This window comes from Akebia trifoliata, chromosome 16 (genome assembly GCF_017979445.1).
Source record: "Akebia trifoliata isolate Shusen 1 chromosome 16, ASM1797944v1, whole genome shotgun sequence".
Classification (NCBI taxonomy): Eukaryota; Viridiplantae; Streptophyta; class Magnoliopsida; order Ranunculales; family Lardizabalaceae; genus Akebia; species Akebia trifoliata.
The window spans coordinates 26,798,704-26,870,633 of NC_141390.1; the positions used below are offsets into that span (position 1 = coordinate 26,798,704).

The 71,930-nt window shown below is 35.9% G+C and overlaps 5 protein-coding genes across 6 annotated transcripts; all 5 read right to left on the reverse strand.

Moving 5' to 3' along the window:
- Positions 1 to 13,016: 13,016 nt before the first annotated feature.
- LOC147383129 (Leucine-rich repeat protein kinase family protein) lies at positions 13,017 to 22,973 on the reverse strand. 2 transcript variants are annotated; one of them, XM_086427735.1, is made up of 11 exons: positions 22,111 to 22,969; positions 19,989 to 20,253; positions 19,345 to 19,507; positions 18,496 to 19,234; positions 17,920 to 18,346; positions 17,629 to 17,810; positions 16,268 to 16,427; positions 14,565 to 14,795; positions 14,113 to 14,463; positions 13,917 to 14,018; positions 13,017 to 13,577 (listed from the first exon to the last, which is right to left on the reverse strand). In XM_086427735.1, exons 1-11 carry the CDS (start codon positions 22,611 to 22,613, stop codon positions 13,377 to 13,379), a joined length of 3,324 nt encoding a protein of 1,107 aa, XP_086283861.1. In that variant the 5' UTR covers positions 22,614 to 22,969; the 3' UTR covers positions 13,017 to 13,376. The 2 variants fall into 2 exon arrangements, with proteins under 2 accessions (XP_086283861.1, XP_086283862.1); XM_086427736.1 differs by lacking the exons at positions 13,017 to 13,577; positions 13,917 to 14,018 and having other exon boundaries at positions 14,373 to 14,499; positions 22,111 to 22,973.
- A 7,994-nt stretch (positions 22,974 to 30,967) lies between these two features.
- Positions 30,968 to 34,734, reverse strand: LOC147383130 (stem-specific protein TSJT1-like). Its single transcript, XM_086429026.1, has 4 exons — positions 34,468 to 34,734; positions 32,185 to 32,425; positions 31,425 to 31,545; positions 30,968 to 31,319 (listed from the first exon to the last, which is right to left on the reverse strand). Exons 1-4 carry the CDS (start codon positions 34,665 to 34,667, stop codon positions 31,135 to 31,137), a joined length of 747 nt encoding a protein of 248 aa, XP_086285152.1. The 5' UTR covers positions 34,668 to 34,734; the 3' UTR covers positions 30,968 to 31,134.
- Positions 34,735 to 38,415: 3,681 nt separating this feature from the next.
- On the reverse strand, positions 38,416 to 46,565 carry LOC147383131 (emp24/gp25L/p24 family/GOLD family protein). Its single transcript, XM_086428228.1, has 4 exons — positions 46,197 to 46,565; positions 40,054 to 40,240; positions 39,849 to 39,956; positions 38,416 to 38,752 (listed from the first exon to the last, which is right to left on the reverse strand). Exons 1-4 carry the CDS (start codon positions 46,413 to 46,415, stop codon positions 38,619 to 38,621), a joined length of 648 nt encoding a protein of 215 aa, XP_086284354.1. The 5' UTR covers positions 46,416 to 46,565; the 3' UTR covers positions 38,416 to 38,618.
- An 8,373-nt stretch (positions 46,566 to 54,938) lies between these two features.
- Positions 54,939 to 58,452, reverse strand: LOC147383132 (protein indeterminate-domain 12-like). Its single transcript, XM_086429043.1, has 3 exons — positions 57,644 to 58,452; positions 57,164 to 57,560; positions 54,939 to 55,834 (listed from the first exon to the last, which is right to left on the reverse strand). Exons 1-3 carry the CDS (start codon positions 57,807 to 57,809, stop codon positions 55,072 to 55,074), a joined length of 1,326 nt encoding a protein of 441 aa, XP_086285169.1. The 5' UTR covers positions 57,810 to 58,452; the 3' UTR covers positions 54,939 to 55,071.
- Positions 58,453 to 64,762: 6,310 nt separating this feature from the next.
- Positions 64,763 to 66,454, reverse strand: LOC147383133 (uncharacterized). Its single transcript, XM_086427281.1, has one exon. The coding sequence runs from the start codon at positions 66,452 to 66,454 to the stop codon at positions 64,763 to 64,765; it is 1,692 nt and encodes a 563-aa protein (XP_086283407.1).
- Between the last annotated feature and the right edge of the window lie 5,476 nt (positions 66,455 to 71,930).

A 71,930-nucleotide genomic window follows, 5' to 3' on the forward strand; every position in this document is an offset into this window, starting at 1 on the left:
TGATTCAGTAGGCATCAAATATGTAAGAGAATGGATGCAACTTGAAAATCTAAGAAGACTTATAAATAGACTGATTAGCACATTTCTTTGTTATTTTTCTACCTACTATTGCTGTATTTTTAATCAAAATACTATATGACTTTAGTTGCGGGAGATACTCTATTGAGTAAATGTTTGTGGTGATGCATTGATAATGGAGATGTTAGCCAGAATCTCATATAGATGTCGTGAGACATTAACACTAGATGTTGTGGTAATGCATTGGTGATGGATTTAGGATACTAGTCTGAATCTCATTTGCTTTGTTTTGTCATAAAGCATTGGTATGTAGTAAAACAAAATAGTGTGTAAATTTGTTTTTTCAATAAATGGTGTGCAGATTTCCTTTTTTGGTGTGATATATAATTTAATTAATTGGTGTGGCAATAGTAAAAATTGATGTGGCAGTAGCAGTCTTTTAATTATTTCTCTTTGCTTCTTTATTATTAATTAATGAGGTTCAATACTTCTGGTAACTGCTAGTGTTCTCCAAATCCTTCCATAAAATTATAACTTTATGAGTTAGAGATATTAGATAATACAACAACAAGAAGCTAAGCTAAAGCAAATCAAATTGACAAAAATAGCTACTCTTACTATGGTAAACATGTCAGATATTGTAAACCTATTAGAGAGATTTTTCTTTCTTGTAGAAGGGCACATGAAAGAAACACTCCAACAGTGGAAAATGCTGAACAAAGGTAGTTCCTCAAATTAGAAACTCCTCTTTGAGAGATATCACATTCCTTGGGAGACAATTACTAATCAAAATCTAGTATCAATTTGGTAAACTTTAAAGATTATTACCATTGTTAAACTCTATTTCATAGAAAATAAAATCTATAATAATTTTTTAATTTAATAATGAAAATGTGAGATAGTACGCAGGCTATACCAACATACAAATGAGAGAGAGAGAGAGAGGTGACTTGATATTTTCTTCCTCCTTTTTTACAGGAGTAAAAATGGGTAGAATATTACATTTAAGGATAATATTGAAGTAACATTAAAATGTACATCGTGGGGGACATTTTTGACACGGATGTGTGTCAGAACCATAGATGTTTTTCATGGAGAACATTTTTGACGTGGATGTGCGTCAGAACCATAAATGCTTTTCATGGAATAAATTGTCATGCTAGAGTAACATTGAAATGTACATCGATTCTAACATTCTGATGTGGTGGTGCATACATAACCAAAGATGCTTTTCATCGAGATATGAGTGAAAAGCATCTATGGTAATGTGTGCACCACTACATCAAAATGTCTAATCGATGTTCGTTTTAATGTTACTTCAGCATTATTCATAAATTAATTATAATCTGGTTAGGCTATACGAGATTCATCTTTGCAAGAGTCCTTGCTTCTCCTCTTGTAAAGTTTTAGGAAAATTCCAATTAGAGGTGTCAACGGGTCGGTTCCACGTATTAACATATACCCAAATCCGAAACCTAAATAAAATGTCGGTTCTCGTTCTTATTGATTTTGGTTTTGGGAATGAGATCCTTGGAACCCAAATCGACCTGATAAATACCCAATACCCATCGGTACTCTCAGGGTACCCATTAAGATAGATTATGTTTTTTGAATGAGAAAAAAAAAATGAATTTCCAATAGAATAAACAATTCCTTATAAATGTAATAATTTAATTCTAATTCTCAATTGAAAGTTAAGATCATCAATAAATTCTTCAAACAAATCAAACTTTTGAGAATAAAAATTGTGGAAAATTATGATATGAATCATTTATTTTTTGTTAAAATTATATAAAAATATGAAAAATGAATGATAGTACATATAGAGAAAAGGTAAAAAGACGAAAGACTTCACATTTTCTTTATATTTTAATCTTACTTCAACTACATTTACTTTAAGATAACTCTTTATGAGCATTTTATTAGATTGCTAATTTTATCATAATGTTGTAAATTTACTATTCGGGTACCCCATTTGTTACCAGTCAAGTACCTGAAGGGGATCCAATTCTTATTGGTTCCTTAAGATAGCTACCCAAAACCGGACTAAACAATGATAGGATCCATATTAGTAGATCCAAAACCGACTAATCAATTTTGGGTACATCGGGTAATCGAGTAATTGGGTACCCATTGACACCCTTAATTCCAATGCCTGCCGAATGGTAGAGATGGGAAGAAATTCCCTAGGTTCACTAATCCCTAGGAAACCTCTGCCCTTGATTGCACACTTCCGTGTCCCTAAATCCTTGATGTGTCCTTAATTTGTGTGTGTGTGAGAGACCCATTACCAATTGTACTCCATTAAAAATTTCTTTTTGAACATTATTTGTATGATTGCAGTCCAAAAAAATTAAAAAAATAAAAGTTGCACTCTTTTTCTTGTTCTTCCTACTACCCACAAAAAGTTAGTTATCTCTACTTATATCTTCCCTACTTAGAAGTGCAAGGCTCTTTACACTAATCTTCAAAATTATAGGTAGCCTTATGAAGAGCAACTAGTAGTTTCACCTACGTTATGTTTGGATTGAAACAAATGAAGAGAAAAGAAAAGAAAATAAGAGAAAAATTAAAAATATTGTTTCTCCCCACCTTTGTTTGGTTTAATAGAAAAACATAAGTTCGAAGAAAGAAAAAAACAAAGATAGAATTATAATTTTAAATATTATATTATTCATGAAATTTTCTTTTCTCGCCTATTTTTCTATCCATTTCTCCACTTTTTTTCTTTACTCTCTCCCACTTAACAATCCAAACAAAACAAGTGGGGAGAAACTCACTTTTTTTTTTCCTCTTCATTTCTATCGATTTAAGCACACTCTTAGAGATTGTATATATAAAAATAAAAATTAGAAAGAAAAAAGAAAAGGGGTAATTTTAAGGATAGGGTGCAATCGACAACTGGTGGTTGGCAACTAGTGGGTCCTAGTTTTATGGATAAATAAAAATTAGAATAAATTAGAAAGAAAAAAAACAAAAAAACAAAAACAAATAAAAGAGCAATTTTCAAATCTCAAACTAGGTTTGATGCACAGTATCAAACGTAGATGGATAAGTTCCGTGGAACAGATTAGTGCTGGTTTACTGGAGAGTATTTTTTTGGGAATCCGAAAACATATTCTCGTACGTTGACGAGTCAAATACCGTTTGATTATAATATTCTAAGCATGATAAAGCTGCGATGAGAAAATCTGAGGTTTTTTCTTCCATACAAACGTAGTTTAAGTCTAGAAAGGTTCATAGTTCATAGTATAAAGTGACAGTTCTTGAGGACACAAAGGAACCTCAAAAGCACCACTAACCCACGTTAAGACGAGAAATTCTGTCACTCAAAACCCTAACAGTATCTCATCCCCACTGTTAAGATTCTCCGCATAACTTAGAAAGTAATTTGAAAAAAAAACAGAAACACAACACTCCAGACACCAAAAACTTTAAAAAACAGCAAATAAATAGCCAAATTATGGATACCCACAAAAATTAAATGAAACACAAGGAAGACCACAAACCTTTTTTCTAGGGCTTTTCAAGGAAAATCCTAATGGGTATGTTTGCATGGTGACAGAAGCAAAAAAAAAATGTGGGTTAGGGTTTCTCATGCTCCTATTAAAAACCCTAATGGGTATGTTGCATGGTGAGAGAAAATAAAAAGTGAGGATTAGGGTTTATTGTGCTCCTATCAACAGATGAAGCTGCAGCTTGATCTGATCTTCCCTGTTGTAGGGAAGTTGAGATCAGGCTGGCAGCTTCACCTACCAATAGAACACATTGAACCATTCAGCTTCTACTTCATGTTTCTTGTTGTATGTGAGGGTGTATAAAGAAGATGATGAGAGGGATATAAATAGAGAGAGGTGAAGAGAGAGGGAAATTAATTATCTTTCTGTAATAGTCACTTGTGATTTTGTTAATATTTGGGACTGAAAAGCTTAAAAGATGTGGTCCCAAGACCCAAGTTAATTAAGCCAATTGAATATTTTCACACCCACACCAGCACCATGCAGACAGGTTAGCAAAGGTTTCTAAATTTACTTAGAGCTTTTAATAACTTTAGTTGGGTGGGTACTCTCTCTCTCTCTCTCTCCATCAACCTTTGAACCATAAAGAGAGTAAAACACTAGGACACATGGGGGACCATTTTGCATGGCTTCTTAGTAGAGAATAATGTTCACAAAAATACAAGAAAGAAAGAGCATCTCTCTCTCTCTCTCTCTCTCTCAATACACACACATTGGTTAAATGGTTTACATTTACTCCAATCCTAATAAGCATCCATCTTTTATTTTGTTCACTAATGATAATCTTTTCTTTGTAAAAATGGGTTACCATTTGTTGAGTGCTAGCTACTCCTGCATCTGGTTGGTGCCAGATATACATAAAGAGTAGTTATTAAAGACATTACCATGAAGTAGGTGACATTTGGAGGATTAGTCTGTAAAGATCTGATTGAGGGAATTATGAAAAGTTATTGTGACTATGACATTTTGTTTTTCTTTTGGTTTGATCCCTTTAGTAGGTTTTATAGATGGAATAAGTATTTATAGTCACTCCCATAGCCTAGTGTCCATGTACTAGAACAAATGTATTATAGGGAAAAGTTTCTACTAAATTGACTAGCGTGGGTTATATTCTAAAATCAAGATTTAGCTTTGCATAACCTTTTTGAGATTTTATTTGGTGCCTTCAAAAAGAAAATGGAATATTTCCCTATATCAAACTTCTCTCTCTCTCTCTCTCTATCTTGACAAAGATGAAGGAATATGATCTGTTACCTTCATAGAACAATATTTTCACAGTTAAAACATGATAGCACTAAGAATATAATTTAATGGAAAATACTAATAGCAAACGAAGTTAATTGGAGGCTCTCTATTAAATGAACAATTTTTATGGGAGGATATTCCATAGGGATGATTTCCAAATGTAATGGATCCTTAGGAAATGCAGACTAATCCCTAGAAAATTTGTTTTTTTTCTTCTATCTCAACTTTATGTTTGATGCAGCAAACAAAAAGTTGAAGTTAGAAAATTCTTAATTCAATTACTGGGGAGTGATTAGAATTCAATAAACGAAAAAAATTAAATATATTAATTAGGTTTCTTTTTCAGAATCACATGATGTTTTCGTGTTCTCTAAGTGGGGAGAATTTTTTTGACTTTCGAGTCCATGAGTTTGTTATGAGGTTATAAATATCAAAATGGATTACATTTTTACCACAATGTCTCCTCCAAATAATTCATAGCACAATTCGATTGAAAAAATGATAATGATTTAGGCCCCATGATGGTCTCCATGGGGTTGGCCTAGGGGCAAGTTGAGCCTTGATAAGTTCCTTGAGAAGTGTTCCAAACCCCATGAAGCAATTAATTCCTTGGGGCCACCCTCCAAGGTCTAGTTGACCATTGACTCAACTACTTGCTCATAGGACTTTCTGAGTGGGCGGTGCGTGGAATCTTAAAAAAAAAAAAAAAAAATTAGGTCCCACAAGCGAAAGTATACATGTGATGTAAGTATAGACGTCTCCTTTTCTTGTAGTTCAGAATCTTAAAATGGTTGTATTTTTCTTTAGATGATTTCCAATTTATGAAGATTCACACATGATACGCATATTGACGAAATTTTCCCAAAATGTAATAAACTTTTGATGAAATTTTGATTGAGCTTACCATGCATTTTAATTCCCAAAACGTCAACAACAAGATCGCGGATTTGTCAAGTGACCATCTTGCAGGTTAAAGTGTCAATCTCATATGTTAGCAACTTTAAGAGAGATTGGCATACTATATAAACCAGCGTGCAACAAAAATATCGTCAAGATTGTCACTTTAAACCTGTGAGATCATCATTTGAAAAACCTGTGACCTCATTGTTCACGTTTTGGGAATTAAAATGAACAGTTACCCGAAATCAAAATTTTGTCATATTTGATAAAATGGTAATTTACCCTAACAAATAAATCAGTTAAAATGATCACCATAAACAATCTATTCCTCAATTAAGTAAAGAATTTAATAGATATATTTTAATTTATTTTTCAATTAGGAATCAAATAAGGACTAGGTAAAAGGGACCCACTTTATATAGGGATGAGGTTATGATTCTAGAGGAATGTTGAGGTGGCATAATGGGGGAGAAACAGTGAGTAGTAGTTGATGTCACGTGGTGGATATAATATATATTGATCTCTTTCACTGAATCCAAATTAAATGGTGGCAATTAATTAAATAGTAATTTGTTTTAAGAATATAAACCCCCATCCAAAAGAATACCTCACTAAATTTAGGCAAAGAAACATACATTAAATCTCTAGAGTTAATTAGCAATATATCTGACTCTTTGGTTGGTTAGCTTTCTAAAATTCGAATCTTTGTGATTGATTACCTATGTAACGCTTGAGAAGCCGGTTGATAAATCTAATTCTTACTTTTGTATTATGGGAAGAGTCATGTTGAAGTGACCTTTGGATTGTACCTCATATCACACATCTTGACATGAAAGTGTGTAGGAATCCTATATGTTTTTTTTTAACTCGTATCTTGATAAAAAAGCATCTATGGTTTTTGTACGATACTTTCATATCAGGATGTGTGATATGAGGTACAACCTTGAGGTCACTTCAGCATTAGTCTTATGAAAATAAGGACTTGATTGATTTTTCATTAGGATTGAGTTGATTAAGAAAAATGTAGGAATAATTCCAATAAACGATAAACTAAGATAAAGTCAAACAAGATGATTCGGACATGTTCATCAAAAGTCGAATGCAATTCATGTCAGAAAAAATATACAAGTTAAAGTTTAAAAGAAGTGGAGGAAGAGCCAAAAGGACATGGATGCAAAGAGGCAATGAAAGTAAATATGAAGTCACTCTCGATTATATAACAAAAACTCAACTTTGCACAAAATTTAATGGAAAAACAAGATTTGTTTAGCTAATCCCGAATCTTTATGTGTTGCATCTTTTTTTTTGTTTTTTTTTGTTTTTTGACTTGGATGAGTCATCCAGTAGTATATAAAATTGAAACCCAATCAAAATTTTAGATGTCCATTTCAATCTCTAGCCGATTTGTGCAATTTTTTACTCGGATCTTAACTTATTATCAAGAGAAAATTTACTATATCTCATCCATTAAAGATTAAATTCTCTATAAGCCTCTATATATCTAGAGCATTCTCATTAATGTCGAATTCTCTAATTAATTTCCAATCCATCCATTAAACAAAATACTTAGTGGGAGGGAGACATGCAATAAGCCAAACTCAGAAATTGTTGTTTTTGCTAGAAAGCCGTTGGTGATTAGTAACCATTAGATTAAACATGATTAACAAATTATGGGTTTTATTATATCATCCACGTGTATGGTTATAGTTGGTGGGAAAATCCTCAAAATTAAATGGCTAAAAATTTGTCTACAAGGAATCATTAATCAGATTGATTTCTTTTCTCTGGACCCACTCACCCACTACCAATCAATGGGGGAGATTGGATAGTATTCCCTTGGAGAAGACATCAAACTCCGCTCTCCTACATACCCAACAACAAAACTTTTACGTAGCTGGGAACTGTTGACTAATATTGTACCCCTAGCCCTAGGAAAGAGATTCCATTACTTTTCTTTAAATTAACTAATTGAGGGAGTCAACTCAAAACCATTTAATTGTTTAGGGACGCCAGCCTTAAAAAATTAATTTTCTAAGAAATTTTCTTACCTCAAACCACAGCTGAGGCACGCGACTACAAACAAACGATTGAGGAAAAGGGAAAGGGTGTTTTAGACATGCCTCCTTATGTTTGCTAAATATTAGAGATACCCCCCGATGTTTTGAAATTAATGATATGCATATCCCTTGACCTTAATCTTCTACATAGACTAAAGGGAAAAAGACTTGAATACCCTCATCTTTAACCTCTAGTAAAAAAACTCAGATTTTTTTTTTTTTTTTTTTCTAAAAATCAATTGTCAACCTCAATGGATAAATTTTTTAACCCTCATCAACTATCCTAAGACAACTTTCAAATCACAAGGTAAGATAGATTTTTTGAGGAAGTATAAAATGATGAAACTTTGGGTTGAAAAATCTAGGGATTTCTACAAAAAAGGCAAGGTAGAAAATGATGGATTAAAATAAGGTTGAATAAATTAAAGTTACCCTAGAAGTTGGAGAGCTTGAAGATGATTCGTTTTGGGAAGAAAAAACAAATAAGATTTAAAAAAAATTTGAAAATGATGAGATTTTTGGAAGAAAAATCTAAGATTTTATGTAAAGAGCTAATTCTAGGTCGAAAACGATGAATATTGAATATTAAAGATTAAGTTGAGTAGATATACCATGGAGGTTGGAGAACTTGAAGATAACTAGTTATAAGAAGAAAAACCTGGGTTTTTGACTAGAGGTTGTAGATGAGCGCATTTGACTCTTTTTCACTTAGTCTATTTAGAGAAACTCCAACGCAAATAGGCATAATTGGTAGTCATTTTGCTTATTTAAAGCTTCTTCACTTCAATTGTACTAGTCAAAATGACTCTCCACAAATTTAGTTACAATGAAATATTTCACAGTTCCCATCATTTTTTACCGCCAACAGGAATAGAGAGAGAGAGAAACTCACTCTCTCTAAAAATATTTCAAATTAGAGAGCCCCAACCTAGGTATGTTGGAGTGAATTCGAAGGGTTCTAACTCAGTAAAATAACAATTGAGAGAGGATACAGATCCCGAGCTAGAGTGCGTTGGAGTTGCTATTAGAAGATCAAGTTTAAGGAATGAATGTCATCAAGTTCAAAGCATAGGGGGGTATCTCTAATATTCAGCAAAACATAGGGCGACATGTCTAAATCATGCAAAGGGAAGAAACAAAATCTTCTTAGAGATCAATTTTGTTTGGAATCACTAACATCCCAACCATTTGTTTGACGGAGAGCCTCGACCCAGTGTTTTACTTTTAATCACAATAAACTGATTCGGAAAGGCCCTCGAATTTCATTCGCATTTCGAGTGGCATGTGCATAGAGCCATAGATCTTTTTCTTCGGGATACAAAGATCTATGGTTTCATACACACATCCACGTCAACAAATTTCAAAGGCTCTCCAAACGAACGGGGAATCCCTAGGAAATTAACTTGTGTTTCATCTCATCTAACGCGTCCAATTGATTCTGTCCATCAAAGTTTGTTTGAAGCTAGATAAGTCCTTTTCCTAATAAATCAATGAAAGTGGACTTCTCTAAAGATCAAAGACGCTTGTGACTCAAAGTTCAAACATGTGGCTGAGATGGAAAGGAGGAATAAAACATGTTTCCTAGAGATCAGTATTTTAATTTCCTAGAGATATAAATTAAATGATGGGTAATCCCTAGGAATTTTATAGTAAATAAATAAAGATTATAAAAAGCAAAAGATGGAAAAATGGCTAGATGTTGCTGGCAAGAAATCTAGCCTTGACAGCCACACATGTGCACAAGAACAATTAGCACCGAAATAGAATATAATATAGAGAGAGGAATCAATAAAACTAGGGTATATTGTGCTGCTTCCCTTCGTACAAGCAAAGTTCATGTTTTTTAAATAAATACATTATACAGGAAAGTGTTTGACAAACCCTAGTTTAATATGAAGGAGTACTCCTTAAGAGCTATTGTAGATGTCAAAGCAAACATGGTTCCTGTAACAAAGACAATATAATAAATAAATAAAAAAGTGTTAGTAAATGGTGTTGGCACATGAAGGACATTAAGGAAGAAAGGGACTTACTTAGGGTTTTTCACTTTTTAATCTTCTTTTGTGGAGATTTGAAGAAAGAGTGAGAATCTGTGATGTATCCCTAATGGGGGAAGGAGTGAGGCTGTCAGATCATGACCTAGCTGATGATAGTATATTTTTTATTTTTTTGGGTCCATCCAAAGCTAGATCATGCTGGCAGCTTCACTTATTCCCCAAGGGACTGAAAAATACACTAGTCAACTTCCTTGGGTGGAGGCATTGATGCAACTTTCATCTGAGAGAGAGAGAGAGAGAGAGAGAGAGAGAGAGGGTGAAAATACAATACAAGCAGGTGGAAGTGAATGATAAATATAGCAAATACTATTTTGTGGGTTTTTCTTTGAATGATAAATAACATATTCTTCTATCAAAGAATTTTTTTTAGAGGTACTCTGATGCACTAGGGGAGGAAACAAAGAAAAAAAAAACAATCTAAAACTAGGAGGGAAAAAAAGGTAGGAAACAATTTCCAACTTCACCCCACCAAGAGAATATATAAAAGAAATTAAAGAAGAAACTTCTGTATCCAAACAAGAGAGAGATAGAGATTGATGATATCGAAAAGCAGAGTGAAGTTTATGAATAAATAATAGGTAGCTCAGGTGCATTTGAGATAACATATAGATAGCTCATGTTCATGGTGCAACCCCAAACAATACAAAATTAAAATAAAATAAAGAACTTGGGGGGCATGAAGGGCACCAATGCCATCCCCATTTATATAGAAAGCTGATATATATGATTCAATGTCAATGCTCTCAACTGGGGAGATGTTATCTATAGAGATGAGAGAGAGAGAGAGAGGCATGTGAAGTTAGTTGAGAAAGAGACAATTTGTACAGGTAGGGGTGTTCTAGGCTTAGTTGTAAAGAAAACATTTGCCTCAACCTTAGGTTGGTGCTTTCCAAGAAATCTACACTAATCCCAAGAAAAGAAGATTAATCTCTAAGAAATTGGTGTTTTCTTGTTATCTGACCCGTCTGTTTGAGGAAGAAAACAGTCCAACGTATAATAGGTATCGTGGGAACCATAAGAGGAGGGCATGACAGAGGGGACAGTGGGCGTGACTATTTTTCTTTCTTTAATTAAGGTTTGGTCTACGACGTAGATGTCGTAAACATTTAACTTATTAGATTTTCTAGAGATACTTATATGGAAATCTTTAAGTATGTTGTACTATTTCAACCGTTCGTTTGATGGAGAAATTCAAATTTAATTTGTAATGGCTTCTCCTTGCAGAACGGGAACCAATTATTTTGGTTAAACTTTTTATAATATCGATGCATTTAGATCAACCCCACCCCTCCACCACACAGTCCCACTTGCTTACCTAACAGGATTCGCTGTGTTTTGAAAACAGAAAGAATGTCAGCTAGTTTAAAATGAGACTTAGCCACACCAACTCTGTATTGGTGATTTACATAGGAATTGGTGTGGCATTAGTAAACGTTGGTCTGGCAATATCAGCTCTCTTTAAAATTTATAATTTAACTCTTGTTTGTCCTCACTTCATAATGACGAGCAACATGTTGATTTTTCAATCATTAAGCTCTATGTTTTAAGAGTAGAGGTCGTCACTAGATAAAATGGATACTCGTATCAAATGTTACAATTAAATCTGTAAAATTAAAAATATATCATTCTTCATTCGTTATTTGTTGTTATAAATCAATGAAATATATCAAAAGTTACTTCTAAATCATCAAAATTTTGAATATATTGTTTATTGCTTGTGATATATATGTATCACAAATCATCTAAATGAATTGCAATCCCAATTGAAAAATGCAAAGTTAAAAAATCAAAGAAAAAAAATTGTATTTTGAGTACTTTAAAACTTTTGTTAACGTGAATAAAAGTATCAATATCTGGGCTCATTGGCCTACTCGGAAAAACAAGGTTTAGGGCATTGAACTTGCATTGTAGCGTCCAGTAATAAATTTGTCAACCTGTTACTTCTGGACTGAGTTAGGACCTAAGAGTGCCAGACTTGACTTGACCCTCTCAAAAATAGCAGATAGTGTAAGCTACAATTTTACACTCCCCTATAATGGTTGAAAGTTCTCTAAGAACAACTCCAATAAGTCTCTAAAACTCTAAATTTAGATATAGAGACGTCTGAACCTACTCTAATTGACCTCTAATTTAGAGAAACCTCCTCTAAATCACTGTTCACTTATCTAAATATAATGGACTTCAGAAATTTTAGAGGGCCTCTCTAGATAACTATTCACTTTTTTAAAAAAATATTTATTTTGTCCCTTTTTCCATGAATGTCATTTTTGACTTTCTCTTTCCGTGAAACATGTTTTCAAATACCATTTGTGTCCCCTTCACTTTTCAATTTTTTCAAGTGAATGAACAGTGTTTTAGATAATGAATGGTGTTTCGGAGAAAGGGCTGATGGGAGTTGGAGGGAAATTTTTGAGATATGGGTTGGAGTTGATCTAACGGTTATTATAAAGGGTGGTAAAAATGTCAATTTTGAAAACCCTATAAGAGAGATAAAGTTCTCCAACCCTAGCTATTCCCAAATTTTGTTTTAACGCATTTACGTTAGAAAGCCATTAGAAGCTCTCACTCTCGCCAAAGAACTAACATCTTGCTACAAGATTTCTCTCTGCAAAACTTTCTATGACATCTTTCAACAAAAGATTATGTCAATTGTTGTTGAAATCATTTCCCTCCATCATTGATTCAAAACTTCTGAATTTCGATTATGAAGTCTAAAATCTGAAATGAAACAAACAAAAATAGAATTTCTGAAGTCTGAATTTTAAAGGTGGACCAATGAACTCGGAAACTTTCTCGACCAAGTTATGAAAGAGTTTTTCTTCGACCTACTGGGCAACAGATTTAGATGCTTTTTCTTTGGGACATGGTGATGTTTAAGTTCCATATTGAATGTCTGTAACTTCCTTTTGTAAAAAGGAATTATTTCTAAAACGCCAAAACAAATCACAATAGATGTAAAAAGAATCTAGAAGCTTTCATAGAAATTAAACATTAGCCTGAATTTCTTGTAGCAGGATATAACTATGTAAAGGTAATTATAGGTAACTAACATCTGCAACTACAAATATTTGGCTTGCTCCATGTTCAACACTAATCAGATCGACATCAGTTACATTGTTTATGGATAAAACTGGACTCCCCCACGTGAACAATCCTGAATCCTGAAGTACAAGGAACTTGCAAGTCTCGAAGAAGATAAATTAAAATGGAATACAAGTCTAAGGGAATAACTCTTATAGATTAAATAATTCAGTGAGGAACAAATTCTGATAGCACTCTCTTCTTTTTTAAGATTAAAAAGATGGTGGAAACTAAGATATTAAAACAGATGTGAATCTTGATTCCACAGACCCAAGGCAATTAAATTATAACACCCTACTTATTAGAAGCTACAAAACTTTGGGGGTGAGATCGTGGTCTAGCACTGCGGCATGGATGGCGTTCTACAATGTCATCATGGGCCCTGGTCCTGGTTTCCATCCTTAGTGCCCAACCCAGTTGCCCACGTGCCACTTGGAACTGGTTGACCGCATCACTGCCCTCTTGCTGTGCCAAGACTATGTCATGTCTAGCTCTTCAAACTAGCAAACAGGATTGGCATGAGCATGCAACATGTCGTAGAGGTACCTTGCTGTAGGCCGGTCTTTGGGATTCCCTTGGGTACACTGTAGGAACAAGTCAACCAAAAATCTCAAAGTTTTCGCTTCAGCTACTCTTCCTTCCGATTCATCAGATGATCTCAACGCCTCCAATTCATCTGTAAGTCTTGGCCGCTGACCCATCTGTGTCAATCAAAGAAGATAATGCACTTTATATTCATCCAAACTTCTATCTTCATCGGAACAAAATAAATTTACATTTTCTCAATTTTTAAATATTACAAGAGTGTAATTTGGATTTTCTATGCATATTCACGTTAAATTCTATAGCCATACATCCTTTTTCCTTTTAAGTGATGGTTTTCTCATTCTTGTTTCTCTTCTTCTTTTCTCCCTTCTCTTTAATTTATAGTGGGCTCGACTTCAGCTATACTAAATATCAAGAACAAACTGTTCTCAATTTCAGAATTCAAGAAAGATAAACTTGGGATTTCATGTCTAGTAATAGAGATTCTATTTTACCTGAAGCAGGTCATGGATTTCTGATTCTGGCAACCCTGCATAAGGGACTTCTAGAGTTAGCAATTCCAGTAGTAGGCACCCATATGACCAAATATCAACTTCCTGCCGTCACAAGAGAAAAATCAAAACCCATATAAACTAAGAAAAAGTGCAAACAAACGGAGCATCTCGAAAACTAACTTAATAATACACTTACTAGTCCATATATGTTTCGTTTGTGCATTGCTTGCAGCACCTCTGGGGCCATCCAGCGGGGTGTCCCAACACAAACTTCAGGTGGAGGTATTCCAAGATGACCAATACAGCAAGTGTGTGAAGAAGACCTAAGAGGAACTGCTCTGTCGAAATCACAAAGCTTGATAACTGGAGAACCATCAGCTCTTTTTCGTTCCAAATCAATCAAAATATTTTCACTTTTTATATCTCGATGAATGATGTGCTTAGCGTGCAACTCCACCAATGCACATGCAACATCTTTGGCAATAGACAATACCAGGTCCACTGAGATATGCTTCTCACCACTTTTTGATAGCTTCTCTATATATCTCTGTTTAAGGATAAATTAATTGGGAGAACCAAGGGACTAATCAAAAGTAAGTAAATAAGAAGAGTGGAAAAAGCAAGAGAACCTAACATTTGAAAAGTTACCTTTAAGGAACCCCCTTCTATGTACTCCATCACAATGGCAGATTGTAATAACCGATGCTCTTTATTTCCATCTCTTGAAGGAACCCATTTACAAGATATCTGATGCCCATAAATTTCTGCAATGCAGGAATGATTCTTCAAAGTGCCTAAAATTCTTACTTCTCCAAGACAAGTATATTCAAATTTCTTTGTTTCCTCAACCGGGGCCCCATCTGTGTTTAAAGTACGGATCTGCAACAAAAAAAACAAAACATTCATAAGACCGGCAATGCTTTATGGAGTAGAATGTTGGGAAATCAAGAAACATTTTCATAGATTGAGTATAGCAGAGAAGGGAATGTCAAGATGGATGAGTGGAAAAATTAAGAAAGATAAAATTAGAAATGAGCCATTCACGAAAATGTAAGACCAGACTCTATAGTTAAGGGAGTCGATTGAATTGTTAGGTCAAATGCAACAAAGGCGCTTACAACCCCAATCAGGAGAATGCATCCTGAAGGTTCCAATAGATTTAAGGAGATGCTAGACGGGAACACCAACCGACAGTACCCTTCTATCCCTTGGATAGATAGAGAGGGAGGGCACTTATTAGTTATTGGGCAACCCAAGTATTAGGGCTATAGTTGTAATCAATTCAATATTTTAACATATTTTATCCAAAATTGCCTTTTGTGAAAATCAATGATTTGTACATTGGATTTCCCTTTCATTTCTTTGTTCCAGAGTGTGTTCGCTAAAGTTTAGGCCAAATATGGATGGGTACTGACTACCAATGTATACTTACAACTACAAGGCTTAGATCAGGCAAGCCAAGTGTGGTATGAAGAGTTGACATAACAAAAGCTCATGAGCATGTCAGTTTGAAAAAATTTGGACTATTTGCTTGCAAGGACAGGTTTGGGAGTTAAATGGAGAAAGTGGATTAAATAGCATGCTATACCTCAACAACTTCAATTCCAAATGTAATTTATAGTTGGTTGCTAACCCCGTGTTAATACTTTAGAGTATCAGAAATCTTAGATAATGTGGTCATTATAGGGGGATTTGAAGTAAGATAGATTCCAGGTAACATAGATAATTGGCTTCAATCTTTTAACGGTCCGGGGTGACTTGCAATTTGAGGACAATGCATTTATATAGGAAGAGTTTTTTGGGGCTTTTGTACCATTTTGGATTGTTTCACCCAGTCGTGGCATGGAGAGAGAGGCATAATTCACTATATATGCCTTTAATATTGAACAATCGATGCTTATCTCAAATACTAGGCCAGCACATGAATTTTATTTCACCACATAATACATATATCCAGAGAGATTGACGATTTCAAACCCATTCATTGCCATAAAACAAAAGACCTGACATTAACGGCCCTCAAACAATTGGGAAATTGGCCTCTAAATAAGGACTACAAAAGAATGTAGCAACCAGAAGCAAATGCTCCAAAAAATAACAATAATAATAGGTACATGTTAATATGTGCCCTTAGGGCACACCTTAAAGTGCATTAAATACATCTTGGGAACTACCACCTGGGGGTATTTTTGGTCAAAAACAATTCTTTTGAGGGCTGTTTTGGTACAAAAATCAGGTTCCAAGGTGTATTTAATGTAGTTTAATGTGTGCCCTTAGGGCACATGTTAACAAAACCCATAATAATAATAATTCCCAAGTTAAAGATTGAGAACTGGAGAAAGAAATTCCACCTTTGCCACTGCTTCAACGGATCCAAACTTGCACCGAATGAGAGAACTTGATGCTGCTTTTTCAACTTCATCATATAATGATAGAGAAGGAAAAGAGCAACTCGGACTCGCAATGTTTTCACTTGTCACAGAAAGATGAATCCTGCTCAAAGGAATATACCTGAAACAAGCCTACTCATCAGACAAATCTCACACACCTACACAAGTCTGTCACATGCAATGCAGCTTAGTCTTACACACAGACACATGCAATGTGTAGCACAGAAATGAGGTGTCAAATAATATGCTTTAAAAAAAAAGATACTGCCAGATCTGATAATTATGGACAACACTGGAAATGGGAATGTAAATGGGTACTCATTTAATTGGAATCGAGAACCTGGATTCTGGATCCTTTTTTATTGTAATCCATTAGAATCAAGTATAAAGAATCGAACTGATTGAGAATTAGAACTGATAGAAATTGAAAATCAAAAGAATTTTTTTAATGATTCCGATTCTGACTCTATTGCTTAGAGAACCAGAATCAAAACCCGTCAAAATCAAAATCAAGAAAACTTAATGATTCTGATAATCGGCCCATAGGCACTAACTGGAAAAGTTGGAGTAGCTTTCTACAATACAAGGTTTTTGTAAGAAAAAAGAATATAAGATGTAGAACATTTATCCAGGGAATAGAGATACTAAAACTACACAAAGTATAACAAATATATTCCCAATTAATTGTGTCGATAGGAGTTTAACATGCATCTCGAACATAGAAAAATACTTATAAATTGGATTATGATACATATTACACAATTATTTGTTAATAGGATTATCTTAACATGAACATCAGCTGGTGAATATAAGGAACTATCATACATATTACAGAATTATTCATTAATAGAATGACCTTAACATGTACATCAGCTGGTAAATATAAGATCTGTGTTCCAATCCCACAAAGGGGGTGATAATCACATCCCACCAGTATTTAATTATGTTTTACTCTAGGAACACCAGATTAAGTTTTGGAAAGTGATGGATATAAATTTTATGAAAGCCAAAAAAAAAAAATTGTTTTTTGGGCTCGGGGACCCACCCCAAAAGCTGAGGGTCCCCGGGCCGATCGACAATCGAATCTAAACCTATTTTGATTAGAAGTGACTTCCCCAACATTCTTGGATGTAGATCATGTATCGAACCCAATTTTTGGAGGCTCTTCATCTTGGAACACGATTTTAGGTATAGTTCAAAATAATTTCCACATAAATGAAAGAATACATTCATCTCTGGATGACGAGCTTGACCATCAATAAAGAAGATAAAATGACCATAAAAAAATATGACGAAAAAAAAAAAAAAAAAAAAGAGTTGACCTGCAAAAGTACTCTGGATCTGTCTCTTCTCTTATATCAGTTGGACAGCATGCATCAACAATCATGCGTACCCATGACTCATCCCTCTTGACAATAATGGTGTTCCAGGCATGGGGCAAGAAGTCAAGATAGCCCCTCACGAGCTCACAAGGAATTGGAGGATCCACCCGATCACATAGATACTACATGATATGAAGATTGATCAAAATGAAGCATACAAAAATTTGGAGTAAATAGCAACCAATTGTACCAAAACTAAAAAGTTAAAAGAAATCCCAGTAGAAGAATCACCTTCATGAGCACTGCTCTGTGTCTACACACTCCCCACCGCAGTGTTCCAATGGGGACAACATTAGAGTTGCGTGATTGCTTAATAACCCGCAGAGATTTCTCACATAGTTCAATGAAGTTGAAATTTTCTGCAGTGCTCAAAATCTGTTTGGGGAATGTAATATCATCATCATTTCCAGTTGGACAAGTACATACAAAGGGCTTCTGATAGTTTGAACCAGACACTCTTTTTCGGGTCCTGGCAATAAGGTTACTTCTATCACTGCCTCCAAACCAATTTGAAACAAATAGAGCAAGCAGTGATGCCCTTTCTAGATTATCAACAACCAACTCTTTCCTATCTTTGATCAATCTACCAGATTGCTTTGAAGGGGACAATAATGCTTGAGCAGACAATGCAATCACATCTAACTCCTCATCCCGTTCTCTGAAGGGAAAAAAGAAAATTCAGTATATCAAATTGTAATGTATCTTAAAGTTGAAACTGTTGTACTATCAGGTCGTAAGAAAAGTGCTACTAAGTAGTTTTGATTATTAAATTCCAAATATAAATATCCATGTAAATATAATACCAACCTGTCTACAAGAATCACTTCACGTGAGTCGAGACATAGACTTTGTTCGTAATTTTGTAATGGCATGAAAGGACGATCACGACCCGCATCATAAAAGCCATCTGATAGATGGTCATCGATGCTACAAAATGACTCAATACTATATTTCCATGATAACTTGGAGTGATCGTCGACTGGTCTCAGTGATTTTCTTGGTTTAGGATTATCAAGATCCCTATCAGAATGCCTTTTCGACTTTGGAGTATTTTTAGACGTATCTGACGATGAACCCTCATCCTGTTCCTCAGATCTGTCCACGGAACTCGCTGAGGATACCTTATGCTCTCCACCACATTCATTGTCACATCCTTTATTTATGCCAATGGAGTCAATGATGATGTTTTCATCCTCGTCATGAATAGGTAAAATCTGAGGATCATCTGCACCATCAAGTGCCCGTCCATCATTGACATCGAGACCTTTTACAGAGTCTGACTCAACTTCTGCAAGAGAACTTGATTCGCACAGAGTCTCAGAAGCAGTAGCAGGTATCTTGCATTCTTTGCATTTCTTTTCCACCTTCATAGTCATTGTATGGTGGTGATCGTCACTTCTCCACTTTCTAATGCTATTCAAACGCTCTTGACGAGCTCTCTGTTGCAAATAATCACGTCTTTTCCACCCCTTTCTCATCCTCCGTGCTGCAGAACATCTACTGCTTGATGAGGCCTCAGGCACCAGACTCAATGTACCATGAGAACCTGCAATCAAGTCCTAGTTGTTAGGCAGGAGTCCAACGGCAATGCAAAAAATTCATCATAAAAAAAATAGATATCAAATAAAAAAAAGTAATTGGATCTATGTGCCTCACCGTTATAAGAATGGCTTTCATCGAACTTGTCAATGGCCACGTCAAATACATCGACTTCGACAGAAGAGCTGATGAATTCATCATTGGATGTGTCTTTTCCATTTCCTTCCAAATTGCAGCATATCCATGAAGGAATTTGACAACAATTGAGAAGCTTATTGTACTTAAACAATAATGACGAATTAAGGGCACAAATAAACATGTTAGGTTGAGCCCATTCAAACAATCAAACATCAGATAACAAATTTTCATTAACAAATACAAACATCAGATGCAAGATCAACAATTTTATTTATTTATTTGGTAGGTAAAAAATCATTAAATTTTTTGGTAGTATGTGCAAAGGGCAGGGACATAGTCAATGAGAGTTGATGAATCAAATTTCTTTTCTTTTTTTTCGTTTTGGTTTTGATAGCAGTGTGACAAAAAAAAATGATAATACGTGAAGACATCATTGTTTAACAATTTCTACACAAAATACATGCAGGCAGAATATATTAAGTTATTTGCAACAACAAAAAACCCATGATGAAATGATATAACATGATCCTAGCAACCACGAACTAATGGTGAACTTCAAAAGGTAAAGAAAGCAACCAGGAAGCAATTACAAATATTAAGCTTGTCAATTTTGTGCTGAATACCTGAAGATTTAATCTCTGGAGGGATTGCATAGATGCAAGTTTGAGAGACCCCAACGTTGTCAGTCTATTATTTGAAAGGTCCAAAATTTCCAGCCTCTGTAGACAGGACAGATTTGGAGGTAGTTCCACCAACTTATTATTAGCAAGTTTCAATGATTTCAAGGCAATCAAAGCTGTAATCTCATTGGGTAAAGTCTTCAGCTTATTGAATGAAAGATCCAGATCCTCCAGTTTTTCAAGGCAGCAGATTTCTGGAGGAAGATATCTGCAGAACAAAATATAAGCATTAACGTCAAAGATGTTTCCAACACCCAAACTGTCAGATTACCAAATATTATAAATTTTGAAAGTTAAATCATTGGTAGTGTTGAACTATGATTCATTAACTACAAACCAGGATCCCATAATTAGATTTGATGGCAGTCAGTTTTCAAGATGTCTTTTTCTAGATAAATGGAAGTAACTAAATAAAATCAAAAGGTAGATAATAACAAGATTGAGCATTGTATCAACTCACTGAATCTTCCAAGACTCTCCAAAATCCCTTCCCATATATGCTTAGTTTCCTCAAACCAATACCTGCTAATCAAATCCACTCAGGCACAGAGAACTTCTCAATGAGAGGAAGTTCAAAATGCAACTCTAGAGAGTAGCCAATCAAATTGGCCTCATATATTCAATCAACCTAAACCAATAAGATTTTTATTTGTTATGGGTTAAGTGTGAAGATGGGGTTTTGATCCCAGCTCCAGGGGTATTACCATAGAAATAAAACAATTAATATGTAATTCTTAAGAAAACATGATTCTGAAATGAACAGACCTGTGTAACAAAGACGTCAATATTTTCCCCAATTTTTGGCGATGTGAACATGAATAAGTGCATTAAGAAGTCATATGCTTAGAGACACATCCTAACACACACAAAAGTATCACTTTTTTTATTTTGATGAAATTTCCCAAAACAAAAGATTGATTTTTATACAGGTATTGTTTATCCCATCCTCTATACACTATTTTATCAGGTTGTCAAGTACCACAATAGTTTTTTTTTTTTTTTTCCTCCTGATATTGCAGGGTATCCCCACACCTTTTGGGATGGGACTAGTCCCTACGGTCACATGCCCCAACCCCATTTAAGTTTCCCAACATGCAACAGAGTATGCAAGAGGCAATCAAGTTTCGAGCACATGAACAGAGAGAGCAAACCCTACCCTATCACTAGTTTTACTGCTGAGCCAACCCCTTGGGGGTAATAGTTTTTCTTCTTAATGTCCATGCTTTGTATCCCCTTGTTCTCTAGCAAACCCTGCCCATGTGATTCCTAGAAAGAGAAACTCCCTTTCCCTCACTGATTCCTCTGTCTTCCCCCCATCCCAGTCTCAATCTGACCTGTCATGTAGGATACTCATTATATTTATGTTATTAACTAGCTATGCAATATGTGGAAACTATTTCTTCACTTTTCATATGCCTCTTTCCTTAATTTTATTTTTAAAGAAGAATTTCTTATTTACATATGGTCATAAAATGTTCTATCAAAATAAAGAAGTGCTATGTTATCGGACAATTCAAGCCTCTCTAAGGCACTGTATCAACTATCAAATACCTTGTACCTATTGTACAACACACATGTGATTGTACCATTGTTATGTATAAATGGGCCAATTTCAATCACTTTGATTATGGAGCAGCAAACCAACCATAACAAACAAAATTACCAATCTCTTACTTTATTTTTAGAAAAACTCAAATTCGCGCATTACTCTTGCATAAGAACAAGAATGTGATCTTAAGTCCATAAGCAGGTTATCTCTTCTTCTTAATCCTTTTAACCATATATTCCATGTTCAAAAATATATTGCAAGAGGGTCCAAACTAATTAGTATCAAATTGTGAACCTCTTTAATGAGCCTCACCCTTCTTATATTCTATTAATTGTAATCTAACACTTGCTTCTGTGCCAAAGAAAGAAGAAAAAAAAAATCAATAAGAACCCACCATAGGATTGACACCGCCTGGAAAATGTATATATATATTGAGAACTTAAAAACTCAGAAAACCATCAATCAAACTGGTCCTAGTAACCAAAAAAAAAACAAAATTTTTTTGTGAAGAATTACCTAATGGAGAAGTGGCAAACAGCGAGTTTAGTCAAGCACTTAAGGCTGGCAATCTCACTCAAAATCGGAAATCCCGAAGGCCGTGGGGGCACCTTACATAACTCGAGCTGCTTCAAAGCTTTCAAACTCTGCAAAGGCAGACCAGACAGCCCTGGAGAAGATATCTTCACTTGCAAGCATTCCAGCTCAACCAAATTCCCAGTCTCCGAAGGAAACAAATTTATCTCGTTTGCGAAAAACTTCAGAGTCTTCAAATTATCAAAACCTCCAATTGATCGCGGAATCAAATTGAAGACGTTCTTGTACACGTAAAGTCCATTAATCGAACTCTCGGAAGAATCCAATAGAGAAAGTTCCCAAGTTTTCCCAGAAACATCATGAACTGACTCATCTTCCAAAATGTCTCCTTGTGATCTGTTCTCCAAAGGCTTCTCTCCTTCCAATACTTCATCTGATCGCTCTTCGACAGCAATAACATCTTGTAGAGGTTCAGAGTCCCTCATTTAGGGGGAAAAATCACAAACAAACAAAAAAACCCTAAATTCACCAGAAAGAGAAAGCGTGAGAGGAAATCTGGAAAAGAGGAAGATTGGGACAAGAATTTGTTTTTTTTTTTGAATGCGAGAAGAAACTAGGGTTTTGGTTAGGGTTTGGGATGGAAGAAAGAAGCGGTTATTAAATTAGGGTTTCAAATTGAGAGAGAGAGAGAGAGAGAGAGAGAGAGAGAGGGGTTAAATTAGGGTTTCGAATTGAGAGTGAGAGCGAGAAGGAGAGCGCTAAACCGATAATATAAAGCTGGGGAAACCCTAGATTCGCAAAATGTACGCTCTGAAACCAAACCCAATGCACTTTTGTTCCCTTAGGGCCTGTTTGGAAGTGTTTGAAAGGTTTTAAAGTTGAAAATGTGAGGAGTGAGGACACCTGACATCACAGCGTTGAATGACTTTAACGGTTAAAGTCGAAATTTCGCTGAAGGGCATCCACGCCGTGGTTTTCGAACCCAGTACTCGCCTCGTCTAGTCTCCGCATCACCAGAGAACGAGTGACTCGCCCGAGTCATCTCGTCTCACACAAGTTAAATTCCTTGAAGAGTCATGTCGTGATAATATGACGCTCCTCTATGACATACACCCCTATCTCAAAATCATTTGCCTCGTGATACACAAGAAAAGATTTGTGGTTATGCATATCCTGAAGCAAATGATCTATGTTTCTGTGATGAGGGCGTAGGGGGTGTATGTCAAAGAGTGGCATTAGAAAATCATTACACTTCATTAAAATGTTAAATTAGTTTAGAGAGTTTTTGTAAAGGTAGACTTAGGGTTGGCAATGGATTGGATCGGTACTTGATCACTATTGAATCATTGTCGATTTGAAAATTGTACCATATGATTCAGATCCAATTGGATCGATAAATTTCTAAACCAAATCCAATCCGATTAAACCTTCATTCAACCCAAAACCAATTTGATATGATATGATACAATAGGAAATTAGTTAAGAAATTAGAGTTTGGGAAACTTAGTTGATAAGAAAATTTTGAGTTTCTAATATTTAGAAATCAAATTAAAAAAAATCTATTTTAAGATCAAATACAAAAGAGAGAGAGAGAGAGAAGACCTTCTTTAACTATTTGTTTCTTCTTTTGGATGTTTTGAATAATTGTAGAAAGTTTTCAGTAGAAGAAGCAAAGCTACAAAGTAGCGAAACCCTAATTGTAGAAGACGTCATTATTGTTTATGTTTTGTGTTGTAATCTCAAAGAAAGATAGATGCGTCTGTCGTTGCTATGAGCTTTCCTCGTCCTTGTGGAAGATGTTGAAGATAGGTGTTGGGACCCTAGGATTTTGGGATGGTTCTATGTTGAGGACGATGAATTTAGGGGAGTAAAATAAATTTAAGAGAGAGAACGAATAGGTTATGCTATTTATATATGAAACAATCGGATTAAGGTTAATTTGAAATCGATCTAAAATTTTATCGATTTTTTATATTTCGAAATCTGATCTTAAATCCCGAATTATATATCCAAATATTCAGAGTGGATACCGGGTAAAAAGTGAATCCTTGTCAACCTACATTTGAATTACAAAAGTACCCACAATACTTGCTAAATTAACATACATTTGAATTTACAAAAACATTCTTGTACTTATATATTGGAATTACAAAATATCTATTATCAAAGAAATTATTTAAACTACAAAAATACTTCTAGTATATGTTACAATAATGTGCTTATGAGTTTACAAAAATACCCCCATGATAAGGGATATTCTTTGTTAAAAAATTGATGAGGGTATTTTTATAATTTTCATATATAAGTAAATGAATTTTTAATGGGTTGTATTACGTGAATTCATATCCATGTTAATGTAGCCAATATTGTTGACTATTCTTGTAATTTAAAAACTTCCCTGATGACGGGGTATTTTATAATTTCAATATATAATTTAACCGAACTTTGATGTAGGGGCGGAGCTAGTAAGGTGCCCCATAGAACTTTGAGACACCATTGTATTTTCAACTAATTACTCTCCCCCTCTTTTCAATTTTTTGAAGATGATAATGCTCTTAACTGGTTCTTCTCTCATAGACTAATTGGAACTGAACTAAATATATTTTTCTTCAACTTCTAACCAAAAATCTCTAGATTTCTCTCCAAAACCATTCATCTTCAAGCTCTTCCCCTATACCATTAACTATAGTTTACCCCCACTACAAGAAAATCTTGACTACGCCCCTGCTTTGATGAGGGGTATTTGTGTAAATTTATGTGTATATTGTAATAACAAGCACTGAGGGAATTTTTGGAGTTTAATTATTTTATAATAAGGGATATTTTAGTAATTTTGATATACATAGGTTGAAGTCAAATAACTTTGCAAATGATTTATTGTATATTTTGTGCCGCTAATCAAGATAACCAAAGTTTTATAAATTCCCTCGAGACTTTGCACAAATTAAGACAAGGGATCTTTGAATTTCAAATAATAAAATATGATGAGATGCATAGGATAAAACTTTCATAAGCTCTATCACACCCAAACCCAAGTCAAAATTGTGTAACATGGATCCCAAATCCACAAAATGACCTCAGATGGCACTAGGTTTAGGATATGAACAATTCATTCGAAAGTCTTATTCATCAACACACTTAGAGGTCTTGGGACCCGACCTCTAGTACTAACAAAAACTAATATTGAAATTTGACACATGCTTTCAAAAGAAATAACTATCATAACTATCGAGCAAATATTATTCAACAAGAGTCTTGACATGATAAAGACTCAATCTTGAGAAGTGACGTCACACCACGTGAATGATCAAGAAGCATGATGGTTAAAACCAACATTATCCAATAAATCGATAAAAGTTGATATGTGCAAAAAGGCAAATAAATCATCTTAAGACATGACATAATGATCCATGAGAAGGCTCGGAAGAATGTTGACGACAAAGCACATGAATCAACAAAATCTTCGTATAAAAAAATTAACCACATGCACCTACACAAATCTATCTCTAGAATCACCTAAGAAATAAAATTGACATGTAACAAGACATGCATAAAAGAAATTCCGAGACATGATGTTAAGTGACGTGCACAACCGAGAAATATGAAATGACTAGGAAAAATGGTGATATGATCATTGACCTACAAAAAGCCTATAAATAGAGGATGGCCCTTTAAATAGGTATGAAATTGATGTCTCCTCTACCCGAAACTCTATCCAACTTGTCATCGACTTGTTGGAATGTTTTCAAGTGAAAGGAATTGAAGGATTGTAAGGAAATGAAGCAAACTCGAATCTTTAACTTTGTCCATCTATAATTCTTGATTTTTCCTGACTCAATCAGAGACTCACATTGACTTTCTACCTCAATTATCTCTACGACAAAACTAACTTGACAAAGTATCTCAATCTTGGGCAAGCTTTAAAATCATGGTTCCAGTCCATTATTGTGAGCTAAGCTTCCCCTTTTATTTCAATTTATCTTTATGTGGAGTGATCCATCTAAGCTAAGTTGGGTAGGCTTGAAGGGTGTTGATCCCATGACCAAGGATCAAATACCATTGAAAATCCTATTTGGTTGTCAAAAAAAAAAATTTGGGAAAAATTATTAACTAAACAAATGAAAACCCAATTTCATTATTTTGATGGTCATCACAAGATCGAAGGAAAATCTAGATTTTAAATTGCAATGCTTAAAGTGGAGGTTTGATAACAGTAATCTTGTTTTATATTGTATTAGTCTTTATTTTTATTTTGGAAAAGAATAAATGGTAGGAATTTCCCTTGTAAAATGGGATATATGTGACATTTAATGATCATACACATGGTGTTAATTTGTAACTTACAAATTAACTTGGGAAAATTATTTGAAGGACGTTGATGAAGGGATTTTTTTTTTTTCTAATTAATCCCTAAGTTTTAGGGATTCTCTTAATAGTCTATATAGTAAAACTTTTCTTTGTAATCAACCTTTGAACTTCACTCCTTGCATTTCTCATAATTGAAATGTCGAAATTATCCTAACCGTTTGAATTCATCATTTTCGTTCAAAAAATTTGAATTTTGGGCATTCCAATCGAATTTCATAAACTTCATTCCAACGGAAAGGACTTGAGAAGGAAGAAGAAGTTATTTTCAAAGATTTTTTTCAAGCATTTCGAAGATGTATGTAAAAAAAATTATGATTTTTTAAATTCTTTTTACTTTGTTTTGGATAAACATTGATCAAGGATGGTTCTTTTGATTTGAAATCATATACATAAGTAGTTATATCAAGTTGTTAGTTGATCTTTCTGTATATTTTTGTCAAAAAAGCTTGAAAAACAAAAATGTATGGGGTTTACCAATGTAGAGCTCAACATCTTTTTAACATTGTTGAACTCAACAATCTAAAGTGGTGAGCTTGACAATAAAAATGGTGAACTCGACAATAAAGTGGTGAGCTCAACACTGTATAAATATTTTGAAATCTCAATTTTTTATTCTTCATTTTTGTTATAAATTGTCGAAATAAATAAAAAAATATATCTAAATGTTCAAAATTAGAAGTGTATTATTTTCATTCGTCATTCATGATATAAAAAAAATTGTCAAAAAAAGTTGCAATTGCCATCGAAAAATCTAAGTATGTGAAGAAGATGAGAAAAATGGTAGTTTGGGTATTTCAAGAACATTATAATGTGAGATAAGTTTGAGAGATCATTAAGAAATAAAAAATTACTAATGATCTATCAAGTTCTGCCCAGAACTAGGGACTATTTAAAAAGAAATCCCTCCACTTTTACTTATTACACTCCAACATTTTAAATTATTTAGGGACAATGACAGTAAAGGACTTTTTATTGAGAATATGAATCGAATAGTCCACGAGTGAAAAATAATGTCCATTTAAGACCCAAATAGTAAAACATTAGTCATCTAAGGATCTTTTTGAAAAAAGGGAAATACTTAAAATACCCTTTAAACAACTTTACAAATTTCAAGGGAATCACGATTTGATCGAAAGATGACTCCTCTATGTCTTGGTAAATATTTGAGACACCCCTATGCTAAAAAATAGATTAAATGCCCTTGACCAATTTATCTGGTAAATAATATTATGTGAAAAATAAAATTAAATAATTTTATTTATTACAAATTATTTTTTAAATATTTATAAATTCAATATAATTTTATTTGACTCATTTAAGTCGACTTGCAATTTTTTTGAGTTGAATTAATTCAATGGACATTCAAGTCAAGGTTTAAAATTATGTTTTAATTATTTAAATTTAATTATATATTTTAATAGATCTAATATACATATTACATAGACCAAATAAGTTTGATGATGATGATGATGATGACCATACTCATCTTCATCATCATGATCATCATTGTCATCACCATCATCCTTTATGTAGATTAAATTAAGATGACTAGTTTTGGAAAGGGAAAACAATATTTTATCATTTAGAATTTTTTTTCATTAATCTATGAGAGATGACATTTGTCAAAGGCATGTCATTAATTTTAAAACATATGAACAACTCAAATATTTTCAAATAAATACATTTTGTTTAAACATAAAAAATGATTGAAAAGGTAATTATGGTATTTTTGTTTTAAAAAAAATCTTTGTTAGACTAATATTTTATAAAGTGGATACTAAAGAGTCCATATGTTTTTAGAGGGTACTTTTTTGTACATATTTTCCAAAACCAGGTCTTTACAGTCATTGTCCCAATTATTAATCACACTTGAATTAAAGATTATAACACACTCTTCAAACATTACAAAGATGTAGTTCAAATTATAATCTGAACATTATAATACTCATTCAAACAATTTCAGTAGTTGTTTATAATTATAATTTGGCTTATATAAAATCCTAAACCCAGCCCCCCAACCCCTCCCAAAAAAAAAAAATAATAATAATAATCAAAATATATCGAATGAAAAAAAAAGAATAGAGCTTCTGTTGGCAACCTAACTTTTACTTATTCAACCATTCACTTAGGAAACCTTAATTTATATATAAAAAAAATTCCATTGTTTTCATCTTCCCCAAAAATCTTACTTTATCATTCTTCTCTAATCAGTCGTCTTCAAACTATTCAACCTTTTTGATAACTTCAATGTATTTAAACTTGTCTTCAATCCAACGTTTGTCACATTGCCTCAACCCATTGGAGCAAAATCTAGTTTTTTTTTTTTTTACCCCAAATTCCATATATTTACACTTCAACAACAGTCCTCTCTTTCCTTGAGGTTTGAAGGTTGAAGTAGATACGATCTCAAAGTTGGACATGAGGGTTAAACGTTTTACTCAAAGGGGTTTAAGATGACTGGTTTTGTTTTAAGAAGGAGTTTTTGGCTGAAGATGAGGGTATTTGGGTCTTTTCATAGTAGCCTATTAAGAAGACTGAGGTCAAGGGAGGCATGTCACCAATTTCGAAACACTAGAGGGTATCTCTAATATTCACCAAAATGTAAGGGGCATATCCAAATCACCCGGAGTGAGTGCACAAGACACAGCGTTTCACACAGTGCACCGGAGGTGCTCACTGAGCCATATATACTTTTCACTCGTATCTCAAGGAAAATCATCTATAGTACCGTGCACACACCATATTAATGCAATATGAAACATTGTCACTTTAGCATTTCCCTAAAATTATACATAAAGTTTTAATGTAGGGGTTGATTAGTCGCACACCACTAAGTGGTTGGATGCACTCTTAACATTAATTTTTTTTAAAATCTCAATTCTAACGTACTAATTGCACTTCATTATAGTAACCTTATGATTTAGGGGCTTATTCATCTTCCCATGGTTTCTTCCATGGTCATGTTCTATTTTTCTTGTAATTGATTTTGCTTATATTCTCATTGGCACCAATTGAAGGAATTGGTTTTCTTTTCTAATCTCTATTTAGTTTTTGTTTAGAAATTAATAAAAGCCTATGATTTGATCTTATCTCTTGAAATTCGATGATCCCTGATCAACTTGAATTAAAATGTCTACATGAATTCCAACGATTTTGTTAAGCCTTACAATCGTTTTAAAATCGTCAAAACTTCCTTGTTTTATTAATCTGGATACATGATGATTACAAGAGATTTGTGATGTTTGAAAATAGATTAGACTATACTAAAATGATCGAACCAACAATTGTTAATGTGGGCATTGGTCATGTTTGAAGAAGAAGAATAAGAAGAAGGACTAGGAGGAGTGCAATATTTTCTTAAATTTTTTTTGGAGTGTAATTATCCAAATGGAGTGCAAAGGGGGGTTTTTAAGTGATGGAGTGCAATTGATAATGGGTGGTGTGCAACTAGTTAGTCCCTTAAATGTTGAAAGAGAAGTTTGGTGTGAACAACCCTCTACTCCCTTTGTGTGCATTTTTTCTTGATAAGTGAAAATTTTATAAATAGAAGAACGAGATGACCTTGAAGCCCATCAAAAGAGGAGATGTTGAAGAAAACACTTCTGAACTCTCTAAACATTTTACACCAATAAAACATAAAACCCATAACATTTATGATGATTTCTTGCGTAGAATCCTCCTTCCTTTCATGCATTTTTATATATGAATCTTTAGAGAAAAATAACAAAAAAATTCAATATTTTTTTAAAAAAATTTACTCTTAATTATTGTATTCTCATAATTTTTTTATATAGGCAAATGTTGGAAAACCTCCAACCTTCAACCTAGAATGAGAACTACCGATAAAAAAAACTTGAGATGCAACATAATTGAAGAGAACGAACAAGAAAGAAAGAAGTGAGAAAAATTCAACTACACAACACAAAGTTTGCATAAAAATCCTAAATCAAGAAAAGACTCATGGAGCCGGTGGCACCTTCTGATCTTTTTTATTACAGTTCATGAGTGAAAAGGTTTTTCTAATCTATCCTGTTCTGTTTATTTTTATGGAGTTCTAAGGACGATAGTTTTATGAAATCTTTCTTATAATTTTGATCTTTTCGTGTTCTTACTAAGTTGTATGGGCAGTAGTATTTTTGTATAAAAGATATGATTTTTTGCTTAAGAAAGCTTTCAGAATTGTATATTAGTTTGAAATCATTATAGGGGCAGAAGTATTTTTGTATAAAAAAATATGATTTTTTTGCTTAAGAAAGCTTTCGGAATTGTTCACCATTTCGATCGATGTTGTAGTACACGCAAATGCAACAAACCAAGGAAGCCGAGAATTCCAAACACAACAGATCTCACAGGGGAATTATAACTTACACCATCAATGTTCAAGTAGGGATGGAACTTCAAGTAACACTTGGTGTTGGAAAAAAGAAGTGTTCCATGCTATAATAAAACTTCACACATATGTCGCCATAAATTGAAGTTTAGAACGTCAAAATATGTTCTAATAACAAAGAGTTCATTACACATTAGAAAAGAAATATCATCCAGATGAGATTATGGAAGAAAGATAGATAAATACTTAATGCCAAATTATAGAAAACTCGTTTTTTGTTACAGCGGATGATGGATGAAGAGTTAAGATCAGTACTGCGAAGACCAGTTTGCGGCACTTCCAACTCTTGGCATGCTAGCTTCCTTCTTAGATTCATCAACCTTGTAAGTTGCACCACACACTTGGCCTGAACTGTCGATCCTCGGCATGGCCTTCAATTCATTCCTAGGATGCTGGAAACTCCGCAGGCCACCAGAGGTCGTGAAGAAGCACCCTGGCAAGGAAACAGCGGGCACAATGAGAGGACGAACAATAAACATATGTCTCTCATTTGCTACTGAACAATGTAGAATAGACATATTTGATTGTAGAATTATACCTTTTGGAAATGGTGCAAAAGATTTTCCACAACCCTTCTTAACAATCTCTACATCATCTGAGAGTATGAGGTGGTCTTCAGAATCGGTTCCCCAGAAGAAAGGAACACTCACATCGGCATCCTGAATTAAAGAAGAGTAAATTTAATCCCAATGCAGAATGTTGGGTTTGGGAATAATTCGAAAAAATAAAAAGCTTTGGAAAATATCGGTAGAACATTGGATAAATTAAAAAATAAAAATATTTTTTGTTAAATATAAAAATGTAAAAAAGAATATGTATTTCAAATAGATTCAGGATCCAGAAAGGTGTTCCTTTCCTTTAGCATAGGAATGGTGCGTACATGATGTGTTTTGGTAGGAGTTTAAGACACATTCAGCTCTTAACCAAACCGTTTTTCTATATGACACAGCCCAATGTATTTGTTCTCCAATTAACACATGCCACATATACGGGTATTTTGCTAAAGGAATGGAACACCATTCCTTAAATGCTAAAAATAAAAATAATCTGTGATTTTTTCAAAAAATCATCGATTAAAATCATAATTACTCATGATTTTTTGAAAAAATATGATTTAATCGACAACTATTAATATTGTGATTTAATCACAATTTTTTCAAAAAAATCACAGATTTTTGTCACTATATTGCAGACTACTACTATTTATCATTTATTTGCAAAGTTGTACTAATACTCCTTAGTAAAGGGAGTGATCATGAATCAAAGAATGACACTCTTGATTCAAGGGTTTTACTTACGGCAGCAATGAAAGTGGCTTTCGAAGAGCTGTCATACAGAATAAAAGCGAATTTCCCATTGAGATCTCTCACGACGTTGTCTGCTGGATAAGGCCCTCTGTCTCTCAAAGTGCGGTAAGCTTCTATAATAATGATGACTTCATTTGCAATCTTGTTCAATCCATATTGTTGCTTCAGGATAGCAATGTTTTCAATGTGCCCCTGGAACAAGCAGAATATGCCATCCACAACAGCGAACAATCTTGCAAAGAACGGGGGGACCATCAAAATTTTGATCATTATAAACAAAATAACAAAGAAAATGAAGGAAAGATTAGGATGACAAGCCAACTGGATCTGAGAAAAATTCGAGGTACAACATCAAATAAGGCGGCAGGGGAAGGGGGGGAGGGGACCATCAAAATTTTAATCATTAAAAACAAAACAACAACGAAAATGATGGAAAGATTAGGAAGACAAGCCAATTCAATATGATAATAGTTCAAGTTACAAGGAATAAGACATGGGGACTATTTGGATCACCTTTTCTACTCTGATAATAGGTATTTTATTGTAAGGGTGCAATTTGGTTCGTTTTGAGGTCAAATCGGAACGGAACCGAACCCAATTGCCATAGAACCAAACCAACCCGAACTAAGGTCGGTTCTATGGGTTGCCAATATCTTAAAAACCTAATTGAACCAACATATTTTTAATAAAAATAAATAAATATGAAATCTCATATAATGAGTCATTAATCTATCCATCAATAATAATAAAAAGTCAATAGTTTTTCCATCAATAAAAGAAAGTCATTAACACATCCATCCAAAAAAATGTCATTAATCTATCCATAAAAAAAGAAATCAATTTATCCATAAAAAATGTGTATAGTTTATTAAATAGATTAATAATATTTATTTATACTTTTATTAATATACGGATTCGGTTCTCGATTTGGTTTGGTTCAGTTCTATACAGGGCATGAACCAAGAACCGAACCAAATTGGTGGATTCTCTACTTTGTCAATCCAGAACCGAACTGAATTTCATTATAAACCAAACCAAACCAATCCAAAGCTCTCAGCTTGAACCTGAACCGGACCAAGTTGCACCCCTATTTTATTGTTGTTCTTCAACAAAAAGAATCCTTTTCTAGAAGCAAAAATGGTGATCCAAACAAGCCCTTATTATTATTTTTATAGATCATGTGGTAAATATTAAAAATCTCACAAAAAAATTTTACCCAAAAATTTCTTTATTACATAATTTACATTAAGGGTGAAAAACATTGAATTAGAATGACGTAATTAAGATCCATAACACCACATTTGACATAATTTCTATGACATCTATAAACTTGAGGCAACCCTTGATATGATGAACATGAAGATAAAACAAACAAGAAATTAATGAGATCTGGGAAGCAAAAGAAAGAAACACGGCCCAAAAAACCATCTGAGTAGAAATTGAAGAAAACAACCCAAAAATGTGTATAAAAAGACTATCTAACAAACTAGATTTGATATTTATGGTGAAATAATACTGATCAAACCAGATATTGATGAAATCTAAATAATGTAATATTCTCTTGAGCCTTGATCATGAATAAGAAAAAAAATTAAAATTCTCAAACATGGGATTTCTTATTTATCCCCAGAAGAAATTTTTTTTTGAATTTTTGGTTCCATCTTGGGTGTTTTGTAAACATCAATGACAGAGGAAAAAAAACGATCAAACCAGATTTGGTATAAAAAGACTATTTAACAAACAAGATTTGGTATTTATGGTGAAAAAATATTGATCAAAGCAGATATTAATGAAATCTAAATAATGTAATATTCTCTTGATCATGAATAAGAAAAAAAATTAAAATTTTCAAACATGGGATTTTTAATTTATCCCCAAAAGACTAAAAAAGTTTGAATTTTGTGTTTCATCTTGGTTGTTTTGTGGTCTATGAAGAACATTAATAAAAGAAAAAAGGAAAAAAAAAAAAAAAAAAACTGATCAAACAAGATTTGGTATTTACGGTGAAATCATATTTGATCAAACCAGATATCAATGAAATCTAAATAAATGTTAATTAAAACTTTCAAACATGGGATTTATTATTTATCCCCAAAAGAATAAAAAAATTTGAATTTTGGGTTCCATCTTGGGTGTTTTGTGGTCTATAAAGAACATTAATCACATAAGAGAGAAAAAAAAAAAAAAACCCAAGAACCCACAAATGATCTAGATCAGATAACCTTAATTAAAGAAACAAAATTCATGAAAATATAGATCTGGGTTTTGTTCTACCTTGGAAGGAGAGGGTTTTGTTTAATTGTGGAGTACGCCATTGAAACTGCAGGGCTGAGGTTAAAAGAAACAGAATCTGGATGAATAGAGGAGAAATGTTGGAGCAAGAATCCATTTTTCAAAGCAGAAATCGATTCTGAATGAGGGCATTTTAGGCCTTCTGGACTCTTAGCCACGGATTTGCCGAACACTGCAAGCATTTTGTCTCTTTTATCAGAAATTCTAACTTTCGAACGTTAGACTAATGGGAGTGAAAATTGAAGAAAATTAGACATTACAGAGAGATTATTTATGGTAGTTTCTCAAGTAGATATCGTGATAAATTACCAAACTACCCTTATTACCATTTTATGGATAAGTTAAAGATTGGACGGTTGTGATCATTCAACTTGTTGACTTTGACTGATTGTTGGTGTTGTGGAGTATTGTTCCACGCAAGATGCGTGTCACCAATCTAATCGAGAGATCGAGTAGGAGCAGCCACGTGCACCACATTGGTGGTAGGTAAAAAAGGGTGATTTAGACATAGGTCCCCACTTTTTGGTGAATATTTGAAAACAGTCCCTGTATTTTCAGACTGATGACATGCCCTCTTGACCTTAGTTGTTGTATGAGAGATTATTGTAAACTGACCGAAATACCCTAATCTTCTACCTTTGTAAAATTCCCTTGCTTTTAGTTTTTTTTTTCCTCTTAGAAAATCTTAATCTTTAAAATTTTTTAACAAAAAAAACCATTAGTTATTCTCCCCAATCTTCATCATCTTAGATCTCTACAAGAAATTATATTTAACCTATCATCATTGTTTTCAATCTATCGTTTTTCAACTTCGTTGTAATCTCTTGTAGAAAATCTTAGATATCCAAAATCAATTATTTTTCTATTTCTACAAAAATTCTATCTCATTTTAAAATTTTGTATGTGTAGGTAAAACATTTAGGTTGAAGATTAGGGTAAAAGATTTTATCAAAGAGATTGAAGATGATTGATTTTGTAAACAATAAACAATCCATCCTTGTAATTTTTCAAAATTCTTATTTTGTTATTGAGGTTTAAATGTTGAAGAACATTGGTTCAGAGTTAAGTATGTGTTTGGTAACACTTCTGAAGTTTGAATGGAGGTGTTTCACCTTCAAAATTTAAATTTCAAAAGTTTTATTTCTATTTTTTTCGTTTTAAATTTTAAACTTCAGAACTGAAATTCAGAAGTTTTCAATCAATGATGGAAGGCATTGGATGAAATTTCTTAAGTTTGATTTCTACTTTCCAAACATCAAATTTCAAAAGTATTACCAAACATAGCTTAAGACAAGGACATTTATGTCATGTATTTTACTCTCCAATAGCATACCTAGGTAAGGTGGATTGCCATCAATTTGAAAATCCAAGGGTATCACTAATATTAACCAAAGTATAGAGGGGCATATCCAAATTACCCAAAGAAAACCTGTGTAACAACGGTTGAGATGGAATTACAATACACAACTCCTAGAGATTAGTATGTTGTTTCAAAAAAATCAACTTTTCTTTAGGGAATAGCTTCCTCTTATCACTAATAGATTCCTCGATATAATAATATAATCTCTCAGGAGATATTTTTTTGATACTTTCCATACATAATGATATAATCTTCGGGAGATATTTTTTTTTGTAGATATTTTTCATATTTTATCTTCTTATCGTATGTCCTTAGGGCACATGTTAAAGTATAATAAATACACTTTAGAAATTGAATTTTGTATTGAAAATATCCTTTAAAAAAAATTCTTTTTACCAAAATATCCTCACATTCCAAATTCTAAAGTGTATTTATTGCACTTTAATGTGTGTCCTAAGGGCACTAGTTAACAAGATCCATTTTTTAATAAGTAGTATTTTATTGCAAAGTTTGGTAAGAAACCCAACCTTATCCATAGCATTGATGGTGAATGGTGAATGGTGATGGTAGATAAATAATAAATTAACTTAAATAAAGATTTAAAAGCGACGCGTTCTTCTGATCCTGTTTGACTTTTGCAACTCCGAGAATTTAATATTTTCTTTTTTATTAAAGTAAAGTAATAATTGGGTAGAATGACAAAGTGGCACGTGGAAGTGTATAGACACATGTAAAGAGGTGAAACACCGGACTATCCGAATATATGAGTCAGCCCCCACGTGGTAACATAGTTGTGTACAAAGTAAAAAAATTTGCACCATTTGAAAGGGCTTTCTTGTCATTTAAGTTAATGGGTTTTGTGGACACGTTAATACACTCTAAAAATTGAATTTCCCTTCAAAAATGCTCTCAAAATATCTGATAAAAAATATCAAGGTGAATTTAAGGGCACATGTTAAATTACATTAAGTACACCTTGAAATTAAGTATAATTTGAGCGTACTTTTGGTATAAATAAATAAAAAATTTATATTTTGAGAGTATTTTTTAAGGGAAATTCAATTTTATCATTTAAGAATTTGACGGTATTTTGATAAAAAAATATCTTTTTCAAGAGTATTTTTTTTAATGAAAAATACTGAAATAACACAAACGGAGACACAAAGATGATAAAAATGATGTGGTGGTACGCATATAATCGTAGATATTTTTTACTCGTATCTCGTAGAAAAGCATTTATAGTAATGCGCATGACAGCACGAGTTTTTGTCACTCTAGTGTCTGTCTTTGTGTCACCCCAGCACGACTCCTTTTTTATACAAAATCCAATTTTCAAAATGTATTTATCGCACTTTTACGTGTGAGCTCGTTAAAAGACTTATTATAAAAACACTGCCCAAACGAATGGTATTATCAGGGTTTCTTAGATTGGTCAATGTGAAGTCATTTGGGAATAAAAATGGCTGAAATGATGACGAACATGAACCTCTCAAAGGGTTACAGAGATGAAAGCAATCTAAATCCTCCATGTTAACTTCATATATTATGGGTGGCTATTTTGCACACACCAAGATGGGGTGCACTTAAAAGAAAAAATATATCTTAATCTTTCATTATTACTTATTGCACACACCACTCCTCTAGCAAACAAAAAATCCAAAACCCACATCTTCTTCATATTCATCTTTTTTTTGAATTTTGTGTAAGGTTGAATCAAGGAAATTAGATTTTAGGATTTTTTTTCTTCTTTTAAGTTATCTTGTCTCTTTAAAATTTATTTTACTTTTTGTTTTGCACTTAATCGTCAAGAAAGATGAATAAATCACTAGTAAAACTTCAAAACAACAATTTTAAATTAAAAAAACTTGAAGATCTTTTGATAAATTTTGTTAGATAATTCAGACCAAACTAATTTTAGAAAACTCGATAGATACCTACCAAATATTAACAAATAGATTCGATATATCATTCAAAAATTTCTCATGTGAATGACCTCAACTCGATTGAAAGTGTTAGAATAATAAAAACAAATAAGATCAAAACTTTAAACCCTTATTGAAACATTTTTAGATGCATAGAAGAAGAGAGAGAAAAGAATAAAAATCGTTCGGTATCCAATAGGTGTGTGCAATTAGAATTAGTAAAAAAAATCAGTGGCTTAAGTGTGTGCAAATGGTTACTTTAAAGTTAGGGTGGGCATCCCCGATACCCTTCCTTATCCACAAAAAAAAAAAAAAAAAAAAAAAAAACGTTAAGGTGGACGCCACTAGTGGGTACAATTCGCCATTTTGGTGTGAGCAAATAGACCAACCCATACTTTATTTATAAATAATAAAACCACCATATGCTTTTGTGAAGGTTTTTTTATTTTTATTTTTATGGGAAAGTTGGACTTGAACCCACGACCTCAAGATTGCTTTGCAATGTGTCAAACCAGTCTAAGCCCCAATGCTGTTCTCCCATGTGCTTTTATGAAGTTAAGAGCCAGAAGAAGACCAAAATTGATATAGCTTGTTACTAACAAAACAAATTTAACTGTAGATAAAACAGCTAAAAAAGACATGTTCAGCTTACCCAAATATTCCATAAATATCAAACCCGTTTATAAGATCTCAGAATATTGTTTCGCACTCTGATTCCAGGTTTATAACTTATAATAGCTACATTGAAAGGAAGAAATGAGTCAATTAACGCTGTCATTTGAAAATTCTAGAGCCTGATTCAATCACATAAAGCAATAAAAAGACAAGAACAGAAGATGGGTGTTTAAAATTCAGACTCTGTTGTATGCAACCGACTTGCTAAACAGGCGTCGTATGTACATTACTTGAAGCCCGCTTGCACAAGCCAGCACAACGTACTCCAAGATTGTGTAGAGCACTACACGCTTTTGTGTGCTTTCATTTGCTGCGGAAAAATAAAAATTAAATTAGCGAATAGACAATAATGAGCCATGTGAACTTCAAGCAATCAATTTTGGGAGAGAGTCTAACTGATCAAAACCTGAGGTAATGATACGGTGGCACATACATTGAGGTCAGGGCCAAAATCTTATTGACCTTATTTGGTATATGTGGCACACATATATTCCAAAAGTTGATAATTGTGACCAGCTGTTACGTGCCCAAGTGGTTAAGGACTTAAATTTGATGTGTTTGTGCAGGTCTAGGCTTTTTGGACTATTGGTTTACATTTTTTAACATTTGGTATCACGTCTCAATTTCAAGTCATGGAAAAGGCTAGAAGTGTCAATGGGTACCCATTTAACCAAAACTGAACCGGATCCAGAACCAAAAACCCCAGTTCTGGATCCTCTTTCACTAGAACCGATTAGAGCCAGGTCTAAAATGGAACCGAACCGATAGGAACCGGAATCGTTAGGTTCTATCCAATGGGTACCCGCAAATACCCGGAACCGATTTATTTTATCATTTCTTTCCATGTTCTAGATGACTTAAGGTATTTTTTTACTTTAAAATAAATGTATGTTATATAAATTTCTTCAATTTTTTATATAAATTATCCGATTGGAACTTAAAATGAATTACTCTTCTAAAATTTTATTATTTTTAACTAAGATAAATTAGTATTCTTGAAAAAAATCATTAATTTGTACATTTAGTATAACAAATAATAATTAAGTTAATAATTTTGTTGATAATATGTTAATTTTTTGAAAGGATTTTTTTTTTATAATGATTTGAAATACTTTTTTCTCATTCAATTCTCGAGAACCGGAACTGCCCATGATTTTTGGCGGTTCCGGTTCCAATTCCATTTATTTTGGAACCGGAACCGAACTAAATATAATGGTTATGGTTCTAAGTTCCTTAGGAACAAACCTATTGACACCCCTAAAAAGGCTTACCTGGGAAGGCTAGGGAAAAAAACACTGAGAAGTGTCTGAGGGCTCCGGGAAAAAAATCCTCAGGCTTTTAACATGTCAGTTCTACTATATATGACTATTCTGGACATCCAAAGAAAAAGAGAGAAATTAGCTTACTATGACGATGACGGGTATCCCGTGCTTTGAGATACTTTTGCTCTGCTGTAACAGATTCCAATGACTCTCTCAGTTCTGCGATCTTAACATTTATTGGGTCCAAATGTTCTGCAACAAAAATCCCACAGAAAAGTAAGTAAAAGAAACTAGAACATATGACATTTTATGGATACAAGCCTCAAGCATGATAGAGGTGTGAACTAACCATCTTTAGCAAGGTCATGCTCGTTGGGGATATGACCAACATGTATGTAGAAAGATACAGTCTCTGGTGTCGAATAAGGATTTTGGAAACAGAATTTGTACATTCCACTACGTGGAGCCTTGAACTCAAACTTATCCCCAGATGTTCCCTTCAAAGAGTTCACTATGTTACCGCTAGGAGACGTTACCTGCATGAAGCCCAAGGATAAGTTGACACCGTTGTAAAAAAAAATTCTGTTAATCTGTGTGGTATAATTATGAATATAGGATGCATAAATACACAACTATAAACATGTATAGTAGATCATGATCTGAAGTACACAATGATCAAGGAATTTTCAGCTCTGGATCCCCGAATCAACTGAGATGCAAGGCTGGAGCATTAGTTTTGTCTGTTTGCGGATCATATCATTAGGAGGTGATCCAAACGGTGAAAGATTTTATCCAAGGTTATTTGGATCAGCTGACGAAAAAATTGAGTTAAACAATAAACAATGATAAGTGAAAAGTGAGTTCCATAATTCATATATCATAGAACGAAGGTATGCAATTGGAGATCAATAACCCAAATAAAAAACTTCTCCATGATAAAGGACATGACACATGGAGTCAAGCTCAGATCAGAGAATTCAAATAAATGGGTCTGCTTAAAACATCACCCCAGCCACAAAAATCTTTTGAGCAAGCAACCTAGGATGTTATATAGGATAAGATAAAATCAAAGCCTAGGGTTTAGTCAAAGGGAAGCGTCAATAGTGCACATGATTAGGGTTATAACTGATAGGGTATTAGGGATAGAATGGATTAGGAAAATTACTCGCTTTTATGACCGTAACAGAGGATTGAGAATGTTGTTTTGAAACAGGGAAGTAAACCAGTAACTATGTCCCACACAGTTAAGATAGAATACCATGATTTTATATGAGATAATGGGAAACCCAAATGGGGTTCATTAGGGAAGTTGTTAATGGATGACAAATAGAAGGATGGCTGACAAGATAAGATGTAATGAATGAAAAAAAAAAGCATACCGTATGGCGAATCACATGGGACTTGGAAGATGATTTAAGAAGGCGAATGGATGTGCTATCTCCAATAGCGAAGGTGATCTAATAATGGTAATAAACAAAAACAAAGAGAAAACAAAAGTGAAAGTGGGCATTGCATTGGATTATTTTTCCTTTAGGATGGGTAAGCTAGACTTGAACCCATGACCTCAAAGTTGCAATGAAATATGGCAACCAATTGAGCAATGGGTCCAAGCCCAAGGAAGTTGGATTCTTACCACATAGTAGAGACTAGCGAAAGGATCCACGCCAACCTAACCCATTAGCTTAGCTAATCCTTTTCTCAACATTAAGGAAATAAAGTACATGACATGGTTCAAGGGATTAAAAATTGGGATCATCTGGGAAGAATTGATCCCATAAATTCTAGGATTTTCTACAAAGGATTAAGGCAGTGTTCAAAACAATGGTGTGAAGATGAAGTAGAATAGATTATAATCAATTTACTAAAGAGGTTGAAGGGCTTGAGGATGATAGGTTTTATGAAGAAAATTTATGATTTTGGTTAAAGGTTGAAAAAAGGGTATTTAGGTTATTTTTTATTAGTCTAGCAAAGAAAAGCAAGGTTGAAGGAGGCATGTCCAAAATTTCAAAACACAGGTGGGGGTAGGGAAAAAATAGGGGAAGAGGGGGGGGAGCTCAAACGGGATCTACCAAATAATCACCAAAATGTAGTGGGTGTCCAAATCAAGAAGCGGTGGAGGGGATACACCTGGCTCGGCCCTTAGATATAGAGAATAAAAATTATTAGGTTGTTTGAGTAAATCCGGGTCTCAAACGGGATCTACCAAATAATCACCAAAATGTAGTGGGTGTCCAAATCAAGAAGCGGTGGAGGGGATACACCTGGCTCGGCCCTTAGATATAGAGAATAAAAATTATTAGGTTGTTTGAGTAAATCCGGGTCTCAAATTATTATACTGTTTTAGATTTATTTCCAGGTTCAAGTAAAACCAGAAATGGAGTGTGTTGAAACAAAAGCATTGAAAACCAGTTTTTGGCCAAAGAAAACAATGAAATCAACCTAACAGGGTTGAGGATATCTAGGGTGCATATCAACCATAAGGTGATCTCTCCAAGGATGAATGGACAACCTTCTTGATTTTCCCAAAAGAAGAGAGGTTTGTTTCTGAAAAGAACAAGCTTGAGTGAAATAATTCAAACTCTAATGGTTGCGCTGTTAAGGGTGAATTCTGGTTGATTATCAATAGAAACTCAATGTCCCAGTGAATGATTTTTCCCCCCATAAAAATGGTTTTTGTCAGCGTGGGTTTCTGGGTAAGGCGACTCGATTGATCTGATCGATAATGAGTGTTTCGACCAATCTCTGTCTAAGCAGCAACCCCAAAGTTCTCCTAATCCTACTCAAAATAGAGATAAATAAAAACTTGATTAGATTTGATAAAACAGTGTTTTTTTCCCCCAAATTAAAAACCATATTGGGGTTGTTAACATGAATCCTAAACCTAGTTCAAATACTTTTCAAATAAAAGTCAGTAGTAGAAAGAAGCTAAGATGTCTCAAAATATTAATCATCAAACTTAACCAAACGCAAGTTATTAACTATTATGCACTGAAATAGCTGCTTCTATACATGGAAACTTTACTAAATAAATTCAGACTCAAATAAAAAACTTACAAAATAAATAAATAAACTTTCTAGAAGACTTCACCCTAATCCAGAAACCCATTTTGCACCAAGGCATGGTTAGAAAACCGACATCGTGACTTGCGCTAGAAATGGGCCACATGGCACAGCAGTGGGCTCTTTTGGGGGCTCTCGACCATTGCATTTCAGGTCCCTGACCTAGCTTTTTGGAGCTTTTATCACCAGTGTACTTATTAACACCATTGATGCTATTAATTTCATATAACCATAAAATCTCAATCAACTCACCCTTAAGAAATAAATGTTAGAGCTACTAGTTTCTGAAAGATGCCCTTGTCTTTGATTGCCTTTCCAAATCTTGCAGTTGGCATTAATAGATCTCACTTTATCTACATGCAGTTCCTCGATTGCTCACTATTATGCTCTATTATGCATGACTTCTTTTATCATCATCTTATAAAATTAGTCCTTAAGTCAGGCCAATACATAGCAATTAGATAGCTATACTTCTTCAAAATGGATGGCATAGCCATGCCGGACACTTCATTCATTTTTTTAAAGTGTGAATGTTGGGCCTGTGACCTGCATAACCCATGTTTCTATTGGAAATAATCTAGTTATTTTAGATTTAGGTTTTATTTATTTCTGATTTCTAAGGGCACTTTTGTCTTTTTACTTTTATACTAATATAAATTCCTGTCAAGCTCTCACATGGGGACATAATAATCATTCTTCTACAATTCTTCTTGGTATCAGAGCCTAGAGGATCTATCGTTTTTCTCTCCCTTGGTGTTTCTCGTTCGATTTTTGAGTCTCTTGGAGTTTTACCCTCGCCCTCCCTCTCTTCTCTCTTCTCTTCTCCTCTTTCTTTTTTTTGTTTGACGTAAATCACACAATGCGATAAGGAGTTCTTGTGCAAATAGTTCCCTTCGATAGGGTTGCAATGCTGTTGGGTTATCTTTTTCTTGTGCGATTAGGTCCATACTACTGGCTGGACAGTTCTACGATTAGGGACTTGTTGCTGGTCGATGTTGGCTGCCTCTGCGATAAGGACTGTGTTGTCAACAGCGATAAGGGGCTGTGTTGCTGGCTTCGACAGCAGGGTGTACGATTGCTGTTGGCTATTTTTTTTACTGTGGTAGTGTTTGTGGCTGCTGGCTGCAGTGTTGCTGTGATGCAACTGACTTGGCTGTTATGACTGGACTGCAATTGAGCTACAGGCTGCTGCGATAGTGTCTGTGTGCTGACTTGGTTGTTATGCCTAGGCTGTGATAGGGCTACAGATTGCTGCAACAGTGTGTGTGGCTGCTGGCTGCAGTTTTGCTATTTTTGTTGTTTGCAGACCTGCTGTTTGGACTGCTGTGGAGACCTGCGACAGCAGCAGGATTGCTGTTTGACTGTGTGGATTGTGAACTGCTTGCACTAAGTCTGTGGGATCTTGTGAGGGGTTGAGACAGCAGTAGGACTGCCTATGCGGGCTCGCGACACTGTGCAACAGGCTTGTGAGGGTTTGCAACAGCTATTGGACCTTGTGAAGATCTGCGATTGCAGTAGAACTGCTGTGGACTGCTTGTGATAGGTCTGTGGGACTTTGTGAAGGGTTGCGACAGCAGTAGACTGCTTGAGACAGACTTGCGAGACTTTGCAACTATAGTAGGAATTCCTATTCAGACTGCTAAGAGACCTGCGACAGCGTTATTACCCCTTTTACCTGGGGTTTCTTCCACCTTGGATTAATACTACGGGAGATCTCCCTTCAATCCAAAGTTTTATTGTTTATAGTCCGCTATGACGATAAATCACGAGACTAAGGATTTCAGCACAACTCTTGGGGCAAATTCCTTAGTCCAGCATATAACTAATGCCCTACTAGATAATTGGAATTTTCAGTCCTGGTCTCGGTCTATGCGACTTTATATGGGAAATAAAAGTAAATCTGGATAGCTTTTGGGAACCGTTACTAAACCACCTCTCACTGATCCCAAATTTGAACAATGGGAAATCGATAATTGCACTATTCTTGGATTTAATTCAATGGAGCAATGAATCTATACAATGTTCATGTATCATGAAACTGTTTCGTCCTTGTGGTTAGCCCTCACTCAGACATACGCTCACGCTAGGAATGACTCAAAGATTTATGAGCTTTATCGAAACAAAAGTACCCTTACAAATCAGAAATAAATAAAACCTAAATCTAAATAACAACTAGAGCTAACCAATAGTTTCGGTCATATTGAGGTAGCTGCAGCCAATCCTAATCCTTTTAGCATTATGCTCCTTAGTTTCTGCCTCATGAATTAGAACCAAGATCACGAAAGTGGTTGTTTTGGAGTATCTCACCCTTAAGTATATCCTAGCTAAATTCCACGCACACTCAATTTTGGTCCAGCTTGTGTTAAAAAGTTTAGATCCCAAATAATCCCACCATAGTACCAGTTTTACATTTAACCCCTCTATAGTTTTATCAACCGGAAAATGAGCCAATTACAATAATATGCACCAAGAGATCTTCTCTTGAGTATGAGCAATTTGTTCATTACTAATAAAAATAAATGATACAAGATCAAGGCCAACCTTCATTGTAAGACCTCCCTAACTAGGAAGCTAATCTACTTTTTCATATATGACTGCAAATTCTGAAGGTTAGCCAATGGATGTGGTTTCAATTGTACAAGTGAGACAATATTATGAAATGCCCCCAAAAAGCAGCATGAGTTCCAACAGCCACCCAAAATAAAAATAAAAATACACAGCTAATATCCATGCATCAAGAACAACACCCTTAGATTTACATGCACCAATGAGGTGAGATATCATTCGATAATGTCAAGGAAAATGAGAAAACCTTGTGTCTAAGAAAGAAAACAATTCACCACCACAAAGAGAGTAATGAGGAAATTAATACAGCTTAAGAGTTAAATGGGACCGAAACTTAATCTCCAGAGTAACTCAAGGTGTTGGTGTCCTAGAGAATAGAAAAAATCATTGGAAAATTAATTTTTTGTTTGGTCTTTATTTATTTATTTATTTTACAGTCATTTATTTCTTTGGATTCCCACGTTTCTTAACTGTTGTCTTCTTCTTAAAATTTTATGTTTCTTTCAGTTGTGGAGTAATTCCATAGTACCAAAATCCATGGGACATACCCACAAACTTCGAATTTAATACATCTACATCTACAAAAGAATGAATTTGAAATCATAGATATCGAAATAAGAACAATATTATTCGTCACTTATAATTCAGAACACTATGTCATGAGACAAAACCTCAAAATTCACAGAGAAACTCATTAATTTCATCCAAACCAACTAATAAATATAATCGTTCACACCAAAACCCTAACATACAACAAAAAACACAAATTCGAAGATTTAAACCCAGATAAATAACTAAAAATTCAAAATCCCTAATGAATCAACTCCTTAAAAATTCCATCAAAACATAATCAAATTTCAAAAATACCGTAAAATCGATGCCGGGATGATCCGAACTCCAGAAGATATCGTGATCAACAACAACGAAATTCCCCGAAACAGTGTCTCCTTCATAAAGAACATACTCATATACACACTCCACGTCGTTAACAGTAACAGAGAGAGCGGATAGATGACGAAGAAAGCTCAAGAGAAACCCTAAAAATATACAGATCCTCGCAGATCCGAACCTCTTTCTTCTCTCCATTTGACTTCTCGTTCGAATTCGATTTCCCTTCTGCAATTTCTTCTTCTAGGGTTTCAGAAGATCGAAAGCTTGGAGCGATTGTTTATAGAGAGCAACTAAGATTTTGTTTAAAAAATTGGAAACGAAGTCAGAGATTTTCTCTCTCTCAAATAAATTAGGAAAGGTTGAATTATAAATCTAACAGAGAGCTGCTATTGGCACCCCAACTTTTACTTATCACACACAAATTAATTAATGTTTTGAGAATAAGTAAAAGCTGGGGTGCCAATAAAACTCTTTTTTTTTTCCACTGAAATTTCTATTTTTTGGGTCTAGGATTTTACATGAACCTAATCATAATTGTGAACAACTACTAAAATTGTTTGAACGAGTGTCATATTATTGAGATAATAATTGACATTCGATAATCCAAACCCATCCCGCCTAGCTCCAAAAGGAAACCACAAAGGCTTCTTCAATTCCAAATGTATTACTTTTTTTTTTCCCCTTTATACGATGATTGACTCAACCGGAAATCAAATGCTAAAAGCTTGATTTTTCTCAAAAATATGTACGGAGAATGTTTGAAAACGGGTTCTCGTGAAGGTAGGAGAGACGGGGAAAGATCGGATTGTCGAATCATGAACGTAATTTTGGTTATTGTTTGGTACAATATAGGGAAAAAATTTGTTACTCGAAGGAGAGTGTAACAAGGAGAATTCTGGTCTGCAAGACCTGTAACTCAAAATAGCCTTATGATTCACACTTAGAACCAAGTCTAACTGCTCATACTACTAGAGAAACTACCATATGCTCTATAGCAACTCAGTAGAAAATTGCAATTGGATTGACTCTGCTGATGAACCAACCTCAACAACTGCATAACCAAATAGGTCAACAGGCCAAGATGCAATAAATGCGCTTGGGACTATCCTTGCCCAAAGCTGAGTAGTTGCTTAAGGGGCGCTTGGCTCATGTGAAGTCACTTCTGCTACAAACATCTTTGTCAACAAGAAAAGGTGTATAAAAAAAAAATGTGTTTTATCGAATTTGAGACTAAAAAAAAAAAATGAGAGTTAACTACAAGAACTTGAGTTTATGTCCTTAGGGAAGTTTCAATAAGAGCGTGTCGTGATGTGGGGAGGGGCACCCGCAACATGACTAAGTGAACTGTAATAGTAAAAGACATAGGAATACAAATATAAACTCGAACTTGCTCTTTAGATAAAAGTTTGCTTCTGCTTATGGTCATAAAGCCCCGCATCCCCTCACGGGGAGGGGAGGAAACGAGGGGCTCATTCAGTCGTAAGTCTGATTGACCAAGTATTGACTGGCAAAAGAGTAAGTCAAACCTTTGTAATGTTTGAATAGTATGTAGTAATATTTAATTTTGGTGTGATGAGTAAAAGTTGAGGTGCTAATAACATCTCTCATCTAATAAAATCTCTACAATTTAGAGATACCCTATATGTTTTGAAATTTAGGATATACCTTTGATCGTGGACTTATAATAAAAGTCAATCCATTCAATTATAAAAATGGAGAACTGCTTTTAACACTCCAACTTTTACTTATAACGCCTCAATCATAAAATAAAAAACAGGTCAATGATTGAGAATATGTAAAAATTGGGTGCCAATAGAAACTCTCTCTCTTTTGTTTAGATTTTATATGTTAGATTTTGGATTTTATATGAGTCAAATCCTAATTGGGAAATGGTTGAATTTGTTTGAATGTATATAATGCTTTGTAATGTTGAAGTAATAACTTGATACAAACTTTTATAATGTTTGAATGGTGTGTTTTAATCTTTAGTTACGGTGTGATAAATAATTTAAAGAAATAAAGTGTAATAAGTAAAAGTTAAAATTGATGTGCCATTGCCAACATTAGTTCTCTTAGAAGGTCTATGATCAAAAGCCAATTAATTAGCCAATGTGTTTTGTCTTATATGAGTTAAAAGTTTTAAACTATAGAGATCATCTTCACAAAAAATCAGTCCATTTTGAAACTTCTAACTCTATTTTACAAGTTGAAGAATCGTGAATCATCCATTTTTCTTAAATCATTTTTTATGTGGAGTTAGATATTATTTTGTCTTCAAAATCAATGAGACGAAGATAAATTAAAATTTTAGCTTAGGATATGTTTGGTTATAGAGTATTCTTTTTCAAGGTAATACGAATTTCTTGGGAAAATGAATTGCACTACTAGATTCCACCTTAGAAAATATCAAAAAGAGAATTAGTTTTTCAGCATAATATTAAAAACTGGCAAATTAAATTGAAATTTGATCAAACTGACTTGACTCGGTTGGATTGGATTGGATTTTGAGGTGATTTGACCCCAAAATTCCATACAACCAACTTGTTGAGTCAACTTAACAAATCATAAAGTCAACTTGATCAAGTTAGCTTGAAAATGCTTAGCTAGAAAATCAACTCAATTATTTGACTATATATAATATTTTGTGGAGAACAAAAACTAAATATTTTATTTAATATTAAATTACTTTTAAATATTTATAAAATTTAATACATTTTAAATTGACTTGTTCAAGATAACTCCCAAGTTGTTGACTTGACTCAACTCAATATACTTTTGAGTCAAGCTGAGTTTAAAAACTATAGAATTAGTTTTTGAGGAGAGAATGAGAGATTTTCCCTCCCAAGATAGTAAATCACTTTGTATGAGAGGAATCTAATGAAAATACATAATCAAATGCATAAAAATCCCATTTTTCAAGAGAATTCATTTTTTCACATATGTTTGCAATCAAACATATTATTTTGCCAAAGTAAAGAATTGGAGAATGGAGAGGGAGTTTAAGAACAATTTTAATGAGTCTCTACATAAATACTAGGCATTTCATTATAGAGTCATTTTGAATATTTAAGGGGTATGTACTTCAATCAATCGTGTCATCTAAAATGATTTTTTATAAATATTTTTAATATTTTTTTAATTTCAACAAAATTCAACTATAACAAAATCCTACGCAATCATCATCTTCATTTGCCGTCCAAAGGTATGTATATAATTCATAGAGAGCTAGATGCTGAGTGCGTTGGAGGGCTTCATTGGGCTTTGGCCCTCCGATATGACAGTTAAGAGGGGATGCAATGCCCAAGCCCATGTGTGTTAGAGTTGCTCTAACCATTGCCAAATAAATATGATGATTTAGACTAAATATTGAAGTGGATTTTCAGTTTTTATTTTAATTTTTTCCCCTAATTTGTTTGAATGAGGTTGAAGAGGGGTATTTTGGTCCTTATGTTAACATAATAATAAAAGTCAAGTAGAGATTAATTGAGACATACTAGTCTTCTCTACATGTTTGATTAACGAATAACTGTGGCAAAGCATGGACTTTTTTTTTTTTTGTGCTAACCGAGTGTCCGGGCCAGCTTGCGAGCACCACAACAACCCACCACCATGGTCCCCCAGTTAAATCATGAGAAAAATCCAAGAGGGGAATTGAATCTGTGACGTGCACCTAACCCACACTTCACGTGCTCACCCTTACCACTTAGGCAACCCATGGGTGGGTTACAAAGCATGGACTTTGCTAGTAATAAAATGGCCTAACTGTCCTCCTAACATGAAGAATTGTCTGACTTGGTAAAGAAGCACTCTTCTTTTCTTCTTCTTTTTCCCCTGATATATGGCCGAGGTTGGGATGGTGATGATGTTACAACGTTGATGAATGAAGATGAAAGTAATGTTGGGTATGAATTAAGAAGAAATAGATGAGATGATCATATGTTGTTAATTGATGAAATAAGAGAAATATTCAACATTAATGTAGAATTTGGAGATCATCAAGGGTTTTAGAAGTATAGAAGCTTAGTAAATACACACATATATAGAGAAAAGGGTTCAGTAAAAAATGATGGATATATATAAGAACGACTGTAGATTTCGTTATTTTTGTTCTATTTCTGATAAAGATGGATAGGACTTCGAGTTGGATAGTTAAAGTGAAATTATGCTTTTGAGTGTGCTATGTGACAGATATGCATCCACATTCCACCCTAATCACATGAGAGAGGGAGAGAAAGATTTCGATAAGATCAAACATGCTTTATGAATCTAAATGCTAGGCCATGAAAAATAATATACACGTCTGTATGATATATATTAGGCACGAAAGAGATGGCGATGTTGAGATATTTGAGAAAGAAAGATTATGAATGATAAAGTCAGAAATGATTATGTCCACAAAAATGAAGTAACCCAATATGTATGTAGATTAAGAAATGTTTGATTGAGATGGTTCGATAATGTGCAACAAAGACTGATAGCAACTCCAATCAGAAAATAAAATAGATAAATTGATTGGAGAAAGAATACAAAGAACATGAATTGGATTGACGTGATGAAGAGTAGATATAGAGACACTTGAATAGAAGAACTTGATTGATTCAATAAACGTCGAACTTTTAGGATGAAGTTTTCATAATGATGTAAAAAAACACAGTGCTCACCGATATCAAGGGTGGAGCTAGTAAGAAGCTGGTGGGGGCAATTACCCCCACCAGAACTTTGAGACACCCCTATATTTTCAACTAATTACATGCCCCATTTGCCCTCACTCCCTCACCTCTCTCCGCATTTGCCCCCACACCCTCACCTCCCTCCAATTTTTGCCTACTCCCCCCCTCTTTCAATTTTTTGTTGATGACATGGCCTCTTAACCGGCCCTTCTTGTATACTAATTGGAAATGATATAATATTCTTTTCTTCAACTTCTAAATAAAAATCTCCGGATTTCTCCCTAAAATCATTCATCTTCAAGTTCTTCAACCATATAACTAACCATAGTTTGCCCCTACTACAAGAAAATCCTGGCTCTATCCCTAATCGATATTATGTACAACCCTAATTATGTTTTCCTAAGATATATATTTCTCTTTTTGGTGAAATATTGTAATATGTTGTTAAGTTTAGTCCCACGTCGAGCACTTAATGCCTTGTCTCTCTCCTTATAAGCTCTTGAGCCTTCTCTACTCATTGTTAATTAGTTTTAAGTTAGACCTCGACATTTATCATATGTAATTATGAGTTTTCTTTTCATAGTGAAATCGGTATGATCCGTGGACATATCTCAATCTTAAGAAAACCCGTAAATTTTTTTTTTTTTTTTGGGTCATTGCATCTTATTTGCTTCTTTTTCATTTTCCATTGTTTTTGTTTTCTTAACAAGTCTTTATGCATTGGACATGCCAGATGTATAGATCCATCAAAGTGAGGCCAATATTAATGAATCAATGGAATAATGCCACATGATAGTTAAAGAGGAGAAACAAAACTTGGATTTGGGAATAACTTTGTAGGTGGTGGTGGTGGTCGATGAGAGGGTGGTATCTTGGAGGCTAAAGAAGAAAGAAGAGAATGGCAGAGACAGAAGCTTTTGGTTTGTCTGTTTGTGAAACAAAATGATAAAAAGGGAAGTCTTTTAAGCAGGCAAATGGCATGTATTTGTACATCAATCCTGCAAATTCTCTCTCTCTCTCTACTTTCTAAAAGCTAAGCACGGATATTCCATAATACCTTAGCCCATCCTTTCACTAATCCCTATGCTTCTCTCACCATAACATGTAATCCACCTTTGAAAACTAAATATTCAAAATAAAAGTGATTTCTTTTTTAGTTTATGATTTTTAATTTGAGAGAATGGCCAAGAGCATCTTTGCAATGGACAGGACAATAAAATGCATTATAGATTATTTAAATCAATAAAAATCACTTTCTCTAATTTAATATCCTTGCACCTAATAAAAATGCCTTTAAATTAGCTTTAACACATTACACTCTATTGAGGATTACTTTAGTCAGATCTCTCTCTAAATATTAAATAATCAAAACCCAACCCCAAGGGATTGGCCTAGTTTAGTTTGATTTGATTTGATTTTATGGGCAATTTAGTTCGATTCTTACCAAATTAAGTAAAACTAGAGTTTTAAAATTTGCTTTTGTATCTTGTCCATGGCAAATATGGCATCATTTAGGACGAGTATTTGATATATTTGAGATGTTTTGTTCAAAAATTTAAAAAATGAATGTGAGATTTTAAATCTCGTTCAAAAATTGACTTGTCCGTTTCATCCATACCTGATATCGAAACGACTCCAAGGGTACGTCACAATCTGGGACGAATTTTGAAACCATGTGTAAAGCTGGCTTTACCATCCATAACCATGGAACATGTATGCACGGAATTTAAGAAAGCCCCTACAAGAAAAAGAAAACTGAGCGTTGTGTTTAAAGTTTCTTTTAATTTCTTTTCATTGCCGTTGACATTTTCTTTTTTCTTACCTTCTTTCTTCTTATTTTCTTTCTTTCTTTTATTTTTCAAAAAAAAAAATAAAAAAAAAAATAAATAAATAAAATAAAGAAATAAAATTCTTGTACTATCTTTGTCAAGGACCACAAAAATACAACAAAAGCGTACATCATTGACTTAGGTCACCTTGTATTCACATCCTTCCTTACGACAGGTTTTGCAGTCTGTCTACCCCTTAGGGAAGTTTAGATGGCTTTATTTTTTTATTCTTTTATTCTCTATCTTTAATGTTTGAAATAATGATGAAATTAGGAACAATAATGAAACTTATTTGAATGAATATGTCAAAAAGGATAAAATGATTTGGGAGACAATTCTAAAGAAAAAGTGTTACACGGCATTCTTAAGATATCCATGTTATGGAAAATTTAATTTCTGAAAAATATAAATTCCAATATTTGATTGCACCTAGGAAAATTATGAAAGAGAATTGATTTGTAATTTTGGGATAGAGATAATCAAGAGAGAATAACATCGAAGAGTAGGAAAATCATTTTACTGGAAGACGTGGCTAGGGAAATATTTTCCAACCCATAGGGACAAAGTGACTTGGGCGGATTGAAACACGACATGTAGTTTTGGAGGCAGGGATGGTCATGAGAGAATTACATTAGAAAAGTGGAAAATTATTTCCCATGGAAATGGGGTTGGAGAAATTTTTTCTAACCCAAGGGGCTAATCGCCTTGGGCGGAAATATGATTTCTTGAGGAAAATTTTCAATCATACACCTAAAATCGTAATTTGGTAAAGGAAAAAAACAATCATTTTTCTACCCATTTCCCATGTGTAATGATAGAATGTGTTGAATATCAAAGGTTGAATTCTAAGAGTTACCAAACTATATGGGCAGCCTCAGACCTTATGGTGGCGGGCTTGCTATGTCGACCTAGTTAGCATGTCTATGTAACTATCCAAATCACACATTCAATGTATTTTATGTATTAAAGTCTCTCCCTCCCTCTCTTTGATTTCTAGGAGAGTTGAAACTTGCTCTGATCCTAGATCTTCTCTTTTCTTTTGGAGGAATTTCTGAAAATTTGATCATTTTCTCATGAAATTACGCTTCCAACCAGTTGTTTAATTCATTTTAATTTTCAAACATGAAGTGCGAGATTGCAGATTTTTCAAAGTGATGATCTCGTTGATATTTTTTTTCTTCAAAGTGACGATCTCGTTGGTTATAAAAGCGATCATCTCGTAAGTTCGCTAGATTGTCATTATATAAACCTGTGAGATTGCCACTTTAAAAAAGACTATCAGGAATCTCTTAGCTCACGAAACATTAATTTACCCTTTTTAGAGAATTTTCCCAAAATGTGATCAACTTTTATCTAAGAGTATTTCTCTAAAAAAGAGGTTTTTTATTCAATACACAAAAAGATCATGATATAATTGGTTAAGGGGACAACCGATTTGATAAACTCAAGAATGAACTAGAATGTAATAATAATGTTCGTAACAGTGAAAACTAATGTATCATTAGAAGTTTCCTTCCGTTTAACCTCTTTTTCAAATTAAGAAGGAGATTGTGGAGGATATTTCTAGCTAAATACCAAGGGACAACACGTGGCACCTAGGGATTCAAGTTTGGTATAGATATACGAGGATAAGCTCGACAGCTCAATCACAAATCAATCATGGGTTCGAGTCTCAATCGGAGAAAATCAGGGATTAAAATCTTGGTAAGGAAAAATCTCAAGGAAGAAGGAATGTATGAAGACAGGATATTGACTAGATACGTTCTAAAATCACCAATTAATATCTCCTTTTAAATTGGATAAGGGTAAAATCGATAATAGGATCTAAAGTGATCTTAGGGTTTTATCTCTATAAATAGATGAACAAAGTATTAAAATGTATGAGTTCTCTCCCTTCTAAATTAGAAATTATTTTTGTACCAAAATCCTGACTTGGGGCGTTGGAGTGGTGTTGCAGGCACACCTCAGAGCGTAGGAAGGTGAAAATTCTTATCAATAAAAATCACGAGGTAGAACAAGTTTTTGTATCTACAAAGATCATTCCGACGATGAAATCTCATATGATTTCATGTTCTTTTGTGGAGAAAAACCATTTAACTTCATAAAATGCTTATGAAACCAATCAATGGCTAAGAAAGAGGATGGAATTTGTTATGGGTTTTTAAAATAAAGTTCACAAAAGGAAAATTGTGGTGCCATTGCCGCAATTGTTTTTTGAAAAAAAAAAAAAAAAAAACACTACAAAAGAGGAGAAAGTTGAAGAAATTATGATAGGGACACAAATGTCATTCTTAACAAAGAGAGGGGCTATATAGTACTATAATCTCCATTTACCGCGTTTTTGCTAGAACTTCAACTATCGCGCCAAGCTTCCGAAGCAGAGTCAGCAAAACCAAACCCTGGGGGTCTTATCATCGAGTGGTCACGATCATATCTTTGAAAATCAACGGCTCCCGTGAACGATAACAGATCTCTAACGTTAACGTTAACGGTCTCACCACAACCGCCGCCACCACCGTTACCACAGTCTTCTCCTGCAAGACCCAGAAAGTCTCGGGTCAAATGGTCACTATTCTTCCACGTGGATTGATTTCCTGAATGGAATCCAAGATATACTGGTGAGACTCCAGTGCCCATTTGACTCACTGTTCCAACCCTTCCCATCTCTAACCGAGTCAAAGAAGATGCCATGTGGCCCACTGATTGAGCTTGTGTGGTACCAGTAATGGCTGTTGCACCAACATTGGCAGCTTTTTGTAGGAGTGCTGTGGCTGACATATGAGCCATGTTGGTAATGGAGTTCACATTGGGGTGTTGTTGGAGAAAGGATGGTGGTTCTTGGAAGAAAGGAGAGATGTTTGGGATTTGATGATGAGTTTCAGGTTTGATTTGAATTGGGTTTGATATAGAATTAGGGTTTTGAAGTGGGTTCCATGAAGTGAGAGAGGTATGGGGAGGTGACCTTATTGGGGATGATTGTTGTTGTTGAGTTGAGAAGGGGAAGAGAGGGTGTGGGTTTATTGGGTTTGGTGTTGTAAATGGGTTTGTGGAGAGTCTTGCACTCTCTTCAGCTAAAGCATCACAGAAGGCTCTGTGAGTGATGAAGCTATCTTTCCTGAAAATTTGGCATAAATTCAAGAGACAAAGACAAAAAGTTAATAATGGTTCACTAAGGTAAATAGAATTGAAGAAGAGAATGAGACAAAGAAATATAGATCTCAGCAAATTAATTAGAGGGTCTTAACTCTTAAGGTTTGTATTTGTAACTTTAGAGGACAAATAAAACTGAGAAAAAACATGCATGAAAAGTTGGATGGTTTGAAGATACAATTAGTCAATGAAAGTCTACAAAGGAAACAAAAGGAGAGGCTTAGAACTCCTGCATGAGAAATGGGTAGGCAACTAGGCATTGAGAAGTCGTAAAGCTTGGAATATACAAAGTAGAATGCCTAATTTTGTGGGTCAAAGTAAAATGATCATGAGGGAGAGAGAGAGAGAGACTGCAAGACCAATGAGTAAGGTTAGGCAGCATGAAGAAAATTATGAAACCATGGATTCAAAGCTTTGAAAATTTTGGATCATAAAATTGAAACCACACAATCATGTAATGATGAAGGAATGAAAATAACTCTTCATCTCAGACTTATCTGTAGATCTACTAGTTTTCATTGTTAGATAGAGTTCAGAGTACCAGAGAGTTCTACAACATAGTCTGCACTGTGAGAAATTATCACCAAGTTTAAACTCTCTACTTTTTCTTAGACAGAAGCAGAGATCCATCATACTCTCTTTAGACTGCAGACACTCAATTTCTAAGTACCCAAAAGGGCAAACAAGAAAGAGAAAAAGAAAAGAAAACCAAGCATTCATCAAAATGGGTAAGTAAAATTAAATCAGAAATTTAAGGTTTATTATATCAACCAAAAGGGCTGTAAGATATCTTCTTAATTTGTTTCTTTCATCCCTATAGCAATCCCAAAACCTAAGAACTCATGAATCAGAAGTTATAAGAGAATAAGACTAAATAATGAAGTTCAAGTTGTATAGTTTTCTGTTTCTTTTCTTTTGTCTTTCTTACATTAATGCATTCCAGGTTTCAGAGAAATTTTCTTTCCTTCAGTTTCTCTAACCAATCCATCACCACTAATAGACATTTGTAATTATTCATGAAACCTGCCAATGCATTTAACATGTTTCAGAAATATTCCATGCAACCTTACCACTCTTGTGTAAGAATAGCCTCAAAATCATAAAGCCCACTGAAAGAAAAAAACAAACTAAGATGATAAAAAAGACATTGGACTTCCCACTTTGAACAAAAGACCAATACACAATATCAGACTCATCTTATATAGTCCAAAGAGATGAAGAGCTCAGAGACATACAACCTAATAAAAACAAGAGAAGATATCAACTAAACAGTAAGAAAATAAAATAAAATTACCTTGAAAAAGGGGTTCCACAGTCGCATCTATACTCTCTTGTTCCACAAGTTTTAGAATGAGCTTTCCAATCTGATTGAACTGCATATCTCTTTGAACACTTCTCACATTTCCATTTCTTCTCTCCATGTTTTCTACAAAAGTGTTTCTTAATTCCTGTCAGATCACCAAGAGCCCTTGAAGGGTTATGGTGAATACATGAGGGTTCAGGACAGATATAGACTCTCTTTCTAATCTCTGTAGTGGTTCTCTGCCTTAGCTTCCATGGAAGGTTATGTCCTCTCCTGTGAAGTTGTAGGTTTTGATCCCTTTGAAAACCTTTATTGCATATCTCACACACAAATCTATTTGTAGCCAATAAAGCCTTTGGAGATAAAGCAATCACTTCAGCATCTGGGTCTAAAATCATCAAAATAGAGAAAATTTGAGAGATAAAAAAATCCAAATAAATAATCTAATAAAATCAAATTTGAAAAACAAACCTGGGTTTCCTGGGAGGTTTCTCTTCTTTTTAATCTTCTGTTGTTGCTGAGGAGAGATGGGTGAGAAAATGGGATTTAAGCTATTAAAGTCCTGAACTCTAGTACAAGAAGAGATACTAGCTTCCTCAGACAAAGAAGTAGAATTAGACATGGTTGAAGGCAACATCACTGTGAAGACTACTTTAAAGAAAAAACCCAATTTTTGATCTGTTTGTTCTTGTGATTTCTTCAACTATTTCACCCTTATTTCAAAAACCCATTTTACCTCATATAGTACATGATGAAACAAGAAGAAATAATAGAACTAGAACTCTCAGCTTTGGATGAAACACAACACAACAGATACAAAGGTGGCAATGATATATTTAGACACAGAAAGGCATCATTTGATGGTTGGCAAAAGCAAAACCCGTGAAAAAATGATGATGGGTGATTCTAATAGTCACTATCTTACTCAAGGATTGCTTGTTTGAGCAACCTTGCGACACAAACAGGAAACCTAGCTATATTCTCTTGCAAATCTATGAAACCCACCATTCACCCAAACATGGAAAAGAATTTGACAATATAATGGGTTTCTTCCCCCAAATCTCTATCCTCTCATTCACAATTATGTAAGCAAAGAGGAGAGAGAGAGAGAGAGAGAGAATTTTAGGTAATTGGGTGGTGGAGAAATGGTATTTTTATTTAGAAAGTGATGATTACAGTGGCAGACTATGGAGAAGGGTTGGCAAATTAGATTAAAATAAATAAAATAAAATAAAAGGAGCACTTGATGAGAAAAAGACCATGAAAAATTAGAAAAAGTGAGGAACCCAGCAAGGAGAGAATCTCAGCCCACCTCTTTCCTTGATTGATTTATTTTTTTTTTTTAAATTTTTCTATGTATTTATGACGTTGGCACTTTTTGTCTTATATGTGGCCCTGTTATAAAACACCCAAACCCTAGAAAGGACTTTGATTTGAATGGAATGATATTAAAAGGAGTGCTTGTTTATAAGAAGAAGGCTTAGGAGAAGCTTAAAAAGCTTTTGAGTGGTAAAGGCAAGAGGATAGGTCCTCACTAGTCCCAGCCTTTTTAAGATCCACAACGAAAAAAAAAAAAAAAAGCATGATTGGTTCATTGATTGAATCTTAAGTTGGGTATTTTAATAGTCTTTTCACCACTCTTATTCCTCCAAAACCTATTCAATTACAAATCCACTTTTTCATGTTTTCCTAAGCCTTTTATAAAACCCACAATAAGCTAAGATTCATTCCTGATTTGATTAGGAGCTCTTTATCCATATTTGTTAATTGGCACTTAATAGCCCCACCACTTCAATTGTTGGTGGTGTATCCAGTTTAATTCAAAATTCAAGTTTTTTTTCTTTTTCTTGGGTATTTACTAGTTTCATCATCATGATTAGATTTTAATAAAATCTTTATTTTTTGACGCCCCTTCTTATATACGCTTCTTGACGTGGCATGAGCTAGAACCATAGATCTTTTCCTCGAGATACATAATTGTGCATCCCCATAATATAATGCAATTATGTATCCCGAAGAAAAAGATTTATGGTTCTAGTTCATGCCTCGTCAAGGAACATATGTCAGAGTGGGGTGTCATATAATTAATACCCATTTTAATATATCAAGAAAAATGCTAAACTGACTTCCCACGACACAGATTTCAACACTGCGTTGATATGGTGGTGTGAACAAGATGATAGATACTTTTCATCGATATATGAACGATATACACTCGACGAAAATTAAGGGAGGAACTACATAAAGACAAGAGGGGGGGGGGGGGCATGGCACCCACAAAAATTTCGAAAAAATATTTTTTATGTACTTAACCTACTGATTACGACCAAGGGTTGAAGTGTTGAACTATATGTGGTGGACCCCACAAAATTCTTTTATACATAAAATCTTGGTAAAAAAAGAGAGTAAGTGTAGACTCACTAACTTGGTAAGATTTCAAATCTTACTAAGGGTCGTTGAGCTCATCTTATGGCATCCAAAAACATGATCCCATGCCACATGGATGTAGATGACAAAATTCTATGAACTTAAAAAAGATTATCTTTCACTATCAAATTTTAATTTTAAATTGACAGTTCGATGAGAGTTAACTAGCAGCCGTCCATTTTCAAAATCTTTGATAAAATCCCATTTTTATTATTATTTGGATTTGAGTTTTTCCATGAAATGTAAAAGGCTGTGTTGTTGGATTGTCAATGCTTTATGACCCTAAGATTTGAAATCTTAATAAGTTAGCAAGGAAAGTGTTTCTCAAAAATAATATTAAAAAAAATAAAAAACATCACCATTTCACTAACCTATTATACGCTTCAAAAAATCAACACTTTAAAATTCACCGAATCGAGTGAAGTTAAGTTGGCAACTGTAAATGCACGAAATGGCTCTACACTTTCCTTCTCTTTAAGCTCGGGGGACCTGCAAATCAGCCCACTCCGACGATCAAGTTAGCCAAATTAATCAGTGTAATCTTTTTAGAGAAGAAGAATTCGAACCTCTTTTACTCATAGTGTTCTTCCTTATATAGGCGTTCATCTTGATCGTTTTCTGTGCCACCCTTTGAGGTGACCTAGGGCAGTTAGCTTACTCCCTGACATGTCAGTTGCAAGAGTTGTTGCAACTGCCCTATCACTTCTGAGAAAGTCAGAGTTGGCCTGACACGACGTGGGTTGTTAGGACTGGCTGTCTATCGCTGGCACATCTGTCAGATCTGTCATACCGACCTACGAGCTGATGGCACAGTTCCGAGCTTCGAATACATGCATTCGTCGGGATGAATAAACCGAGCCACGACCTCAAATCATTAATCTTGGCCCCTGATCGAGCCTCGTGTCCGTGCTCAAGAATTTTCCCCCACAATACCCCCTCCCGAGGGCTCGGTCAGAATGATCGGGTACTCGGGAATATTAATAACAAAAATTGACACGTGGATGCCTCTTATTGGGTCTCAGTTAAGATTAATGATATCTTTATGGCGAAACGTTACTTAACCTTTTCATTTTTCGAGGGCGGCGGTCGGTCGGGCTGTTATCGTAGTGTGCGTCCTGCCTGTTGGTTTAAACGGCGCAATTATTGCACAGAGTACACGTGGCGTCCGGTTAATGGCTCGATTCTTGTGCGAATTTCGAACGGTCATATCGGGTTGTCCAGCAATTAATGCCTCATCATTATGGGCTTAAAAGGCCCCAGCCGTTGATTTCGATCGCGCATCTCGAGGCTCCTCAGGCCTATAAATGTCCCATTCATTTCCCATTTTCATTTCCACCCTCATCTGCCTTGCCGTTACTCTGCCCAATCGTTCTCTCGCCACCCTTCAGTCTTTTTGGGCGTTTTCTGATCGTGCCTCCGCTACGCCGTCGCCGTGCCATCCTGCCGACCGCTGTTCAGAGACCAGGAGTTTCCAACTTCTCTTTTAGAAAGACGCAGCGTAGAGGTAATCCGGTCAAGGTCCCTCCTCTCTCCTCTGTCCATTCCCTTTCACCTTCTCTCTTCTAAATGGCCAAGGGGAAAACCTATTCCCCCGTTCGCCCTCCGCTGGGCACCGTCCAGGATACTTTCGGTGTCCCTAGTGGCGTGCATCTGTCCTATGTGGACGAGACCTCTATTCAGCGTGAATGCCCCCCAGGTACCTCGGTGGTATACTGGGGGCAGCTGAAGGCTGGCCTTCGAGTTCCCCTTAGTAGGCTAACTCGAGAGGTCCTAAACTTCTTCAGGAGGGCTCCCGGCCAAATGAGTGGGAACTTCTTCCGTCTCATTCAAGCTTTCGAGCTAATGAATGAGAGGCTGGAAGAAGGTCTGCAACTCGGCCTAGCGGACATTAGGGCTCAGTTTGCCCTTAAAAAATGCCCGAGTAGACCGGGTTTCTTCTATCTTTCCAAGAGGAGAGGGAAGCCGTCCTTGATCGAGCTTCCCGACTCGGATAAGGAATGGTTCTTATTCCCTATTCAGCTGTCCGGGCAGTGGGAGAGTGCTCCCGGGGACGAGCTCCCTCCCTTGACGCACCATTCCTTCAACCCTCATGGTGAGTCTCGCTCTGTTCTTATTATCCAGTTTTTTTTTATAGTCTGTATTTACTAGGCTCCTGGGGCTAACTTTTCTCCGCTATGTCCGCAGGTCCTAGCAAGGACAAGTTCTCTGAGGAATCGGTGGTGATAACGCACTTGTTATCGAACCCCGACCTTTTCAGTCACGTTACCGAGCTTCTGCCATCAGCACTTCGCCCTTCATCCATGGCTCTCCAGTCCAAGCGTCCTCCACCAGTCCTGGGATCCGACTCCGAGGACGAGGCTACGGAAGTCGCGCCCACCCTACCTACCGAGGGTGGGTGGCTTTGCTTTCGAAGAAGAAGAAGAAGAAGATCACCGACCTCTTCTTAAGAGGCTGAGGAGGGGGCCTCATCCTTCTAGGTCCCCAGCACCAGTGCCGGTGCTGCAACTACCTCCGCCTCCCGCCGCCGACGAAGCAGGCCATCCAGCCGAGCCATCGCACACGTCCTCGGCTGGATCGGCCCGAAGGGAGAATCAGCCTCTTCCTACCCCCTGGATGGTACGCCCATCAGTCAGGGGGAGGCCGCTGTCGGATAGGGACTCGGCCTTATCCGACCCGGCCGTAGCTAGGGCTATTTTCGATGCGTCCGCGCTTCAGCGGGACGTTGAAAAAGTACGCCGCAGTTTTGTTGGTGACTCAGCAAAATTCTGCAACGAGGCGTTCCGAGCTTTGGCTATGGTAAGCCTCTTACTTTACCTCGATATTATTTTTCTGCGTTCGTACACCTCTAACGCTTCTCCTTTTCTTCCTACTAGGCCCAACATGCCATGGCCAAACTTGTCGAGGCTAGCGACAACTCCGCGCAAGACCTCAAGGCGGCGGAGGGCCGCATAGCTCAGCTCCAGGCTGAGAGGGACACGGCTGCGGCCAGCTCCCAGAAGCTCCAACAAAGCTTGGATAGCGCACTATCCGAGCTGGAGCAAAATAAGGACCGCCTGGCTTTGGCAGAGGGGAAGATTTCCTCACTTGAGGAACTAGTCAAAACGAAAGAGGCGGAGCAAGAGAGAGCTCTTCAAGACCAGCTCAACTCTCTCCAGGCCCAGCTTGACTCCTCGGAGGAGGCCTGGGAAGCGGCCTACAACAAATTGAAGGCCAAGCTGAGGAGAACCGAGGCGGCAGCAAAGAAGCCGGAGGTGATCCCAAAAGTGGTAGCCGCCGTGGTCCCCGACCACTCGACTGCGCCTGCCGAGAGTCAAGCCCCCGATGAAGCCGAAGTCGCGCCCGAAGTAGATACTTAGCTTGTCGTTCGTTCTCTCTTTTTTTTTTTTTTGTTGGCACCATTTTGTAGCTTTGTGTGTAATCCCGACATATATATAAATGTATATTTTTCGTTGACTCTTGTGCTTCCTTGCTTTCTTTTTTCTGTTGTTTTCTTTTTTTGGTTAAGGCATATTGCTTAAAAAAAACAAACGAAATGGCTTACTATATTTAAGCCCTTGGGTTCGTCATTTGTCCAAGACCGACATCTTGTCTCGACCATAAGATTTCTCAGTGGACTTGATGCTAGCAAAGAGTCGGGGCTCCGACACCGCACTAGACTTTTTTAGTTTATCTTGGCTCCCGTGTAGGGGCCAAGGCTTTCCCTTAATCCAACTCTTCAGTTGGGCTTGGTCCCCGTAGTGGGACCAACGCTTTCCCTTAATCCAACTCCTCAGTTGGGCTTGGCCCCCGTGGTGGGACCAAGGCTTTCCTCCAAACCAACTCCTCAGTTGGGCTCGGCTCCTATGAAGGGGCCGAGGCTTTCCCTTAGACCAACTCCCCAGTTGGGCTTGGTCCCCGTGGTGGGACCAAGGCTTTCCTCCAAACCAACTCCTCAGTTGGGCTCGGCTCCTATGGAGGGGCCGAGGCTTTTCCTTAGACCAACTCCCCAGTTGGGCTTGGTCCCCGTGGTGGGACCAAGGCTTTCCTCCAACCAACTCCTCAGTTGGGCTCGGCTCCTATGGAAGGGCCGAGGCTTTTCCTTAGACCAACTCCCCAGTTGGGCTTGGTCCCCGTGGTGGGACCAAGGCTTTCCTCCAAATCAACTCCTCAGTTGGGCTCGGCTCCTATGGAGGGGCCAAGGCTTTTCCTTAGACCAACTCCCCAGTTGGGCTTGGTCCCCGTGGTGGGACCAAGGCTTTCCTCCAAACTAACTCCTCAGTTGGGCTCGGCTCTTATGGAGGGGCCGAGGCTTTTCCTTAGACCAACTCCCCAGTTGGGCTTGGTCCCCGTGGTGGGACCAAGGCTTTCCTCCAAACCAACTCCTCAGTTGGGCTCGGCTCCTATGGAGGGGCCGAGGCTTTCCCTTAGACCAACTCCCCAGTTGGGCTTGGTCCCCGTGGTGGGACCAAGGCTTTTCCTTCAAACTAGCTCCTCAGTTGGGCTCGGCTCCTGTGGAGGGGCCGAGGCTTTTCCTCAGACCAACTCCCCAGTTGGGCTTGGTCCCCGTGGTGGGACCAAGGCTTTTCCTTCAAACCAACTCCTCAGTTGGGCTTGGTCCCCGTGGTGGGACCAAGGCTTTTCCTTCAAACCAACTCCTCAGTTGGGCTCGGCTCCTGTGGAGGGGCCGAGGCTTTTCCTCAGACCAACTCCCCTGCCTGAGGCGCGGCGACAGCCTCCGTGGCTTCTGCCTAATAGGTCGGAAGCTTTCATCAACATTTAATCTATGACACGCCACCGATGGGTCTATCCCAGGCATGTCCTCCAATGACCATGGGAATACATCCTTGTTTGCCCTCAAAAGTTGGAGTAGTGCTGCCCTCTCCTCCTGCAACATCGTGGTACCGACACTAACTATCTGTCCTCCATCGCCCCCGAGATCCACGGCTTCGACTTCCTCAACTGCTACTCGCTGCTCGCGCAGCGGCTGCTTCTGTAATTGCTACAAATGTTCATTAACAGTTGGAGTTACCTTTCTCTTCTTTGGTGGGACAGCCTCGGGGCCTCGGTCTTGCTTCAAAGCCAGGTGAAAACACCTCTGCGCCATCTCCTGATCTCCCCTGATTTCCATTATTCCTTCCTTACCCGGGAAACGAATAACTTGATGGTAGGTTGACGGGACTGCTTTCATCTCGTGTATCCATCTCCGGCCCAAGATCGCGTTATAAGCCGAGTCTGCATCGAATTGCTAGCGGCACCGTTGAACCCATAGACGAGGGTCGGCGTTGGCTCCAAACTACCTGAAACCCCCATTCTCTTAGCTGCGCTTAGGAAGAGAATGTCCACCGCGCTCCCCGAATCCACAAGTATTCTTCGGAGCTCGATGTTTCCCACTGGGAGCGCGATTACTAATGCGTCCTGATGGGGCCCTGCCGTCCCCCTTAGGTCACTCTCTGTGAATACGATTGCCCGGGGATCTGCTCTGTGGTTTGTTGTTCCGACTACCCGTACTCCTGACGCCACACTGTTAACCCCGACCATATGTCGGATCTTTTTTACCTTCTCTCGAATCTCCCGCCTAGACGGCACTTCGGCCCCTAATACTCCTGTGATGGTATGAACTATCCTGCGCTCCTCCGTCTCTCGACGCCCTCCTTTAGCTGGCCTTCTTTGCTCGGGCTTTCGCTCAGCTCTCTCGGTAGTCTCCCCACTTCTCCTTCCTCCCGCGAAAACATAACCTTTGAGCTTCCCTGCTTCGATCATATCCTGGATGATATGGCACAGCCTGTAGCAGTCCTCAGTAGGGTGATCTTCAGCCTCATGATACTCGCAGAATGGTTTTCCGGGTTTTCCCTTATACCCCCGTGGCGGCTGAACGAAATCGGGCTCCCTCCTTATGTGCCTCAGTATTACGGATAGTTTTTCGTTAAGCGGGGTATACACCCGGCCTCTTTTCCACCACGACCGCTCGTTCGAATCTCTCCGCCTTTTCTTACTTCCTTCCACTCCGGGGTGGGTCGGTACCTTTGAAGCGTCTACTCCTCCTTCGCTGTTAGCCACTGTCTGGGTGCTTCTTCTTCTGCCCTTCACAGATTCTTCCACCAGGATGTACTTTTCCACCTTCGCATACAAATCTTCTAGACGAGTAGGATCAGACTTGATCAAGGACTCATGCAACCGTGTTCCCGGGATCACCGCAGCGATGCACGCCGCGCATGCTGTGGCCTCGTCCATGCCCTCTACGTCCAGGGCTCTCGTTCGAAAACGGGTTACGAACGACCTAATACTCTCCCCGGGCTCCTGTCGAAGGTTAAATAGAGTGTTAACTCCGACCTTCTTCCTTCGCAGGTGCACGAACTGCCCAACGAACGTTTCTTCCAGCTCGGAAAAGTTCGTAATGGACCCAGCTGGTAAGGCCTGGAACCACATCATGGCCCCGAGCCTCAAGGTTGACGGAAACAGCTTGCAGAGCAACGGATCATCATTTTGGTACAGCACCATTTGACTTCTGTAGTGCAGTATATGGTCCATGGGATCTCGCGTCCCGTCATAAGTTTCAAACTTTGGCATGTGGAACGACCTGGGTGGTTCTGACTTCATTATCGCCTGCGAGAATGGTGTCCCTTTGAGTTCCCGAATTGCGTTCCGTACCTTTTGCGCGGGATCCTTTCCTCGCGCGAATTCCTCATCCCTCCTTTTGAGCATCTCCTCCACTTCCTTCCTCGTCATGGTTTCTTTAACTTCGGAGCTTCCCTGCTGCGTTTTTACTGCTGCTGAATCTTCAGTCCAATCTACCTCCGTTCTTGCCGCTCGAACAGGATGGTCGCTACTCTGCTCTGCCCCTGGGCCTTCCTCGGTCTCCGCACGCTCGCCTAACATTTGCCTGAGCTCTTCGTTTTCCTTTCTTATTTTCACTATCTCATCATTTTGTTTCTCCAACCCCCTGCGCATTTCCTCTCTCATCTCTGTGAGTAAGTTGTACATTGCTAGCATTGGATCCGGCGCATTTGGGGGCGAGTCTGCTGGTGGTAGATTTGATGACTCTCCACGATTTTCGCCTCTAGCTCTTCCCATATTGGTCGTTTTTCTCCTTGTAAGTTTCCCACGGACGGCGCCAAATTGTAGATGCACGAAATGGCTCTACACTTTCCTTCTCTTTAAGCTCGGGGGACCTGCAAATCAGCCCACTCCGACGATCAAGTTAGCCAAATTAATCAGTGTAATCTTTTTAGAGAAGAAGAATTCGAACCTCTTTTACTCATAGTGTTCTTCCTTATATAGACGTTCATCTTGATCGTTTTCTGTGCCACCCTTTGAGGTGACCTAGGGCAGTTAGCTTACTCCCTGACATGTCAGTTGCAAGAGTTGTTGCAACTGCCCTATCACTTCTGAGAAAGTCAGAGTTGGCCTGACACGACGTGGGTTGTTAGGACTGGCTGTCTATCGCTGGCACATCTGTCAGATCTGTCATACCGACCTACGAGTTGATGGCACAGTTCCGAGCTTCGAATACATGCATTCGTCGGGGTGAATAAACCGAGCCACGACCTCAAATCATTAATCTTGGTCCCTGATCGAGCCTCGTGTCCGTGCTCAAGAATTTTCCCCCACAGCAACTTTGGTGGCTTTTTCAAAAGAAAGGTTATTTTGTCAAAAATGATATGAGACTGTAATTGTTAGGATTTGTACTTAGTTCCTCTTCTCCACTTTTTCGCTAGAGTTTGAGTTGCAAGAAATCATCTTTTCCCTTTTTAATAAAGATTTTTCTTTAAATCCTCTTTTATATATATAATCAATTTTCTTCATCAAAAGCTTAGAGATTGAGGCAGATTCATCTGAAATAGATATGAATGATAAATATTTCTACCCAATGTAAGTTTTTTTTTCTCTAAATAGGTCCTATAAAAGTGATGATGTCGCTTTCATGTGATGGGGCCTACTAGAACTCTCTTCGATCTTTATTTAATTATAGGGTGAAAACAAGAATTATTTTTACTTAGGGTTTCTTTTGATAGATATATTTTTGTAAGGCACTTAATGGGTTGTAAACACTTTTGATTTATAAATAATTTAACCATACTTATTTTACACTAAGAATATATAACAAGACAGCAAAGCAGACTTATTTTTATTTATAATTTTCCACTTTCATCTTCATACTTTTAGTTCGGCCCCTGAAAGTGAAATTCTCTGGGTCCGCCCTTGACAAAAATCGATGTTACTCATATACAAACAAAGCCAATGATTGATGGTGGGATTGATAAGTGAAAATATTAAGATAAGAAAGAGAAATAAATGCGTTTGTGAAAACGCGAGGATAGTCCCAATATGTTGCAAACCAAGAGGAAGTCGATTGATTTTATTTGATTACATGCAATGAAGTTCATTTATTAACCTAGTTAGAATCAACGTGGCAATTGAAGGATTCAAAAGATTAATAAAAATAAACTTGGATTGATGTGGTGAGAGTGAATTTGAATAATTTGCTTTTATAAGCAAACAACTAGTTTTCTAATGAGTAATTAATAGCTGAAGGAGGATTTTGAACCCAAGTCATGGTATCAACACTCATAGACTTTGTAGGAACATGAAAAAATCACATAAGATCTGAGAAAATGGTTGACGGATCCATTTGTTCAAGTAGACATACGCAAATCAAACGATGGTATACATCCCTGTGAATGGATGAGAGACACAAAATCCCAAATGCGAAGTGGGTAGATGTGTTTCTCAAAAATCAGAAATCCTTATAAATGTTGGGCTTATGTAACTTGACATTTTGTAGGTTGATTTGATATAAATCTACATAAAAGTGTTACAAACCAATGGAAGATGCACACAACCTACCATTCCATAAACATCACGAAAGGGAAGCTTCCATACCAACACGAGTCATCAATTTTGTGACTGATAAATAGGTAATCATTTAAGGTAGTTGTACGCAATATTTACCATTTCAAGAGGAAACATTGTCAAATTTGCAATTAACTTGATAGTCAAAGTGCCTTCGTAAACACAATTGCATGCTATCAGGAATTCAAACATCACCACTGAAGAGGTAGATCAAGAAGTAAGGATTGAGCAAAGGAAAAGATCCAAGAACTTTAACCAACTTAGCAAACTGGCGCGTTGATAGTGGATTGGAACATACTTTCAATAAAAGAAGCATATCTCTAAAAAAAAAATTGTTCGAAAGAACAAGATTCATTCAGTCAATCCCAATAGGTTTTTTTTTTTTTTTTAACTTATTTTTATTTGGATTTTTATCTACTTTAATCCTTCTCTTTTTCTTTTTTTTTTAATCGTTATAGTGTACAGTGAAAGTGCCCGAGCTTAAACCCCACCAAAGGAATTTTGATAGGTCTCTCCTTTTTCTCCTTTCAACTTTTTTTATTCCAATCCCAATACACAAAACCCAAAACCCAACGCCAAGAAGAAAGGATAAGAAGACATAAAGGGGCTGTTTCACCCTTTTATTTATGGCAAATACCGGGGAAATTAACTTTAGATGGATCATATTTGGAGGGGTAAATTTGTCACTATATATTGTGTACGGGATTGATTCTTTTCCTAGAAAACATGGGTGCGTTAACGTGGCAAGCCTTTCGTACTAGTGGTCGCAACCACGCGACCATATCAAATGGGCTCACGCGTGTAGGGCATGGCCCCATCAAAATTTAGAGCATTGTCATGTGTTACCAATTTATGTTGTTCCATTGAGCCTTGGAATCCTATGTGAGTTCTTCTAAGCTTGGTTTATCATTTCCACTCTCTCTTGGTCCAAACACTTGGATGGTCTTTGAGATTTGTGCTTTGTGGATCTCAAGGCATCCTCAATTTTCTAGACGTAAAGATGATAAGTAGGGGTTATGATAATTCTCTTCAATTCAAATCTTGCGTGCATCAGAATTTGTTGACATACTGTAATGCAACTTTGAGGTGATTTTATTTCTTTTTTTAAGTAATGATTTTCTGACTCCCCCATGTGGCATACTCAAAATACTTTTCTGATGTGGTATGTGCTAGAATCAAAGATTTTAAGCCTTGCGATACACATCTGCATATCCTCATAAACTTTATGCAGATGTGTATCCCAAGGCATAAAATCTATGATTCTAACACATGCCACGCCAAGAGAGTATTTTGAGTATGCCATGTGAGAGTCATATCATCAGGACTCTTTTTTTTTTTTTGATAATGTTGAAGTAACATTAAAATGTACATCATGAGGGATATTTCTGACGTGGATGTTTGTCAAATGCATAGATGCTTTCATCGAGATCTCACTCGCATTTCAATGAAAAGAATCTATGGTTCTTACAGACATCCACATCAAAAATGTCTCTTACGATGTACATTTCAGTGTTACACCATCACGACTCTTTTTTTTAATGTGAGGTACCTTTAGAATTTGGAGAAATGTGCACAAAATCATAGATTTATTTTCTCGAGATCATGTTAAATCTCTATGATAAAAACTTTACCCTTGTACTAAAAATTAAGATTCTCTCTCCTTCGGACCTCAAGAGCAAAATAGGACTTTTGGGAGGTTGAAGAAGCTACTTATTTTAAGGGGGAAAAAAACTAAGGGTGTTGGGAAGCTGTTGAAGAGGATAAAAAAGTTACCCTAAAACAAGAAGACAATGGGTTTTATTTTTTATTTTTTATTTATAAATGAAGACAATGTGTTTTTGGCCAGATGTCTAAGATGAAAGCATTTTCATATTCTTATCTCTCAATGGAGATCATGATCAAGGGGTATGTCATCAGTTTGAAAATCTTGGGACATCTCTAATCTTTACGAGAACTTGGACTGGCATAGAAGTCTTCGATTTTTTCTAAATTAAAAAAAAAAAAAAAAAAAACCCACCAAATATGAAATAAATTGATAATTAATTTGGGGTACCATCCTGTTTTCATTCTTCTTCTTCTTCTTTCAAAATTTTATTAAAGATTTTTTTTATATATACGTTTTTATTTCTTTAGAAAGAATATTATTTTTCCCTAAAAACCCATTATCTCCAATCTCTAGGGTAAAAGTGCAATCTCTACATTTTATGTTCTTCGACCTTCAAATCTCAAGGACAAGATAGGGTTTTTTTTTTTTTAAGGGAAGTTGAAGATGATGGGTTTTTCCGAAGAAATCCAAAAATATCATTTGTATAATCCCCAAAAAAAAAATTGGAATTAGTAGATTTATATTAACCAAACTAACCCAGCCCTTCAAAAAATTGCGAAATCCGAACTTGAATACTATGGTGGGTACCTAAAAATCATTGGATAAAAATAAAGAAATTTATGACATGTCAAAATGTTTAAGCATGCTATTCAACAAGTATAAAGTTAATACTATTTATAATTTAATATGAGGTTTTTGTGTATTTTGTTTAAAATTCAACATATGTAGTAGGGATTTATGAATACTAGATTAAAAGCTTACATTGTATAGAAATATTTGCATGGTGGAATAAGATTCATATAAATGAACTTTTTTCTTTGGTTAATCCTCATGAGCCTTTTTAAATCCAGTTTTCATTGCTGGAAAGGTTATAATGAACATCTCTAAACCAATCTACTTCATGGTCTTAAAACTCGTTTTGACGTCTCGTCTCGTCTCGTTCCGTTCATGAAAGAGACCGAGTCGTCTTGGACGAGACATCTGATTTATTTGAGTCTTCTCGGATGAGATTTAAAATATTCCTTATAATTAGAACATACCATGTTTTTAGACGACTTGTAAACTCGCCTCGTTAGTGGATGATATCGAGACAACTCGGACAAGATTTAAAACCATGGTCTGCTTTGTTCTTTTTTATTATGATCTTAAGTTTACTAAATTAGATGAGAGAGAGAGAGAGAGAGAGAGAGAGAGAGAGTTGTGGGCAAATATGTTTTGAACTTGATTGCCATCTGTAAGCAACTGAGGGAGGATGGGGATACAACTTTCTTATTTTATTTCATATATTTTCTTATGTCTCCTTTCCTTTTCTTTTATAATGAGAGACATGGAGAAGAATAATATGAAAACAAATCAATGAACACCACACCTTATTCACGGGTCTTTCTATTATTTGATTCCTCCTTCTTTTGCCCCTCTGTTTTTAATCATATTTTTCTTTCTTCCGTTATTTTTAAAATTTTGTCATGTTGAACACAGATCAATATAAGAAATCCGAAGGGGTCAGCCTAGTGCCAAGCCTTGATCAACTCCTAAGAAGGTTAGGTTAAGTGTTCCAAACCCCATGAAGAAATGAATTTCTTGGGGTCACCCTCCAAGATTTGATTGTCCATCGACTAAACATGTTACACGTAGGACTTTCTGAAGGGGCGGTTCATGTGACCGTGGGATTAGTCT

Coding starts and splice junctions, on each gene's coding strand:
- LOC147383129 (XM_086427735.1), bottom strand. CDS start 22,613: ATGAGGGACTCTGAACCTCTACAAGATGTTATTGCTGTCGAAGAGCGA. Junction 20,254..22,110: donor GTTTGCCACTTCTCCATTAG/GTAATTCTTCAC, acceptor TTTGTTCTGCAG/ATATCTTCCTCCAGAAATCT. Junction 19,508..19,988: donor TCCAGAGATTAAATCTTCAG/GTATTCAGCACA, acceptor TTATTGTTTAAG/TACAATAAGCTTCTCAATTG.
- LOC147383130 (XM_086429026.1), bottom strand. CDS start 34,667: ATGCTTGCAGTGTTCGGCAAATCCGTGGCTAAGAGTCCAGAAGGCCTA. Junction 32,426..34,467: donor CAAAACCCTCTCCTTCCAAG/GTAGAACAAAAC, acceptor GTTCTTTGCAAG/ATTGTTCGCTGTTGTGGATG. Junction 31,546..32,184: donor AAGCCACTTTCATTGCTGCC/GTAAGTAAAACC, acceptor TCTTTAATTCAG/GATGCCGATGTGAGTGTTCC.
- LOC147383131 (XM_086428228.1), bottom strand. CDS start 46,415: ATGGAGAGAAGAAAGAGGTTCGGATCTGCGAGGATCTGTATATTTTTA. Junction 39,957..40,053: donor GCATGACCTTGCTAAAGATG/GTTAGTTCACAC, acceptor TTTTTGTTGCAG/AACATTTGGACCCAATAAAT. Junction 38,753..39,848: donor GGATACCCGTCATCGTCATA/GTAAGCTAATTT, acceptor ATTTTTCCGCAG/CAAATGAAAGCACACAAAAG.
- LOC147383132 (XM_086429043.1), bottom strand. CDS start 57,809: ATGTTGCCTTCAACCATGTCTAATTCTACTTCTTTGTCTGAGGAAGCT. Junction 57,561..57,643: donor AAACCTCCCAGGAAACCCAG/GTTTGTTTTTCA, acceptor TGATGATTTTAG/ACCCAGATGCTGAAGTGATT. Junction 55,835..57,163: donor TGTGGAACCCCTTTTTCAAG/GTAATTTTATTT, acceptor CCAAATTTTCAG/GAAAGATAGCTTCATCACTC.
- LOC147383133 (XM_086427281.1), bottom strand. CDS start 66,454: ATGTTAGGCGAGCGTGCGGAGACCGAGGAAGGCCCAGGGGCAGAGCAG.